The sequence below is a fragment of the Petromyzon marinus genome, chromosome 67, assembly GCF_048934315.1.
Source record: "Petromyzon marinus isolate PM22_M1 ecotype Great Lakes invasive population chromosome 67, UKy_Petmar_22M1.pri1.0, whole genome shotgun sequence".
NCBI lineage: Eukaryota > Metazoa > Chordata > Hyperoartia > Petromyzontiformes > Petromyzontidae > Petromyzon > Petromyzon marinus.
This window is the reverse complement of record NC_133733.1, coordinates 678,817-739,764: the sequence shown is the minus strand read 5'-3', so window position 1 is coordinate 739,764 and position 60,948 is coordinate 678,817. Positions and strand designations below refer to the sequence as shown.

General features: G+C 52.3%; 1 protein-coding gene across 1 annotated transcript; it reads right to left on the bottom strand.

Annotated features, from left to right (window-relative positions):
* Positions 1-533: 533 nt before the first annotated feature.
* LOC116956768 (alkaline ceramidase 3-like) lies at positions 534-50,173 on the bottom strand. The gene is made up of 11 exons (XM_032978555.2): positions 49,946-50,173; positions 27,489-27,599; positions 27,271-27,323; positions 25,391-25,443; positions 23,163-23,244; positions 17,709-17,744; positions 14,701-14,759; positions 8,333-8,434; positions 6,273-6,380; positions 3,024-3,069; positions 534-2,187 (listed from the first exon to the last, which is right to left on the bottom strand). Exons 1-11 carry the CDS (start codon positions 50,034-50,036, stop codon positions 2,134-2,136), a joined length of 795 nt encoding a protein of 264 aa, XP_032834446.1. The 5' UTR covers positions 50,037-50,173; the 3' UTR covers positions 534-2,133.
* Positions 50,174-60,948: the final 10,775 nt, after the last annotated feature.

Genomic DNA, 60,948 nt, shown 5'->3' with positions numbered 1-60,948 from the left:
CGACTGCAACACAAGCAGTCGTCATCACGTGTTTTCACACCTGATGATGACTGCTTGTGTTGCAGTCGAAACGTCGTGAGAATTTTATCGTGTTTTATATGTTTTCTCATTTTATTGTTTCCCTTCTACGTGGCGACTTTACCGAAAGAACCAAGAATATGAATCACTGCAGTCACAAAAGCTTTAAATCAAAATTCGGCTATCGTTTGTGAATGGCCCAGGGTCGCTTCTGACAAAGAGCTACAAAAGCAGCTCAGTCTGGGTTCTTACCTGGTCAAATAAAACGCAGCAGTTACATTTTAGTTGAGTATGTAGCTATCTATGCGTCTGTGTCTACGCGCTCAGAGTATTTGACTGCTGCTATCAATTTCCCACGTGGTGATGATTCACTTCCTTGGGCTATCGTGTTTGGCCCAGGTGTCGCTTCTGACAGAGAGCAACGTGGTGCCGCCTTAGCTGGTAAACTAAGACTGGTTGAGAGCTTTAGCAGCGGTCGTGTTAATCGCGTGAATCACGAAGCAGCAGCGGCGCGATTCGGGGAGTCCGTTTATTGTGGCGTTGGTCAGCAACAGCGATGCACGGCCGGGGCCGCCTCCACGTTAACAACAAGTGCCTGGGTCAAGGCTGAGTTGACCTACGGGAGGCCCAGGACCGAATTAGTGTGCCAGGCACAGGAGGTTCATAATGGCCCTGTCAGCCAGGGCCAGTGGGCGAGGAATCACACCCAGCACACCGAACCCAGTACACCACACCCAGTGTGCCACTTTACTATCCAGCACACCACACCCACCATGCCACTCCACTACCCAGCACACCACACCCAGCGTGCCACTTTACTACCCAGCACACCGCACCCAGCACACCACACCCACCATGCCACTCCACTACCCAGCACACCACACCCAGCGTGCCACTTTACTACCCAGCACACCACACCCAGCGTGTCACTTTACTACCCAGCACACCGCACCCACCATGCCACTTTACTACCCAGCACACCACACCCACCATGCCACTCCACTACCCACCAGCACACCGCACCCAGCGTGACACTTTACTACCCAGCACACCACACCCAGCGTGCCACTCCACTACCCAGCACACCACACCCACCATGCCACTTTACTACCCAGCACACCGCACCCACCATGCCACTTTACGAACCCAGCACACCACACCCACCGTGACACTTTACTACCCAGCACACCACACCCACCATGCCACTCCACTACCCAGCACACCACACCCACCATGCCACTCCACTACCCAGCACACCACACCCAGCGTGTCACTTTACTACCCAGCACACCACACCCACCATGCCCCTCCACTACCCAGCACACCACACCCAGCGTGTCACTTTACTACCCAGCACACCACACCCACCATGCCACTCCACTACCCAGCACACCACACCCAGCGTGTCACTCCACTACCCAGCACACCCACCATGTCACTCCACTACCCAGCACACCACACCCACCGTGACACTCCACTACCCAGCACACCACACCCAGCGTGCCACTCCACTACCCAGCACACCACACCCAGCGTGCCACTTTACTACCCAGCACACCACACCCAGTGTGACACTTCGTATGGTGAGAGGGGAAAACCCTCCGTGGCCAGACACGGCCACGAGGTGGGCCTCATTCAGCAGTGGATTGAGCATGGCCTCCAATTGAATAATTTGCAAATCCCACGCATTCACGGTGGCGATGAGATGTTATCTCCCTCGCATGGCATGCAGGAGGTCGTGGATTCGACCCTGACGCCTGATGTCTATTTTTGGAGTCTGCGTCTCTCTCCGAGGTCGCGATATTTTTCTCCAGGTCCTCCGGCTTTTCCTTCCACATTTAGAATCAAGGTCACGCGTTTCGAGTGTTCGGCTGCTGATATACATTTCCACGCGATGGGCCATTTCATTGAGCTATCGTTTGTGATAGCCAGGTCACTTCTGACAAAGATGCCACATATCTCAGTGGGCTTTACCTAGAAAATAAAATAGTGTCGTTTTATTCCCACTGCTGCCGCCCCCCCCACCCCCCCAGGCGCCGAGTTGGTTTCTCCCACGCAAAGTCTTGTCCCAGGCACGTGGATCGCTCCATTCCACGGGTTGGGGGGGGGGGGAGTTCAGGCATCGATCTTCCCATCCACGCACAGCACCGGCCAGAACCCCAGCAGCCACTGCAGAGAGACATTCGCGTTAGAGCAGCCTTAGCCTGGCTCCGCGAGCCTCTGTGAGTCTCAGATTAACACTGAACCCCACGCTAGCCTGAGACTCGGTGAGTCTCAGGTTAACACTGAACCCCACGCTAGCCTGAGACTCGGTGAGCCTCAGATTAACACTGAACCCCATGCTAGCCTCAGACTCGGTGAGCCTCTTGATTAACACCGGACCCTACATGAGCCACATGAGCCTTCGCCTCGCTCGGTGAGCCTCGGTGATTAACACTAAATTTAACACGTAGGCTTTGGAGACCAATATTCATAATGAAGGTTTTTGGGTTAGATTGTGTAAGCATAAATACGTCGTTAACCCACCACCACGCGATCAGTAAGGTTTGTCACTTAAACAGAACATGTCAATTCGTTGCTACTTCAGCACACCGGTGTTGGAGAGTAAACCCACTACAACATTTACAATTTGAGTACTGTGATGTTTCGCCGGTGATTGAAAGCAGCAGCTTCAGGCGATTTGCCAGAATTGTGAAGTCTTCCTGCTTCCGGTTTTAAATCATCGAGCAATGGTGTGATGTCATCACCGTGAGCCTATCAGGTACAATGGCCAGAGGGGGGTTTTTTGTTATAGAAATGACAATGGATTATAGGAATCTGAAAATATTACGTACATATTTCCAGACGGGCGAACCACAGTTAATCAACATATGATGCCTTGAATTGGCACCCACCCATCCACTAACCCATCCACGCATCCACTCACCCACCCACTTATCCACCCACCCACCCACCGTCCCCTCGTCCTACACGGGGGCATGGAGCCACTGAGTGAGCACCCTCACCGTGACTCGGGGTCGTTTCTTCAGATACAAGAGACGTGCGCTGAGGCTGCAAACACAACGGAGGGGGGAGAGACAAGAAGACGCGTCTGAGACCTCTTGGCTGGCGATGGTATTGATGCCGGTGAAGGGGACGATGTTGGTGACATTTGGCAGTAAAATGGGTGTGCGAGGGGCTGGTAACCCCCTGCACCTGGCAATTCTACTAAGCATCAAGATGGAAACACTGCAATAAGCTCGTGCTGGAGGCCCCATGGGGACAGGCCTTCATGATGCCTTCTGGCCAAACTCCATCTGGCAGAGCCAGACTGAACCCCACCACCACCTCGGGGTTCCTCCAGGAACAGGAGAACACTGCGATTGGCGACGTGGAATGTTCGGACTCCCGTTTTGAAGGCGAGACTGCCACTCCTCTGTCGGGAGATGGACCGGTACCGCCTGGACCTCTGGAACACAGGAGGTCCGGTGGACCAGTTCTGGATGCAGTCTTCATGAGCGGTGAACAGTTCTCCACTCGGTGAAGGAAACTACCAAACAACATGGTGTGGCTCTTGTTTTGAACAAAATAATGAAGGGCGTGTGTGAGCATGGCGGTGAGGTCCCAGGTTGCTGTGAGCCTCAACAAGGTGAGGAATGGTGGTGGTAGTTGCTTACGCCCCCACCTAAGATAACCATCATTGAAGGGATGCAGGCAAGGCCGATGAGTCAGATGCCTTCTTTAACCTCCTGTCCCAAGTGCTAGCTAAATTGGCCCCTTGGGAAAGAGTCATCCTGTTGGGTGACTTTAATGCCTAAGTCGGTCATGACGCAGACACCTGGATCGGAGTGATTGGAAGGCATGCCCCAGATGAGATTAATAACGGTAGAAGGCTGCTCAACTTCTGTGCAGCCCATGGCCTTGTCATTATCAACACGATGTTTGGGCATCGGCGCATCCACAAAACATCATGGATGCACGCGGGGTCCAAGCAAGAACATCTGCTGGACTATATAATGATGGCCCAGTGGGTGCCGGCCCATGTCCTTGACACCAGGACTAACCAAGGAGCTGAAATCTGCCCACTGACTATCAGCTTGTCATCTTTAAGATGCGCCTGACATTCTTCCACTCCGGTGGTGGGTGTCCATCTAGGGCTCCATTAGAACTCACAGGAGTCTGGTCTCAGCGAGCCGAGGATAATTTCAAGCAGGAATTTCAACAAAGCTTTCAGCTGGGGTTGGTATCGTTCCTCCTGATGCCGAGGGGGGAATGGGCAAGGTTCAGGTCTGTGGCTCATGCAGCTGCAATGGTTGCATTGGGAATGCAGCCCAGACCTCTCCAGATGCCCTGGCTGAAGGAGGTGCTCTGGCTGGTTGAGAAAAAACGATAGGCCCACACGTCCACCGTCCACAGCATCCCACGTCGAAGAATGAGGAGGCTTACCACACAGCCTTCGCTCGGAGGTTCGGAGAGCCGTGCAGCGCTACAAGGATGGGTGGGGGTTCGCGGACTTCTGAGGAGATGGAGTCTGCCTCGGGAGCCCGCGAACACACATCAATCTTTAAATCCATCCAAAAAGTTACTGGCAGTTACCTCACCTATCACCGTCCTTAATGGAAAGAACGATAATCGGATCTCTGACCCCCGGGAACTAAATGCAGGTTTGCAGAGTATTTCTATCAGGTCTTGGTCGAGGAAAATTCCCTCAGTAAAGGCAATAAAATGGGGCAAGGTGGGGACGAGCCTTCTGGGGCTGCTGTGCCTCATATATTGGCAGAAGCCACCCCCCTTCTGAGTGTTTGAGGTGCCATCTGCCGAGGAAGTACAGAAGGCAATCCAGAGTTTTAGGCCAGGAAAAGCGCCGGGCAGAGAGGATCTCCCAAGCGAAATGCTGAGGGAAGGTGGCATTTGCGTGCACAACTGTGTAGACCATAGGATGGGTTCCACAGAATTGGAAGGGTGCCCTTTGATTGTAACAACTACGAGAGCATCTCTCTCCTCAGTGTGTGGGCAAAGGTTCTGGGCAAGGATTATTCAAAATCGCCTTGCCAGGCACGCTGAGGAGAGGCTTGCTGATGATATGTTGAATGCTGCTCCCTAAGAGGAGGAGTTGGAGGTGCTGCTGAGACTGGAGCGTGCCACGAAGAGGGGAGGTCTTACCATCAGCGCCACCAAAACTAAGCACCTGCCTGGGTATTTTGTGCCATCAAACACTCCATCCCCTCAACTCGCCATTGGTGATGGAGCAGGATTGGATAGAGTGGAGCGTTTTACATACCTAGACAGTGTGCTTATGACCAGCTCCAGTTTCACAGCAGAGGTCTCACTCCGAATCAGTCAGGTGGCATTGTCTTTTCCTCGGCTGCATAAAGCTGTTGTGGAAGTTACCTGGTCTGTCACTCCACACGAAGCTTCGGGTCTTTTCAGCCACAGTAATACCCTCTCTTCTCTATGCTTGTGAAACGTGGACCCCTTTAATGGAACATCGGCGCTGGTTAGAAGCATTCAGGCTGACCTACCTACAATCCACCCTGGGTTTAACCAGTCTAAATTGTGCGAGGAGCTCACAAATTCTTGAAAGATTTGGACACAGTCCCATCAGTGAGCTCCTTCAGCAGGCAAGACTGAGTTGAGTGGGTCATGTCGCCCGCATGTCCAGCCACCGCATGCCCAAGTGGATTCTTTTTGGCCGGATAGAGGGGGCTAAATGGGCACGACACGGGCTAGAGAAGAGACGGAGTGATGCGGTACAGAAGGATGTCAGCTTGAGTGGACTTGCCGATGACTGGTACCAGCGATGTCAACATCGGCCTCTGTGGAGGAGGCTCGTGAAAGACGCCGCTACTGGGCAGTTGGAGGCAGTCGCCCTCCAACAACAACAGAGGGCGGAGGAGCGACGCTCACAATGAGGTGAGCACCAGGCGGCTAAATTTCAGGAAGTTGGCACAGTAGGGGGCACAGATCTCGGTCAGTCAACCCATGGCACTTGCTGGGTCTGTCCCATGACCTCCTGTCAGCGAGTCTTCGACACTCAACGTGGCCTCAAAGTGCACCTGGCGTGGTACAGGCACCGTGGTGATGTCACTGACACTTAAGTGTCGAATCGTGGCTGTTGTTGATGATGTTGATAATGTTGGGGATATTGATGATGATGATGAGGATGTTAGTGATGATGTTTTTGGTGATTTTGATTATGTCGGTGATTATAATGTTGGTGACGGTAATGTTGGTGATGTTGGCGACGGTGATGCTGGTGATGTTGGCGACGCCACCTGAACAGGATGTGCAGGTACGAGCCGAGGCCCGACAGGAGGTGCCACCATGCGTGGAGCTGCGACACGGCGCCCAGAGACGTGGGCAGCATGGAGACCCTCACCCTCCTGCACACCTCGTCACACCCGCCTCGTCACACTCGCCTCGTCACACCCGCCTCGTCACACTCGCCTCGTCACACCCGCCTCGTCACACTCGCCTCGTCGCGCACACAACAACAGCCATTCGCCACTAGGTGGCGGTGATTTCACAATGGCGCTCGTGCCAGGCTAAGTGCACTTTACGGCCACATGAAGCATCAAATGCCCGCTGGCGGGAGGTCACCGGACAGACCCTGCAGGTCTGCACGGGTCGACTGACTGAGATGAGTGGCAGATGCACCACCACCTGTGCCCCCTACTGTGCCAACCTGCTGTGTTTTAGCCACAAAGCGCTCTGCTCGTTGTGAGTATCGCTCCTCTACCCCCCGTTGCTGGAGGGCGACTGCCTCCAACTGCCCAGTAGCGTCCTTCTCGACCCTCCTTCACAGAGGCCGATCTTGACACCGCTGGTACCGGTCATCGGCAAGTCCACTCAGCTCCACGTCCTCCTGTACCGCATCACTCCATCTCTTCTCTAGCCCGTGCCGCGCCCGTTCAGCCCCCTCTATCCGGCCAAATAAAAGCTAAAACTATACTCCTTGGTTCTTTCGGTAAAGTCACGTAGGTATAAAATAAAGTAAATCACGACGCTTCAAACTTTGATTCAAAGCTTTCGTGACTGCAGGAATTACTCTTCGGTTCTTTTGGAAAAGTCACATAGAAGGAAAATAAATTTAATAATAACAGAATACGATGTTTCGATTGCAACACAAGCAACCATCATCAGGTAAGAATGAATGAGAAAACAAACCTAGCAAAGTTAGAAACAATGCAATACAACACAGAGAGTCGGCTAACACAACAGTCAACACCCTACCTGGTTGATTACGCTCTTACAAAGGTCGCTAAATTTGAGAGACAAAACACAGACACGGAGACACAGACAGACACAAGCAGAGAGAGACACACAAACAAACAGAAAGACAACGCCTCTGTGTCGAGGCCTTAAATAGAGAGGGGGAGGGGGTGGGGCAGAGAGAGAGGGGGGGGGGGGGGTAGAGAAATGAGAGAGTTGTGTGGAATTCCTGCCCATAGCGGCTGGAGGAGAGACAATGGACTTATAAACAAACACGCATAGAACAATGAGAGAGTTGTGTGGAATTCCTGCCCATAGCGGCTGGAGGAGCGACAATGGACTTATAAACAAACAAGCACAGCAACATGTAGAGAGAGAAATAGGAAGTTTGAGAAAACAAATTTAGTAATTAGGAAGTGTAATGCAATGCAACACAGAGAGTCGGTTAACACACAGCGCATAGCCTAGTTGATTACGTTCTTCCAAAGATCATGACATCAACAATCAACACCACCATCACCTGTATCCTCTCGCCCACATCATCAACATCATCTTCAATATTCCCCATGTCAGTCTGACCTCTGTGCTGACCCTGTGAGCTGCAACTCGATGTTTTTATTTTACCGCGCAAGGCCCCACTGAGTTACGTAGGTCTCAGAATGTAAATGCTTACACCCCGAGCTCTCAATACTCTGATGGTGCGTAGTCTTGGAGTTGTGCGCCTTTTGGCGTCATCTGGTCCAACACCAACGTGAGACTAGGCTCGAAGAAAAGCTGTCTCGGGTGTGGCCCAATCCATTTCAAGGACATTGCATCAATTGTCAGTTGTCTTTTTGTTTGCACTTTGACCGCAAGTGTTGCGGTCACTTTTGTTGCCCCGGGAAAGAACCTGTTACGACGACTATGCTCTTGTTCAGAAGCGGCCTGGCTATCAGAAATGATCGCTCGATCAAGTGGCTCATCGCGTGGACATTTACAGCAGCAGCCAAACACGCGACTACGGGGAGAGAGAGAGAGAAATACAAACTCCTGATATGCAGGCGTCAGAGGGTCGGGATCGAACCCACAACCTTCTGCATGCCAGGCGAGGCAGTTAACATCTCGTGACCCGGTGACCCCTGACCTCCACGTGGGGCAGAAGTTGTTGTCGAGGTTCCAGAGGATGAAGCCGAGGAGGAAGGAGGCGAGCGAGGAGAACATGAGGGGCTGCAGGCACGGGAGGACCCTGCACCGCCATCACCATAGCAACCACAACCATAGCAACCACCACAACAACCACAACAACCACAACATGAGGGTTCGCAGGCACGGGAGACCCTGCACCGCCATCACCATTCGCAACCACAACCATAGCAACCATCACAACCACAACAACCACAACATGAGGGTTTGCAGGCACGGGAGGACCCTGCACCGCCATCACCATAGCAACCACAACCATAGCAACCACCACAACAACCACAAGATGAGGGTTCGCTGGCACGGGAGCACACTGCACCACCATCACCATAGCAACCACAACCATAGCAACAACCACAACATGAGGGTTCGCAGGCACGGGAGGACATTGGACCACGCACAAAGACAAAGATCCCCCGCATAGCCTTAACAGACTGTTGGGGCAAGTGCTACTAGGGAGTAGCAGCGCCTATGAAGGCCGGCACGGCACACGAGGGGGTGGGTGACCAACACCACGCCCGGCCGCCTTTGTCTCCCCAGTGGCGATGTTTACACACCGCACCAGGTACTCGTCAACTTAGGGGAGGCCCAGGACCGGTCCAGATAATCGTCGCTGATGTTGGCCATGAGCGGGAATCGAAATCGGGTTCACGGGTTCAAAGTTCAGCGTGCCAAGCACTATACTATCTCTCCCCACCATCACCATAGCAACCACTACCATAGCAACCACCATAGCAACCACTACCATAACAACCACCACAACTACTACAATCACCACTATCACTACAGTCACCCCCACAACTACTACCACCACCACAGACACTACAGCAACCACCACCGCTACAACCACAGCAACCACAACCATCACACCTACAGTCACAACAACAACCACCACGACTACAACAACCACAGCAGCCACTACCACCACAATTACTCCTACCACCACAGCAGCAACAACCACAACTACTACAACCACAGCAACCACCACAACTACCACAACCATCGCTGATCCACTCAGTGTCAGTCACGCTGCTCCAGCCTGGTCTCTCGTAGCTGGGGCTGCTGTCACCATCCTAGGATCTCACCCAGATCTGGAAGAACTCTGGCGAACAGAGTAGAATAACACAAACGTCCAAAATAAACACCTCATTCCGGACCGAAACATCGCCGCAACCTCCTGGCTTTGACATTCCTCATCCACGAAGACATGCCACTCACTCACCAACCCACCCACTCACTCAATCACCCACCCACTCACTCACCCACTCACTCACCCACCTACTCACTCACCCACTCACTCACCCACTCACTCACCCACTAACTCACCCACTAACCCACCTATTCAACAACAACAACCGTCATTCGCCACTAAGTGACGTCACCACGACGCTTGTGCCAGGCCATGTGCAACTTGAGGCCACGTGAAGTGTCGAACGCCCGCTGGCAGGAGGTCATGGGGCAGACCCAGATGCCACGGGTCGACTGACTAAGACGACTGAGATGACTGGCTGATGCACCACCTGAGCCCCCTACTGTGCCAACTTGCTGTGCTTTAGCCACCCGGCGCTCCGCTCGTTGTTGTGAGCGTCGCTCCTCCGCCCTCTGTTGTTGTTGGAGGGCGACTGCCTCCAACTGCCCAGTAGCGTCCTTCACGAGCCTCCTCCACAGAGGCCGATCTTGACACCGCTGGTACCAGTCATCGGCAAGTCCACTCAGCTCCACGTCCTCCTGTACCACATCACTCCATCTCTTCTCTAGCCCGTGCCGCGCCCGTTTAGGCCCCTCGATCCGGCCGAACAAAAGCTGTTTAGGCATGCCGTGGCTGGGCATGCGGGCTACATGACCCAGGCAACGCAGCCTTGCCTGCCGGAGGAGCTCACCGATGGGACTTTGCCCAGATCGTTCAAGGATTTGTGAGCTCCTCACAGGATGGATCGTAGGCAGGCCAGCCTAAATGTTTCTAACCGGCAAAGATGTTCCATTAGGGGGTGACCATCAACCACATCAGAGCAGCACCAGGCGGATGCACAGACCTCCTTCATGAATGGAAAATTAAAGACAACAACAGTCGTGCAACGGTGGGCAAGCAAACAAAACGATTAGACGAGGCAGTACAATCAGACAGTTCCATAGAGACTCACGGAGACACAGAGACTCACGGAGACACAGAGACACATGGAGACAGAGACAGACAGTTCCATAGAGACTCACGGAGACAGAGACTCAGACAGTTCCATAGAGACTCACGGAGAACACAGAGACTCAGACAGTTCCATAGAGACTCATGGAGACACAGAGACTCAGACAGTTCCATAGAGACTCATAGCGACTCACGGAGACACATAGAGACACATGGAGACACAGAGACTCAGACAGTTTAATAGAGACACATGGAGACACAGAGAATCAGACAGTTCCATAGAGACTCATGGAGACACAGAGACTCAGAGAGATCCATAGAGACACATGGAGACACAGATACTCAGACAGTTCCATAGAGACTCATGGAGACACAGAGACTCAGACAGTTCCATTGAGACACATAGAGACACAGACTCATGGAGACAGAGACTCAGAGAGTTCCATAGAGACTCATGGAGACTCAGAGACTCAGACAGTTCCATAGAGACACATGGAGACACAGAGACTCAGTTCCATAGAGACTCATGGAGACTCATGGAGACTCATGGAGACACAGAGACACAGACAGTTCCATAGAGACTCATGGAGACACAAAGACTCAGATAGTTCCATAGAGACTCATGGAGACACAGAGACACAGACAGTTCCATAGAGACACATGGAGACACAGAGACTCAGACAGTTCCATAGAGACTCATGGAGACACAGAGACTCAGATAGTTCCATAGAGACTCGTGGAGACACAGAGACACAGACAGTTCCATAGAGACTCATGGAGACACAGACTCAGACAGTTCCATAGAGACTCATGGAGACACAGAGACTCATGGAGACATAGAGACTCAGAGAGATCCATAGAGACTCATGGAGACAGAGACACAGACAGTTCCATAGAGACTCATGGAGACAGAGACACAGACAGTTCCATAGACACCCAGAGAGACACAGAGACTCAGAGAGACGCATAGAGACTCACGGAGACATAGAAACACATGGAGACTCATAGAGACTCATGGAGACTCAGAGACTTAGACAGTTCCATAGAGACTCATGGAGACACAGAGACTCACGGAGACACAGAGACTCAGAGAGATCCATAGAGACTCATGGAGACACAGAGACACACGGAGACACATGGAGACAGAGACTCATGGAGATTCATGGAGGAGGAACGGCAAAACTCCACCAACTGTCTCTGATGAAGCCCTCTGGTCGTGGCAGCAGCAACATCAGCAACAACAGTAGCAGTAGCAGCAACAGCAGCAACAATAGCAACAACAGTAGCAGTAGCAGCAACAACAGCAACAACAAACAGTAGCAGTAGCAGCAACAGCAGCAACAATAGCAACAGCAGCAACAATAGCAACAGCAGCAGCAACAATAGCAACAACAGTAGCAGCAGCAACAGCAGCAACAATAGCAAGAACAGCAGCAGCAACATCAGCAACAACAGTAGCAGTAGCAACATCAGCAACAGCAACAATAGCAACAACAGTAGCAGCAGCAACAACAGCAGCAACAACAGCAACAACAGCAGCAGAAACAGCAGCAACTGTTGCTGTTGCTGCTGCAGGACCTCCACATTGAGCATCGAGCTCCTGAACCACATCGCCATCAAAGCAACAATAAAACCACCACAGACACCACCTCAACACCACTCCAACCACAAACATCCAAGACCAATATAACCACAACCACTCTAAACACCACTCCCATCACAACTACTCTCAACACCACTCCCATCACAACTACTCTCAACACCACTCCTACCACAACCACTCTCAACACCACTACCATCACAACCACTCTCAACACCACTCCCATCACAACCATCCAAGACCAATCTAACCACAACCACTCAACACCACTCCCATCACAACCACTCTCAACACCACTCCCATCACAACCACTCTCAACACCACTCCCATCACAATCACTCTCAACACCACTCCAATCACAATCACTCTCAACACCACTCCCATCACAACCACTCTCAACACCACTCCCATCACAACCACTCTCAACACCACTCCCATCACAACCACTCTCAACACCACTCCCATCACAACCACTCTCAACATCACTCCTACCACAACCACTCTCAACACCACTCCCATCACAACCACTCTCAACATCACTCCCATCACAACCACTCTCAACACCACTCCTACCACAATCACTCTCAACACCACTCCCATCACAACCACTCTCAACATCACTCCCATCACAACCACTCAACACCACTCCCATCACAACCACTCTCAACACCACTCCTACCACAACCACTCTCAACACCACTCCCATCACAACCACTCTCAACATCACTCCCATCACAACCACTCTCAACACCACTCCTACCACAATCACTCTCAACATCACTCCCATCACAACCACTGTCAACACCACTCCCATCACAACCACTCTCAACACCATTCCAACCACAACTACTCAACACCACTCCCATCACAACCACTCTCAACACCACTCCCATCACAACCACTCTCAACACCACTCCCATCACAATCACTCTCAACATCACTCCAACCACAACCACTCTCAACACCACTCCCATCGCAATCACTCTCAACATCACTACTACCACAACCACTCTCAACACCACTCCTACCACAATCACTCTCAACGCCACTCCCATCACAACCACTGTCAACACCACTCCCATCACAACCACTCTCAACACCACTCCAACCACAACTACTCAACACCACTCCCATCACAACCACTCTCAACACCACTCCCATCACAATCACACTCAACACCACTCCCATCACAACCACTCTCAACACCACTCCCATCACAATCACACTCAACACCACTCCTACCACAACCACTCTCAACACCACTCCCATCACAATCACACTCAACACCACTCCCATCACAATCACTCTCAACACCACTCCCATCACAACCACTCTCAACACCACTCCCATCACAATCACTTTCAACACCACTCCCATCACAACCACTCTCAGCACCACTCCTACCACAACCACTCTCAACACCACTCCCACCACAACCACTCTCAACACCACTCCCATCACAACCACTCTCAACACCACTCCTACCATAACCACTCAACACCACTCCTACCACAACCACTCTCAACATCACTCCCATCACAATCACTCTCAACACCACTCCTACCATAACCACACTCAACACCACTCCCATCACAATCACTCTCAACACCACTCCCATCACAACCACACTCAACACCAATCCCATCACAATCTCTCTCAACACCACTCCCATCACAACCACACTCAACACCACTCCCATCACAATCACTCTCAACACCACTCCCATCACAACCACTCTCAACACCACTCCCATCACAACCACTCTCAACACCACTCCCATCACAATCACTCTCAACATCACTACTACCACAACCACTCTCAACACCACTCCCATCACAATCACTCTCAACACCACTCCCATCACAAACACTCTCAACATCACTCCCATCACAACCACTCTCAACACCACTCCCATCACAAACACTCTCAACATCACTCCCATCACAACCACTCTCAACACCACTCCCATCACAACCACCAGCATCAACACCAACATCGCCACCATCAATGTCATCATCGCAATCACCTTCACCACCATCACCTACGGCAACGTCATCACAGACAAAAGAGTTCACTACTTTAGCCCACCGGTGTATTGAAGAGTGAATCCACGACATTTACAATTTGAGTCGTACAACATTTCGCTGGCAATCACATCCAACATCTTCGGGCGATTTGCCAGAATCGTGAAGCCATCCACCGGCTTCCGGTCTTAAATAGTGCAAATCGCCCGAAGATGGTGGATGTAATTTCCAGCGAAACGTCGGACTCAAATTGTAAATGTCGTGTATTCACTCTCAACACACCGGTGGGCTAAAGTAGCCAACTATTTTGTCTTTTGCCAATGTGACACTTTTTTTTACTGATTACTGATTGGCCGTGTCGGGTGATGGCGGGTTGCGATACAAAATCGAATCCAAAAACCTTTATTATGAATAATACTGGCCGTGAAAGCCGATGTGTTAAACCGACTCTCCATACCACCCCCACCACAACCACCACGCCCACCACGACCACCACCACAACAACCACAACAACCACCACAACAACCGGCATCACGAGAACTCGGTACCAGAACGCGATGTAGACTCCACGGACGACGAGGAAGCAGACGAGCATCCCGTACATCACCTGCAGCAGCAGCAACATCAACATCACCAACATCATCACCACCATCACCATTTACCAAAATCACCATCACCACCATCAACATGACCACCATCACCACCATCAACTTTACCACGATAATGTACAGCAACATTACCGCCATCACAATCAACATAACCCCCATCACCTACAGCATCGCCACCACCATCAACATCACCAAGTGCAACGTCACCTACAGCAACTTCATCACCACCCCCAGCAACATCAAACAAAAACCACCACCGTTGGCCACTAAATAGCGGTGAAGTCACCACGGCGCTTGTGCCAGGCCAGGTGCACTTTGCGGCCACGTGAAGCTTCGAAGGCTCGCTGACAGAAGGTCACGGGACAGACCCAGGTGTCATGGGTTGACTGGCTGAGACGACTGGCAGATGAACCACCACCTGTGCCCCCTACTGTGCCAACCTGCTGTGTTTTAGCTTGCCCGGCGCTCCACTCGTTGTTGTGAGCATCGCTCCTCCGCCCTCCGTTGTTGTTGGATGGCGACTGCCTCCAACTGCCCAGAAGCAGCGTCCTTCACGAGCCTCCTCCACAGAGGCCGATCTTGACACTGCTGGTACCAGTCATCGGCAAGTCCACTCAGCTCCACGTCCTTCTATACCGCATCACTCCATCTCTTCTCTAGCCCGTGCCGCGCCCGTTTAGCCCCCTCGATCCGGACGAACAAAAGCTGTTTCGGCATGCGGTGGCTGGGCATGCGGGCTACATGACCCAGCCAGCGCAGCCTTGCCTGCCGGAGGAGCTCACTGATGAGACTGTGTCCAGATCTTTCAAGGATTTTTAAGTTCCTCACACAATCCAGCCTGCTGGTTAAACCCAGGATGGATCGTAGGCAGACCAGCTGAAATGTTTCAAATTGGCGCAAATGTTCAATAAGAGAGATCCACGTTTCACAAGCATATAGAAGGGAGGGCATGACTGTGGTCGAGATGACCTGAAGCTTCGTGCAAAGCGACAGACCAGGTAGCTTCCACACAGCGTTATGCAGCTGATGAAAAGGATAATGCCGCTCGGCTGATTCAGTGAGACCTCTTGCTGCCAAACCGGAGCTGGTCATAAGCATACTGCCTCTCCACTCTCTCTACAACTGCTCCATCACTCATGAGGAGTGGAGGGGGTGGAGCATTTGGTAACATCAAATACTCAAGCAGGTGCTTCGTTTTAGTGGTGCTGGTGGTAAGACCCTACCTCTGAGTGCCAAGCTCCAGCTTCAGAGCCTCCAACTCCTCTTCTGAGTGAGCAGCAATCACCAGATCATTAGCATACATAACGTGGTTGACCAATTGGGAGCCATCCCTCGACCGCACCTGGGCATCAATCCGTCTCCCATAGTATCTGTACCAGATGGAAATCCTACTCGTACAGCCATTAAAAGCTTCTCGAACTACCTGGCCGAAAATATATAAAAGAGTGTAGTGGCCAGAGGACATCCCAAGGTGAACAGGGAATGGCTCTGACTCCCGGCCACGTAGCTTTAGCCAGGGCTGCTCACCATCATGAAGGTCCTTAATGATCATGAGCAAAGAGTCAGGGACTCTGAAAGCACGAAGACCAACCCAGATCCCTGGCCTGTTGATGGTATCATAGGCCTTGACCAGGTCAATAAAGCAGAGATGTAGGTCTTGTTGGAATTCCCTATGCCTCTGCTGTAGCAGACGAACAGAGAATATGGCATCTGTGCAGGACCGCCCTTTCCTGAAACCGCATTGGGGCTCCGCAAGCCTCTCCTCAGCATGCCTGGCAAGGCGATGTTGAATAATCCTTGCCAGGACCTTTCCCGGCACACTGAGGAGTGAGATGCCCCTGCAGTTGTTACAGTCTGTGCGGTCCCCCTTCTTAAAGAGGGGGGCATCCCATCTCAGGAGATGGGATACCAACCAGCCACTCATTGTGGGGGGTTACTTCCTCCAATATTTGAGGCACAGCAGCTCCGGCAGGATCATCCACACCCTGTCCCGTGATGTTTTTTGAACCCGAGGGATTTCCCCTCGGGGGTCGGAGATCGGATCACCGTTCTTTCCCTTAAGCATGTTGATCGGTGTGGTTGCTGCAAGTTACGTTTGTGATGCAATGAAAGTGTGATTTGTGATCGTGGGCTAACGAGGCATTCTCCATCTCCTCAGCGACCCGCGACCACCACCCATCCGTGCAGCGCCGCACGGCTCTCCGAAGCTCCGAGCGAAGGCTTGCGGTAAAGCCTCCTCATTCTCCGACGTGGGATGCTGTGCAGACGGTGGGCGTGAGCCTGTCGCTCTTTCTCATCCAGCCGGAACAGCTCCTCCATCAGCCAGGGTCTCGGGAGGTGGGGGAGGAAGGTCTGGACCATGGACCCAATTCAGAGAACGGCACGGCTCTCCGAACCTCCAAGAGAAGACGACACTAAACCTGCTTACGCGTGGACGTTGCGTGTTGTGGACGCTGGAAGTGGGCCGCCCGTTTATCGCAGCCGGCCCGAAAACATTCACATCAGCAGCATCATGATCATCATCACCAGCATTAACACCACCACCTACACACCATCATCATCATCAATATCGCCAATTTCAACAACATCATCATCACCAGGATCACGATCACCAACATCACCACTCATCAACAAAAACATCAACATCACCAGAATTAACAACACCACCATCAATATCGGCATCATCATCACCACCATTACCAACATCACAAATATCACCAACATCACCACCACCACCATCAACATTACCATCTACGGTAATATCATCAACATCATTACCACCAACATCACCACCACCATCAACATCACCTACAGCAACATCACCACAATCATTAACATCACCAACACTCGCACCATAAACATCGCCCTTGAAGACATCAAGATCAATAAAATCAGTGTTATCCCCAGTGCCAGGCTAGGTGCACCACCAGCCGTGTGAAGGTCCTCACCTGATGGAACACTGGATCCTTCAACAGGAGGTAAATCTGCAGGGACACAGACAGCTGCGTGAGTGGTGAGTGTGGTGAGTGTGGTGAGTGGTGAGTGTGGTGAGTGTGGTGAATGTGGTGAGTGATGAGTGTGGTGAGTGGTGAGTGATGAGTGTGGTGAGTGATGAGTGTGGTGAGTGATGAGAGTGGTGAGTGATGAGTGTGGTGAGTGGTGAGTGTGGTGAGTGATGAGTGGTGAGTGTGGTGAGTGGTGAGTGTGGTGAGTGGTGAGTGTGGTGAGTGGTGAGTGATGAGCGTGGTGAGTGGTGAGTGTGATGAGTGTGGTGAGTGGTTAATGTGGTGAGTGACGAGTGTGGTGAGTGATGAGTGATGAGTGTGGTGAGTGATGAGTGTGGTGAGTGTGATGAGTGGTGAGTGGTGCGAGTGTCTGTGGTGATGTAGGGCACCGGGTTGGTGCCGCACTCCACCACAAACCCGGCCACCTGAGTTCGATTCCCGCTCAAGGCCACCAACACCAGTGGCGAATTCTGGGCCTCCCCTAGGTCGATTAGGCCCCAAATCAGTCTGTGGTGCAGTGGGCAAGCATCGCTACTGCTGTGGTCCTGGCCGCCCACCCCCTCGTGTGCCGTGCCGGCCTCCAGTGGTGCTACTCGCTCAAAGTTACGGCTATCGGGGATACTTACCAAGTCGGCTTTCGCGACCAATATCATCCACAATGCAGGTCTATTGGATTCGACCGCTGAAGAAGAGGGAGCTGCTGGTAGGAACGTTGGGTTGCTGGTCGGTCAATGGACAGGGTCAACGGCGGCACCACGTGGTGGTGCGTTCCGCACAATATGCCCCACTGTGAGGGCGGGCACAAGCCGGCGTGAGTTGGTGAAACGTTGAGTTTTATAAGGGGGGCACCACGGGGTGACCAGCCCCTCCCCACCCAGCCCCACCCCTCACCCAGCCCTTCCCCACCCTCCCCACCCAGACCCACCCCTCCCCACCTTCCCCACCCAGCCCCTCCCATTTGTGGATGCACGACGGACGGACGGCCACAATAATCCCCTGCGGGCTGCTGCTGCTGGTGTAGTGACCCAGGAGGTTCCTACACAGTATCAATGCGTCGTTAAACCCTCCACCACCCGACACAGCCAAATTGTAAGCTTTGTCACGTAAACGAAACGTGCCGATTCGTCACTGGTACAGCACTAACCGGTTGTGTGTTGGAGAACCAAGCCACAAACATCTACCGTCTGAGTAGGATGCTTTGCCAGCAATTACAACCAGCTTCATCAGGCGACAGCCAGATTGGTGGAGAAGTCCACCTGTTTCGTTCCTTAAATAGAGGCGCAGGTGTGGTGACGTCACTCGCCCTCTCGTCTTTGCCTTGTGGTTATATTTAAGCGGCCGAGGGCGGTGGTGGGCTAAGTGTTAATTTAAGTCAGTTCGGGCGAGGCGTGTAATGCATACGTCTGTAGAAGTATGTGCGGTGTTTCAATTGCTGTTAAGTGTTTCAAAGAGATTGCCTGTGTATCTCTGCGTGTGGCTATGTGTCGCTGTGTTAATTTGTGTGTATGCGTGTGTGTGTGTGCTCCATTACAGTATGCAAGGGGCTGGTAACCCCGCCATTTTTGAATCACTTTACCGATTAATCGTGGTGGTGAACACCAAAATAAGCTTGTCCCGGATTCCCTGGGTGGACGTACGTATGTACGTATATACGTAAATATGTTTGGGACAGGCATCTATGACATCTTCTGGACAAACCACATTTGGTGGAGCCAGACAATACCCCTCCCAAACTTGATTTGAAGCTTTCGTGACTGCAGGAATGACTCTCTGGTTCTTTCGGTAAAGTCACGTAGAAAGAAAGAAAGAAAGACGAAATAAAGAGCGACGTTTCGATTGCAACACAAGCAACCATCATCAGGTAGAACTAAATTTGATAGAGAGACAAAACAAAGACACGGAGACACACAGACAGACACACAAGCAGAGAGAGACAACACAGAGACACACAGAGAGAGACAAAACAGGGACACACAGAGAGAGACACACAACACAGAGACACACAGTGAGAGACAACACAGAGACACACAGAGACCCAATGCCTCTCTGTCGAGGTCTATACCTCTCCCCTCGCGATTCTTTCAGAGACAGCAGGAAACTACGGTGGGTGGTCACGTGGAATGTCCAAACGCTCACTGTGGAGTAGAGGCTGCCACTCCTCTTCAGGAGCTGGACCGGTACCGCCTGGATCTGTGTGTAGAATACAGAGGGGTCCAGTGGACCGGTTCTGGCTCCAGTCAGATGAAGGGGTGGACAGTCCTCTACTTGGGGCAGGAGACTGCCAAACAACAGGGAGTGGCTCTTCTTCTGAACAAAATAATGAAGGGGTGTGGGAGCGTGGCGGTGATTTGTGGGAAGCTAAGCCCCAGGCAACTGTGGGCTCACCTTCCCATCAACCAGAGGCGAGGAGTGGTGGTGGTTACTTACACCCCTCAGGATAGGGTCATCCTGTTGGGTGACTTTAATGTCCGAGCAGGTTCTGATGCTGGCACCTGGTCTGGAGTGATTGGAGGGCATGGGCCAGATCAGCTCAAACACAACGCTACGAGGCAACTAAACTTCTGTGCAGCCCATGGGCTTGTAATTACCAACACGCTGTTCTGGCATCGGCGCATCCACACAACATCATGGATGCATGCCGGGTCCAAGCAAGAACATCTGCTGGACTACATAGTGACGGACCAGCGGATGCGAGCCCACCAGGACCTACCGTGGAGCTGATCTGCCCACTGACCATTGGCTTGTCACCTTAAGATGCGCCTGCAATACTTAATGTGGGGGTGGGTGTACACCCAGGACTCCATTCAAATCCGCATTGGCCTGCTCTCGGCTCAATTATGGTTTCAAGCAAAAATGTCATCATTACTTGTGCAGGGATATCGATGGGCTGTGTATACTTACCTGCAGGGGCAGTCAGGGTCCAGCAGGGGCAGTCGTTATATCCCTGGCCCAAGGGCAGGTGGGGGGCTGCGGGGTGTCCTGGGATCCCTCAGAGCCCCCTTTGGAACTCTCTAGAAGGTAGGCGGAGCCAGGGCTGACGTACGGGTGCTGGGTATAAAAGCCGGACCCCGGGAAGGGTCCGGGGCCAGTCCAAGACAGAAGCAAGAAGACCAGCTAGATAGGACCCTGGGACCCCTAGCCCCGCTGCCCTTGTAAGGGCCGGGACTCTGTGTGGCTCAGTGGTGAGACCCTGGCAACCCCCGGGCCCGACGTCCTTGTGAGGGCCGGGTCCGAGCGGGCCAGTAGTCGGAAACCCGCACCCTGGCTAGGGTGCGGGTTAGCGTAGCCTCCCCTAGGCGCCCGTAGCCGGAGGACCCAGAGTCGTGGTCCCATGTTAGGGCTCTTCAGCCCGGAGGCAGAACCTCACCCCGGCAGTGGCGATATAAGGGCCGTTGCCCTGAGTGAGTCGGGGGCTGTACCGCCGAGTGTTGCACCAATAAAAGTGTCGCCTCCGAGATCCGTCTCCGATGTCTCTCCCGTGAAAATGGATACGCGCCTGAAGACACGTACCCCGCCGTGGCGGGTGGCGGCCGCCGGGGGCCACATCGCTCCCGGGGCCGACGGCGTCCAACCGGCTGGTGCCGGCGGCATCGCCGCTGTGAACGCTTCCGGCGGGCGACGTCTTGGTGGGCGCGGAGGATCCCGGTACCCACGGCGGCCGCCAGCGTCCAGCAACGCCTGCCGCCGGCGCTGAAGGCGTTTTCCACGGCGGGAGGAAATTGGGGGTGGGCTTCCAGCGCCGGTTCGTCAGCTGGGGGTTGGCATCTTCGCCTCCTGATGCCGAGAAGAAATGGGCGAGGTTTAGGACTGTGGCTCACGCAGCTGCATTGGCTGTGTTGGGCACGCAGTCCAAACCTCTCCAGAGACCCACGGCTGATAGAGGAGGTGTTCTGGTTGGCTGAGAGGAAGCGACAGGCCCACTCCCACCATCTACAGCACCGAACATCGAAATGAGGAGGCTTACCGCAGCCTTCACTCGGAGGTTCGTAGAGCCATGAGGCGCTATAGGATGAGTGGTGGTGGTGGCTGGCTGAGGATATGGAATCTGCATCCGTAGCTGGCGATCACAAATCACTCATTAACTACATCAAAATAGTAACTTTTGGCAACACACCATCATTCAGGGAAAGAACTTTGATCCGATCTCCAACCCCCAGGAAAAAGTCTGCAGGTTTGCTGACCATTTCTGTGAGGTCTTGGGGGAGGGGAATTCCCTCAGCCCAGACAACATCACGGGGCACGGTGGGGATGTGACCCTGCTGAGGCTGCCGTGCCTCAAATATTGGAGGAAGTAGCCACCCTTCTGAGTGGTTGGCTGAGGTGTCATCTGTTGAGAAAGTATGAGGGGCGATCCAGAGTTTGAGAGCATGGAAAAGTGCTGGGCAGAGACTCCCAAGCAAAATGCTGAGGGAGGGTGGCATCTGTGTGCAGACTGCCCTATGTGAGATTAATACAAATGTGTGGACCACAGGATTGGTTTTTCAGGATTGGAAGGATGACCTGGTCGTCTCCCTCTTTAAGAAGGGGGGCAGCTCTGATTTTAACAGCTACCGGTGCATCTCCCTCCTCAGTGTTCCGGGAAAGGTCCTGGCAGGGATTATTCAAAAGCTCCTTGCCAGGCACACTGAGGAGAGGCTTTCGGGGCCCCAATGTGGTTTTAGGCTGGGGTGGTCCTACACAGACACAATATTCTCTCTCCATCTGCTGCTGGAGAGGGATCGACATCTCTGCTTTATTGGCCTGGTCAAGGCCTATGATACCATCAATAGGCCAGCTCTCTGGCTTATTAATTCTTCCAGGGTTCCGGACTCTCTGCTCACAATCATTAAGGGCCTTCATGATGATGGGCAGGTCCTGGTAAAGCTACGTGGCCGTGAGTCGGAGCCATTCCCTGTTCACCTTGCGTTTGCGACAGGGATGCCATCTTGGCCCCTGCACTAATCAACATCTCTCTGACTGCGTAGTTTGAGAATCTTTCCGTGGCTGCACTGGAGGAATGTCCATCTAGCGCGGATACAATTGGAAGCTGATCGATGCCTGGGTGCGATAAAGGGATGCCTCCCTATTGGTCAACCCATGCTATGTATGCTGATGATCTCATGAATGCTGCTCAGTCTGAGGAGGAGTTGGAGACTCTGCTGTTGAAGCTGGAACATGACGGTGATGTTGATGGTGATGGCGATGTTGAGGGCGATATTGATGGTAATTTTTTGATGGTGATGCCGATGGCGATATTGATGGTAAAATTGATGGCGATGTTGCTGGCGATGTTGATGGCGATGTCAATGGTGATGTTGTTGATGGTGATGGCGATGTCGATGCCATTATTGATGGCGATGTTCGTGACGTGGATGGCGGTGTTGATGGTGCTGATATTGATGTTAGTGATGTCCTCACCCCTGTGACGAGGCAGCTGAATGCCACCAGAGTGAGGATGAATGGAACATTCATGAAGTTTGGCTTCTCAAAGCTGAGAAACCTGCAACATCATCACCGTCATAATCATCAACATCACCATAAACCATCATAAACATCATCATCATCAACATCATTAACATCATCATCATCAACATCATTAACATCATCATCATCAACATCATTAACATCATCATCACCATCATCATCAACAAGCACTCACAGGCAGTGTACACAGTACACCAGTCATTCGTAATGCTTTAGAGGTCATCCGTGATGTTGTAGAGGTCATCAGTGATGTTGTAGAGGTCATCCGTGATGTTGTAGAGGTGAGTGGTGATCTTGTGGAAGTCATCGGTGATCTTGTAGAGGTCATCAATGATCTTCTAGAGGTCATCGGTGATTTTGCAGAAGTAATCCGTGATCTTCAGTAGAGGTCATCCGTGATCTTGTAGAGGTCATCAATGATCTTCTAGAGGTCATCGGTGATTTTGCAGAAGTAATCCGTAATCTTCAGTAGAGGTCACCGGTGATCTTGTAGAGGTCACCGGTGATCTTGTGGAGGTCACCGGTGATCTTGTGGAGGTCACCGGTGATCTTCAGTAGAGGTCACCGGTGACCTTGTAGAGGTCACCGGTCTCTGGAGAGGTTATCGGCGCTGTGGCACCTCCGGTACGCTGACTGCAACGGGGTTGAATCTTCCCGTGGCAGCGACGTGGCGACATCGCGACCGCTCCAGACGCAGGCGCTCCGTGACCTCTGATGTGGTACTCACGTTTGAGATTGGGCACGATGTTCGGCGGGTTCTCGCTCCATGCATATTCACGTTGACTCAGGGCAACTTTTTTGTCGTGAGCGGCGTTAGACCGCTCCTTTTTGACGCCGGCCTGGGGGCAGCAGACCCCTCGCTCAACGAGAGATTTTGCCGCGTGGACAATCGGCGGAGCACGATAACAGAATGGACAATTAGCGAAGAACGTCGCGAGAGGCGTGCACAGACCCCCGGGTCGACCGGTTCATGGGGCGGTCGCAGTGCAGCGGAACCCTTCGCGACGCGCCACGGAGGCACGGGGGTGGGGGGGTGGAGGGGAGGGTCACTGCGTTGTGGCAATGACGTCGTGGTGTGAGGCCGCTGCTCCTTGGGCATCGCTTTCGAAAAACGTGGCTGCCGATGTCATTCCGTGACAACTTAGAGCCGTGCATTGGGCGCTCCCCGGCCAGACGGCTCGACAACGTGGTCAGTTGGCAGGCCTGCAGCGGTGGCTCTGCAGGCGAGGAGTCTCGACCCTCCCCACAACCTCCCCCCACAACCTCCCTCCTCCCACAACCTCCCTCCCCCCACAACCTCCCCCCACAACCTCCCTCCTCCCACAACCTCCCTCCCCCCACAACCTCCCCCCACAACCTCCCCCCACAACCACCTCCCACAACCTCCCCCCACAACCTCCCCCCACAATCTCCCCCCACAATCTCCCCCCACAATCTCCCCCCACAATCTCCCCCCACAATCTCCCCCCACAATCTCCCCCCACAATCTCCCCCCACAATCTCCCCCCACAACCTCCCCCCTCCCCCCTCCCTCCTCCTCCCTCCCCCCTCCTCCTCCCTCGTGTGTCTGCTAAGCAGCGATTGCCTCTTCGGTGACAGCCGCTGCCACTGCGCCGCTTTCTCCATCCTCTTTGTGCTCGTTGCTCGGATTGGGCGCCAGTCCGTGGAGAAGAGAAGCAGCAGCGATGCCATTTTCCCCCCCAACCGAGCTGCAGAATGAATGGATTGTCGCCGCGGGTTTCAGACACGCCGATGCCGATGGCCGCCGATGGCCGCCGATGACGAAGACGGTGGTGGTGGCGGTGGCGGTGACGACCACCGGATCCTCCCGACGGAACGTGTCGCGATGTCCGGTCGCTTGCGGCCCCTCCGCGCGGTGTCGTTGCGACGGCGTGGGCGGACGATCAACAGTAACCATCGTCGCCGTTAGCGCCATTCCGCGCGGCACGAGACTGGGATTTGAAATGACCGTCGCCCCCCACCACGTCCTTCGAGAGCAATGTTGGTACAGTTCTCGCATACGGTGTTGTACAGTACGTACGATGCTCGCGGGTAGTGCGCAGTACCCAGAGGCGGTTTGTACAGTGTGTACAGTTCCCCGTGTGCGGGTTGTACAGTATGTGCAGTGCTCGCAGGCTGTTCACAGTGTATACAGTACTCACAGGCAGTACACGAAGACGCAGCACGTGTAGATCATGGGTAGCTCATCCAGCAGCTAGGAGAACATGACCGACATCAACATCATCACCATAAACATCATCACCATACACATCAACATTCACGTCGTCATCACCATGAACTTCACCCCCTTCGTATTTGTGGATCAGGTGTTGCGTAATTGCGTGACGTACGGCAATAGAGGCGTTTGGGTTACATCGCCCAAATATAAATGTTTTATGACGCTATCCACATATACAAGCACAGAGACAAATTCAACCGAGAAGATGGATTCTGGCTTAGCAATCATTGGAAGGATTTGATAAACCATTTCAGGTCTTAATTGATTGTTCACGCTTACGGTGGCTTTCAGACAGCATACATTAATTTTTCGTCTCCCCCCCTCCTCTTTTCAGAACATAGATGGACTCGTCCTTCTAAATAAACTGTCAAATCGCTGCCTGTGGCGCTAACGTTTTAAAATAAATAAATAAATACACCGTTTTAAAAATAAATACAAACACCGTTTATAAATAAATAAATTAATGCTAACCGCCGCTTCTTTCAAATGTTTCTTGCCGTTGGTTTTCACACCTGATGATGACCGTTTGTGTTATGGTCGAAACGTCGTGAGAATTTTTATTGTTTTTTATATATTTTATTATTTTATTGTTTCCCTTCAACGTGACTTTACCGAAAGAGCTAAGAATATAAATGTGTCGTTGAAGCTGCCACCACCCGACCACAGCCAATTCTTTGTGAGGTTTGTCGCGTGAACAAAACGTGCCAATTCGTTAATAACTCAGCACTAACCCGTGTGTTGGAGAGTGACAGCCTCATCTGGCTATCGCCTGATGAGGCTGGTTGTCGTAATCACCGGCGAAACGTCACAGTACTCGAATTGCAAACGCTGTCGTGGTTTTACTCTCCAACGCACCTGTTAGTGCTGTACTAGCAACTAATTTGCGCGTTTTTGTTCACGTGACACACCTTACCCGTTGGCTGTGTCGGGTGGTGGAGGGTTTTGACAACGCACGTTTATATTAAACACGGTCTAACCCAAAAAAAACACCTCCTCTGTTGAGGACAAGATTGGGGTCACGAAAGCCTCCGACTCGGCGTTCAGCTGTGCTGTGCATTCTCTTTTCTGGATGGCCGCAGTCACCGCCACTCCTGGAGCGTTTTTTTTATTTCCCATTTGTGCATCCGCTTGAGAGTATTTGGCTACTCCTAGAAATGTCCACGGGATGACGACGATGATGATGATGAGTGACTTGGTCGAGCTGCTATCGTTTGTGATGGCCAGGTAGCTTCTGACAAAGAGCGACACAGCACCTCAGTGGGGCCTTCTTAGCTGCGTCAAATACAAAATAGCGAATCAAGTATCCGCTGCTGCTGCTGCCATGGTTTGTGCAGTGGATGATGCGGGTTAGGGTGGACCACGAGCAGCCTCATTGAAGATCAAACCCCAGACATCTTTCTGCCGTTGTGTCTTTCACACAAAGGCAGTGCCTCTACACGGGCAATGATGGTGATGATGATGCTGCTATGTGCACAACTAACAGATTCAATGAATGATACAAAAACAACATGGCTTCACCCGTTCCGGCATACACAGAAGAGGCGTTAAGATGGTCAGACACCAAACAGACACCGATAGTATATTGCCTCGTTATTCACGAACCGGCCATCCGCGATTTTGGCTATCCGCGCGTCGGATCTGGAACTCTGAGCGAGTGAATGGGTAGGTAAATGAATAAGTGAGTGAATAGGTGAGAGTGCGTGTGAGCAAGTGGATGGGTGGGTAAATTAATAGTTGAGTGACTAGGTGAACGAGTGAATCTGCGCGAGTGAATGGGTGAGTGTATCGGTGAGCGAGTCTCACCTGCATCTCGTACAGAAGGGTCATGTGGAAAAACCACGAGCCGATCCCGACCACTACAGCAACAGAACATCATCACCATCATCACCGTCATCACAACATCATCACTATCATCGCCATTACATCATCACCATCGTCACCAACGTCGTGCCTGTGTCTGTCACCTTCCCCCCCCCCCCCCCATGTCTCTCTCTGTGTCCTTCCCGTGTGTCCGTGGGTACCTGAGATCCCAACGTGCGCCACCAGGTACCTCCACTCCATGTGGGCTCGAGCGCAGAATGGCGCGGAGAGAAGAGGGGCAGCCACCATGGGCAGGTTACTCAGCGTGTTCCCTACACACAGAGAGACACAGGGGCAGCCGCCATGGGCAGGTTACTAACTCAGCTTGTTCCTTACACACAGAGACAGGGGCAGCCACTATGGGCAGGTTACTCACTCAGCTTGTTCCCTACACACAGAGACAGGGGCAGCCGCCATGGGCAGGTTACTCACTCAGCTTGTTCCTTACACACACAGAGACAGGGGCAGCCACCATGGGCAGGTTACTCACTCAGCGTGTTCCCTACACACAGAGACACACAGGGGCAGCCACCATGGGCAGGTTACTCACTCAGCGTGTTCCTTACACACACAGAGACAGGGGCAGCCGCCATGGGCAGTTTACTCACTCAGCTTGTTCCCTACACACAGAGAGACAGGGGCAGCCGCCATGGGCAGGTTACTCACTCAGCTTGTTCCCTACACACAGAGACAGGGGCAGCCACCATGGGCAGGTTACTCACTCAGCGTGTTCCTTACACACAGAGACAGGGGCAGCCGCTATGGGCAGGTGACTCACTCAGCTTGTTCGCTACACACAGAGAGACACAGGGGCAGCCACCATGGGCAGGTTACTCACTCAGCGTGTTCCTTACACACAGAGACAGGGGCAGCTACTATGGGAAGGTTTCTCCCTCAGCTTGTTCCCTACACACAGAGAGAGACAGGGGCAGCCGCTATGGGCAGGTTACTCACTCAGCGTGTTCCTTACACACAGAGAGACACAGGGGCAGCAACCATGGGCAGGTTACTCACTCAGCTTGTTCCTTACACACAGAGACAGGGGCAGCCGCTATGGGCAGTTTACTCACTCAGCGTGTTCCCTACACACAGAGAGAGACAGGGGCAGCCACCATGGGCAGGTTACTCACTCAGCGTGTTCCTTACACACACAGAGACAGGGGCAGCCGCTATGGGCAGGTTACTCACTCAGCGTGTTCACTACACACAAAGAGACACAGGGGCAGCCACCATGGGCAGGTTACTCACTCAGCGTGTTCCTTACACACAGAGACAGGGGCAGCCGCCATGGGCAGGTTACTCACTCAGCTTGTTCCCTACACACACACAGAGACAGGGGCAGCCGCTATGGGCAGGTTACTCACTCAGCTTGTTCCCTACACACAGAGAGACACAGGGCAGCCAGTATGGGCAGGTTACTCACTCAGCGTGTTCCCTACACACAGACAGAGACACAGGGGCAGCCACCATGGGCAGGTTACTCACTCAGCGTGTTCCCTACACACAGAGACACACAGGGGCAGCCACCATGGGCAGGTTACTCACTCAGCGTGTTCCCTACACACAGAGACACACAGGGGCAGCCACTATGGGCAGGTGACTACTCAGCAGCGCTGCACTGCTGCCCAGCGTGTCCGCAGGTAGCGGGATAGTGGACCGACCTTCCGTGAAGGATAGCTGCTAAATAAGCAGGGGCAACCCTGATGAATGCGCAGTCGTGGACCAAACAGCGATAGCACCACCACGGTGTGGTTAGGACCTCAGAGTGCAATGGTTTTTCCTCTTGAAAAGCCATGTACCCTTTGATGGTGCTGTGACACGGCAAGCATAGGCCTCCATTATAATAAGCCCCCAGCCATGGGTTAACAAGTCCTCAACGGCAGAGCGGGCGGAAGAAGACGTGAACATCTGGACGGCTGTGAAGGCGGGGCGAAGGCTGCAGCAGAACGATACGTCCAATCGTCCTTGGTTTCCTTGCTATCGGATTCATGGTCCCGTGCTGTCAAGCATTGCGTAGAGGCTGCTCAGAAACGGCTTCTCCACAATAAAAGAAATCGCCTGCAGGCGTCTTGCATGAAAGGAACAACATCTCCCGGCACGTTCAATTCAAGTCCTTGGGCGACCGGCTAGCGACGACGGGGAGCAGGACTGTCAGGTCTCGAAGCTTCTAGCTACAATTCGACATTTGAAGCTTTCGTGACTGCAAGGATTCATGCTCTTTGTTTTTTTTCGCTAAAGTCACGTAGGTAAAAAAACTAAATAAATGAACACTAAATTAAATCACAACGTTTCGGGCGCAACACAAGCGTCCTTATTTCTTGGTTCTTTCGGTAAAGTCACGTTGGAGGGAAGCAATAAAATATATATATAAAACAATCAAATTATCACGACGTTTCGACTGTTTGTGTTACAGTCGAAACGTCGTGAGAATTTTATTGTTTTATATATATTTTATTATTTCCCTTCTACGTGGTGACTTTACCGAAAGAACCAAGAATATGAATCACTGCAGTCACGAAAGCTTTAAATCAAAAAATTAACAAGCGTCCTTTCTTCAGGTGGGCACAACGCAGCGAAAGCACAAACGCTCAAGCACGCCAGCGGCAGCTACAAGACGGCCGTCCAGCACTCGCCGGAGAGACAGCAGCGCGTTTGGACAGCTGCAATTGCGACCGAGCAGTCAATTGGAGGGTCCACTCTGCTCACCGCACGGTGGGGAAGGCCGCGAGAAAACGTCACCCTAAACCAAGTCCGCCTGGGGTGCTTCCCGGCTGGATGCCCGCGTCCGGAGGGACCGCCGCCGCTGCCCGCCATTGCTGCGGCGGCGGGCGGCGGAGACAAAGATAAAAAGTCAAGACGGTCAAATTTGGGACGTGGAATGTCTGGAGCCTCGTGGACAACCCTCAAAGTGAATGCCCAGAAACGGCACACCGCAATCGTGGCCCGGGAACTCCTCAAGGCAACGCGACACTGACGACGTGGGGCAACTCAAGGCAACACGACACTGACGTGGAGCAACTCAAGGCAACACGACACTGACGTGGAGCAACTCAAGGCAACACGACACTGACGTGGAGCAACTCAAGGCAACACGACACTGACGTGGGGCAACTCAGGGCAACACGACACTGACGTGGAGCTGCCGGGAACTCCTCAAGGCAACACGACACTGACGTGGGGCAATTCACGGCAACACGACACTGACGACGTGGAGCAACTCACGGCAACACGACATTGACGACGTGGGGCACTCAAGGCAACGCGACACTGACGACGTGGGGCAACTCAAGGCAACACGACACTGACGACGTGGGGCTGCCCTCGGCGAGACTCGGCGAGCAGGGGAAGAGCTCAAGGAAGCAGAGTTGGTTTCGCCATCGAGGACGAACTCATCAGCCGGCTTGACGAGTCACCCATCGGAATCAGCGACTATGCCTCAAGCCGGTGGGAAGCCAATAACGGCACTGCCATCAGCGCAAAAGGGCCCCGACTATCGACCCCGATGACGAAACAAAGGAAGAATTTGACGCCGACCTTGCGCGGGTCGTTACGATCGTTCCGGTGAGAGGCAAACGTGTTCTTCTCGGTGAAGTTTCATGCCAGAGTTGGAAGGGACTTAGGCCTCTGGAATTGAACCATCGGCAAGGGAGGAGTGGGACAAGTCAATTCCAACGGCATCCTCCTCTTGACTGAATGCGCGGGACGTCGGATTCATCGTCGCCAACACCGTGTTCCGCTCGAACAGAAAATACAGAACATCATGGCAACATCCACCATCCAAGCACTGGCACTTGACCGATTGTGCCATTGTCCATGCCCGAATTCGGCAAGATATCTGCATCACTCAGGCTGTGCGAGCAGCTGATGATTGCTGGACTGATCACCGACTCATCTGTTCAATTATGCCCAGAAAACTCGCCCCCCCAAGCGATGGCAGCAGCGGAGGAGATGCCGACGGAAGATCAACGTGGAAGGTCTGAAGGACTCGATTAGGCGAGGCCACTTCCGGCAATGCCTCAATGAAAAACTGTCAAACTTGAATCGCCAACGGTAGGAGTATGTGGGGGCAGAGTTTAGGAGTATGTGGGGCAGAGTTTAGGAGTATGTGGGACAGAGTGTAGGAGTATGTGGGACAGAGTTTAGGAGTATGTGGGGGCAGAGTTTAGGAGTATGTGGGACAGAGTTTAGGAGTATGTGGGACAGAGTGTAGGAGTATGTGGGGCAGAGTTTAGGAGTATGTGGGGCAGAGTTTAGGAGTATGTGGGACAGAGTGTAGGAGTATGTGGGACAGAGTTTAGGAGTATGTGGGGGCAGAGTTTAGGAGTATGTGGGGCAGAGTTTAGGAGTATGTGGGGCAGAGTTTAGGAGTATGTGGGGCAGAGTTTAGGAGTATGTGGGGACAGTGTAGGAGTATGTGGGGCAGCGTTTAGGAGTATGTGGGACAGAGTTTAGGAGTATGTGGGGCAGCGTTTAGGAGTATGTGGGACAGAGTTTAGGAGTATGTGGGAGCAGAGTTTAGGAGTATGTGGGGCAGAGTTTAGGAGTATGTGGGGGCAGAGTTTAGGAGTATGTGGGGGCAGAGTTTAGGAGTATGTGGGGCAGAGTTTAGGAGTATGTGGGGCAGAGTTTAGGAGTATGTGGGGCAGAGTTTAGGAGTATGTGGGGACAGAGTGTAGGAGTATGTGGGGCAGAGTTTAGGAGTATGTGGGGGCAGAGTTTCGGAGTATGTGGGGCAGAGTTTAGGAGTATGTGGGGCAGAGTTTAGGAGTATGTGAGGCAGAGTTTAGGAGTATGTGGGGGCAGAGTTTAGGAGTATGTGGGGCAGAGTTTAGGAGTATGTGGGGCAGAGTTTAGGAGTATGTGAGGCAGAGTTTAGGAGTTTGTGGGGGCAGAGTTTAGGAGTATGTGGGGCAGAGTTTAGGAGTATATGGGGACAGTGTAGGAGTATGTGGGGACAGAGTTTAGGAGTATGTGGGGACAGTGTAGGAGTATGTGGGGACAGAGTTTAGGAGTATGTGGGGGCAGAGTTTAGGAGTATGTGGGAGCAGAGTTTAGGAGTATGTGGGGCAGAGTTTAGGAGTATGTGGGGACAGAGTTTAGGAGTTTGTGGAGGCAGAGTTTAGGAGTATGTGGGGGCAGAGTTTAGGAGTATGTGGGGCAGAGTTTAGGAGTATGTGGGGCAGAGTTTAGGAGTATGTGGGGCAGAGTTTAGGAGTATGTGGGGACAGAGTGTAGGAGTTTGTGGGGCAGAGTTTAGGAGTCTCCTACAAGAGACATGAGATCCAAGAGATGACAGCGAGACAAACACATGAAGAACGCTGCCGTCTCTGGTGTAGGAATAATCAGCTTGAAAGCCAATGCGTAATAATATTATAATCAGAGCATGTCTGTCGGCGTGTTCAAAGTACCGTGTGCAGTTTATGCAGTAACTTCATTCCTTGAATTTTTTAATAAAATCTATTTGGTGTTTGAACATCTTAACACCCGATTTAAAGCTTTCGTGACTGCAAGGATTCATCTTCTTTGGTTCTTTCGGTAAAGGCACGTAGCTCTGTCGTCCCGACAGGTTTGTTCCTTTCACCTGAAGAAGGCCACTTGTGTTGTGGCCGAAACGTCGTGAGAATTGTATTGTTTTATTTTATTATTTTATTCTCATTCTACGTGACTTTACCGAAAGAACCAAAGGAGATCTTAACACCCGTTTCATTTCCAGAAAGGGCACAAAACCTATTACTTGTTTTTCATACTCTGATATTGATAGCGGCAACAACAACAAAAATGTCCCATGCTACATCCCCCGTGATGTAGCGTACTGCGACACAAGCCAGCGAAGCACAGAAGTCCCTGCACCGTGCTGTGGGCTGAACGAAAACTCCTCGTCCATGGGAAGTCCGCTGCTGCTGCTGCCGCCTGCACTTTGCCTGCCATGTGTCCCCGGGCAATCGCTCTTCGCTGGTGGTGTTTCAGTGTCTCCCGCTGACGCTTTGCGTGCGTGCAGCGGATAAATGTCAGTGGCTGCTGCTGCTGCTGGCCATGACAGATAGAGGGCTTCAGCAGAGAGACCGCGCACGTCATGTGGCTGTTGCTCCTCCTCTGTTCTAGATTTAAAGCTTTCGTGACTGCAAGGATCCATACTCTTTGGTTCTATTCGGTAAAGTCACCACGTAGGTAAAAAATAAAACAAAAATCACGACGTTTCGGCCACAACACAAGCGGCCTTCATCAGGTGAAGGGACCAGACTATCTCGAGGACAGCGCTGGAGTGCGAGACAGTCTGGTCCCTTCACCTGATGAAGGCCGCTTGTGTTGTGGCCGAAACGTCGTGATTTTTGTTGTTTTATTTTTTTACCTACGTAACTTTACCGAATAGAACCAAAGAGTATCCTCCTCTGTTGAAGGTGCAGCAGGGCCGCAAACACAGTGGGTTAGCTGCGCTAATGATAGCGGCTAAACGAAGTGGCTTATCATCAACATCATCATCATCACCATGTGGATTTTTTTTTAATATATAGATAGCAGAAGCCAAATAATCTGAACGCGCGGCGACGTTCATTCGAAATGTCGAGGGGGAAAAAACTGGAAAACTCGGAGGGAAATCCACGCAGAGACCGCCAAGGGGTGAGAGAGACGCAGACTCCAAATAGACAGCAGCAGGCTTTGTCTGGGGTCAGGATCGAACCCACGACCTCCTGCGTACCAGGCGAGGGAGAAAACATCTCACCATGGCGAGAGAAAGAGAGAGACGCAGATGCCAAATCTAGAGCAGCAGCAGCAGCAGCAGGCATCGTCTGGGCCGGGATTGAACCCACGACTTCCTGCAGCACACCAGGCGAGGTAGTTAACATCTCCTAGCCACTGTGATGATGAGAGAGTGAGATAGAGACTCCAAATATACAGCAGCAGGCATCGTCAGGGGCAGGGTCGAACCCACGCCCTCCTGTAGACCAGGCGAGGTAGTCAACATCTCCTAGCCACTGTGATGATGAGAGACACAGACCTCCTGTAGGCCAGGCGAAGTAGTTAACATCTCCTAGCCACCGTGATGATGATGAGAGACACAGACCTCCTGTAGACCAGGCGAGGTAGGTAACATCTCCTAGCCACTGTGATGATGATGAGAGACATAGACCTCCTGTAAACCAGGCGAGGTAGTTAACATCTCATAGCCACCGTGATGATAATGAGAGACACAGACCTCCTGTGTACCAGGCGAGGTAGTTAACATCTCCTAGCCACTGTGATGATGATGAGAGACACAGACCTCCTGTAGACCAGGCGAGGTAGTTAACATCTCATAGCCACTGTGATGATGAGAGACACAGACCTCCTGTAGCCAGGCAAGGTAGTTAACATCTCCTAGCCACTGTGATGATGAGAGACACAGACCTCCTGTAGACCAGGCGAGGCAGTTAACATCTCCTAGTCACCGTGATGATGATGAGAGACACAGACCTCCTGTATACCAGGCGAGGTAGTTAACATCTCCTAGCCACCGTGATGATGATGAGAGACACAGACCTCCTGTAGACCAAGCGAGGTAGTTAACATCTCCAAGCCACTGTGATGATGATGATGAGAGACACAGACCTCCTGTAGACCAGGCGAGTTAGTTAACATCTCCTAGCCACCGTGATGATGATGAGAGACACAGACCTCCTGTAGATCAGGCGAGGTAGTTAACATCTCCTTGCCACCGTGATGATGATGAGAGACACAGACCTCCTGTAGACCAAGCGAGGTAGTTAACATCTCCAAGCCACTGTGATGATGATGATGAGAGACACAGACCTCCTGTAGACCAGGCGAGTTAGTTAACATCTCCTAGCCACCGTGATGATGATGAGAGACACAGACCTCCTGTAGACCAGGCGAGGTAGTTAACATCTCCTTGCCACCGTGATGATGATGAGAGACACAGACCTCCTGTAGATCAGGCGAGGTAGTGAACATCTCCTAGCCACCGTGGTGATGATGAGAGAAACAGACCTCCTGTAGACCAGGCGAGGTAGTTAACATCTCCTAGCCACCGTGATGATGATGAGAGACACAGACCTCCTGTAGACCAGGCGAGGAAGTTAACATCTCCTAGCCACTGTGATGATGATGAGAGACACAGACCTCCTGTAGACCAGGCGAGGGAGTTAACATCTCATAGCCACCGTGATAATGATGAGAGACACAGACCTCCTGTGTACCTGGCGAGGTAGTCAACATCTCCTAGCCACCGTGGTGATCATGAGAGACACAGACCTCCTGTAGACCAGGCGAGGTAGTTAACATCTCCTAGCCACCGTGATGATGAGATACACAGACCTCCTGTATACCAGGCGAGGTAGTTAACATCTCCCAGCCACTGTGATGATGATGAGAGACACAGACCTCCTGTAGACCAGGCCAGGTAGTTAACATCTCCTAGCCACCGTGATGATGATGAGAGACACAGACCTCCTGTATACCAGGCGAGTTAGTTAACATCTCCTAGCCACCGTGATGATGATGAGAGACAGACCTCCTGTAGACCAGGCCAGGTAGTTAACATCTCCTAGCCACCGTGATGATGATGAGAGACACAGACCTCCTGTATACCAGGCGAGTTAGTTAACATCTCCTAGCCACCGTGATGACGATGAGAGACACAGACCTCCTGTATACCAGGCGAGGTAGTTAACATTTCCTAGCCACCGTGATGATGATGAGACACAGACCTCCTGCATACCAGGCGAGGTAGTCAACATCTCATAGCCACCGTGATGATGATGAGAGACACAGACCTCCTGTATACCAGGCGAGGTAGTTAACATCTCCTAGCCACCGTGATGATGATGAGACACAGACCTTCTGCATACCAGGCGAGGTAGTTAACATCTCATAGCCACCGTGATGATGATGATGAGAGACACAGACCTCCTGTACACCAGGCGAGGTAGTTAACATCTCCTAGCCACCGTGATGATGATGAAGATGAGAGACACAGATCTCCTGTAGACCAGGCGAGGTAGTCAACATCTCATAGCTACCGTGATGATGATGAGAGACACAGACCTCCTGCATACCAGGCGAGGTAGTTAACATCTCCTAGCCACTGTGATGATGAGAGACACAGACCTCCTGCGTACCAGGCGAGGTAGTTAACATCTCATAGCCACCGTGATGATGATGAGAGACACAGACCTCCTGTGTACCAGGCGAGGTAGTTAACATCTCATAGTCACTGTCACGTGTAAATCGCTCCACCCGGCTTCAACAGCATCCAGCATCGTCACGGCTCAGCAATGACGATAACAGCCGCCGGCATTCGGTGACGTCACTACGTCGCTTGGTGCCAGGCTGGGTGCACCTGGAGGCCGCCACGTGAAGCGTAGAAGGCTCTCGCTGCGGCCACGGGTTGACTGCTGTGCCAGGCTAGGTGCACGAGGAGGTCACGGGACAGACCCGGGTGCCACGGGTTGACTGCTGTGCCAGGCTAGGTGCACGAGGAGGAGGAGGTCACGGGACAGACCCAGGTGCCACGGGTTGACTGCTGTGCCAGGCTAGGTGCACGAGGAGGAGGAGGTCACGGGACAGACCCGGGTGCCACGGGTTGACTGCTGTGCCAGGCTAGGTGCACGAGGAGGAGGAGGTCACGGGACAGACCCAGGTGCCACGGGTTGACTGCTGTGCCAGGCTAGGTGCACGAGGAGGTGGTCACCGGACAGACCCAGGTGCCACGGGTTGACTGCTGTGCCAGGCTAGGTGCACGAGGAGGAGGTCACGGGGAGGCCCACAGCAGAATCGTCTCGAGTCGTCACCCATTGCTGTGGCCGGGGGAGGGGTCTCAGGTGAGCGGTCCTCTCCCCACCACTCCCCCCACTCCCCACCACTCCCCCCACCACTCCCCACCACTCCCCACCACCCCCCACCACTCCCCACCCCCCACCACTCCCCACCTATCTTCACCACTCCCTACCCCCCACCACCCCCCACCACTCCCCAGCTATCTTCACCACTCCCTACCCCCCACCACCCCCCACCCCCCACCCCCACCCCCCACCACCCCCCACCACTCCCCAGCTATCTTCACCACGTGCTGCGTGCGTGCAGGAATGTGACGAGCGGTGGCGGAGCGGTTAGCGCCCTGCACAACAAACCCGGGGCCTGTGTCGGAGTTCCATTCCGGCTCACGGCCATCTCTGAACCGGTTCTGGGCCTCCCCTAAGCCGACTCGGCCTCAAATGAGTATCCCACAGTCGCCGCGGTGGCTAGGAGATGTTAACTACCTCGCCTGGTCTACAGGAGGTCTATGTGGAGTCTGTGTCTCTCTCATCATCATCATCATCACGGTGGCTAGGAGATGTTAACTACCTCGCCTGGTCTACAGGAGGTCTATGTGGAGTCTGTGTCTCTCTCATCATCATCATCACGGTGGCTAGATGTAAACTACCTCGCCTGGTCTACAGGAGGTCTCTGTGGAGTCTGTCTCTCTCATCATCACGGTGGCTAGATGTTAACTACCTCCCCTGGTCTACAGGAGGTCTATGTGGAGTCTGTGTCTCTCTCATCATCATCATCATCACGGTGGCTATGAGATGTTAACTACCTCGCCTGGTCTACAGGAGGTCTATGTGGAGTCTGTGTCTCTCTCATCATCATCATCATCACGGTGGCTAGGAGATGTTAACTACCTCGCCCGGTATACAGGAGGTCTATGTGGAGTCTGTGTCTCTCTCATCATCATCATCACGGTGGCTAGATGTTAACTACCTCGCCTGGTCTACAGGAGGTCTCTGTGGAGTCTGTGACTCTCTCATCATCATCACGGTGGCTAAGAGATGTTAACTACCTCGCCTGGTATACAGGAGGTCTCTGTGGAGTCTGTGACTCTCTCATCATCATCATCACGGTGGCTAGATGTTAACTACCTCGCCTGGTCTACAGGAGGTCTCTGTGGAGTCTGTGACTCTCTCATCATCATCACGGTGGCTATGAGATGTTAACTACCTCGCCTGGTCTACAGGAGGTCTATGTGGAGTCTGTGTCTCTCCCATCATTATCATCATCACGGTGGCTATGAGATGTTAACTTCCTCGCCTGGTCTACAGGAGGTCTATGTGGAGTCTGTGACTCTCTCATCATCATCACGGTGGCTAGGAGATGTTAACTTCCTCGCCTGGTATACAGGAGGTCTCTGTGGAGTCTGTGACTCTCTCATCATCATCACGGTGGCTAAGAGATGTTAACTACCTCGCCTGGTCTACAGGAGGTCTCTGTGGAGTCTGTGACTCTCTCATCATCATCACGGTGGCTAAGAGATGTTAACTACCTCGCCTGGTATACAGGAGGTCTCTGTGGAGTCTGTGACTCTCTCATCATCATCATCACGGTGGCTAGATGTTAACTACCTCGCCTGGTCTACAGGAGGTCTCTGTGGAGTCTGTGACTCTCTCATCATCATCACGGTGGCTATGAGATGTTAACTACCTCGCCTGGTCTACAGGAGGTCTATGTGGAGTCTGTGTCTCTCCCATCATTATCATCATCACGGTGGCTATGAGATGTTAACTTCCTCGCCTGGTCTACAGGAGGTCTATGTGGAGTCTGTGACTCTCTCATCATCATCACGGTGGCTAGGAGATCTTAACTTCCTTGCCTGGTATACAGGAGGTCTCTGTGGAGTCTGTGACTCTCTCATCATCATCACGGTGGCTAAGAGATGTTAACTACCTCGCCTGGTCTACAGGAGGTCTCTGTGGAGTCTGTGACTCTCTCATCATCATCACGGTGGCTAAGAGATGTTAACTACCTCGCCTGGTCTACAGGAGGTCTCTGTGGAGTCTGTGACTCTCTCATCATCATCACGGTGGCTAAGAGATGTTAACTTCCTCGCCTGGTCTACAGGAGGTCTATGTGGAGTCTGTGTCTCTCTCATCATCATCATCATCATCACAGTTGCTAGGATATGTTAACTACCTCGCCTGGTCTACAGGAGGTCTATGTGGAGTCTGTGTCTCTCCCATCATTATCATCACGGTGGCTATGAGATGTTAACTTCCTCGCCTGGTCTACAGGAGGTCTATGTGGAGTCTGTGACTCTCTCATCATCATCACGGTGGCTAGGAGATGTTAACTTCCTCGCCTGGTATACAGGAGGTCTCTGTGGAGTCTGTGACTCTCTCATCATCATCACGGTGGCTAAGAGATGTTAACTACCTCGCCTGGTCTACAGGAGGTCTATGTGGAGTCTGCGTCTCTCTCATCATCATCATCATCACGGTGGCTAGGAGATGTTAACTACCTCGCCTGGTATACAGGAGGTCTATGTGGAGTCTGTGACTCTCATCATCATCATCACGGTGGCTAGGAGATGTTAACTTCCTCGCCTGGTCTACAGGAGGTCTATGTGGAGTCTGTGTCTCTCTCATCATCATCACCACGGTGGCTAGGAGATGTTAACTACCTCGCCTGGTATACAGGAGGTCTGTGTCTCTCATCATCATTATCACGGTGGCTAGGGGATGTTGACTACCTCGCCTGGTATACAGGAGGTCTATGTGGAGTCTGTGACTCTCTCATCATTATCACGGTGGCTATGAGATGTTAACTACCTCGCCTGGTATACAGGAGGTCTGTGTCTCTCATCATCATCATCCATCACAGTGACTATGAGATGTTAACTACCTCGCCAGGTATACAGGAGGTCGTGGGTTCGATCCAAGACCCTAACGCTGCCAGTGCTCGCGTGGATTTTTTTCTCCGGCTCCTCCGGTTTTCCCCTCCCCACATTGAGACTCAACATCACCACGCCTTTCGAATATTTGTCTTCTGCTAGAATTGTCCACGTGATGATGATGATATCAGCCACTCGCTTCAGCCAGCATCTGTGATAGGCAGGGCGCGTTGGGAAAAAAAAGACATCGCTCTACATAATAGCTTCAGTGGAACGTTGCTGGCAACATTTTTTTAAAAAAGTTTAGTTTTAGCTTAGTGTAGTAACCGTCAGCACTCGGGAGACAAAGGCGGCAGGGCCTGCTGTTGGCAACTCAACCCATCGTGTGTCACAGTGCCGGTAGCCTTCACAGGTGCTGCTGCTACTCGCTACTCACAGCACTTGCCCCTACAGTCTGTTAGAGACTACACGGGGGACCTTTGTCTGTGTCTACCTTCACAGGTGCTGCTGCTACTGGCTACTCACAGCACTTGCCCCTGCAGTCATTGACCTTCATCAGTGATTAATGTAGCACGGCTGGTTAGGTACGGTGCGAAAGAAGTTCAGGTCGCTTCTGAAAGAGCGTTACACGGCTCAGTAGGGGCCTTACCTCGTTAGATGGGAAAAACAAAGTTAAGCCGTCATCTCCACATGTAAAAGGAAAAGTTGTGACTGTGTCTGTTCAAAATGTTTAGCGTACTTCCCGACATGCAACAAACTTGAAATTTGTCGTGTGGGTACTTTCCAGACTGTACACCATGCAAAAATTATAAAAATCCACTTTTGTTTTTGGGGGGGGGGGGGGGGGAGCTCAATAATGAATTTATTTTTTGCACGCCAAGTGAGCTGTGACGTCAAATATGTCACGTGACCCTCGCATGTGGAAGCGTAACGCATTGTAGTGTAGTGGTTAGCGCGCTGTGTGTGTCTGTGTGTGTGTACCTCTGTGTGTGTGTATCTGTGTGTGTGTATATCTCTGTGTGTGAATCTGTGTGTGTGTGTATCTCTGTGTGTGTGTACCTCTGTGTGTGTGTGTATCTGTGTGTGTGTGTATTTGTATGTGTGTGTATCTGTGTGTGTGTATCTGTGTGTGTGTGGGGAGCGGTAGTGTAGCGGTTAGCGCTACGCTGCGCTATGAACCTGGCGACCCGAGTTCGATTCCCGCTCACGGCCACCACCGGTGACGATTATCTGAACCGGTCCCGGGCCTCCCCTAGGTCGACTCAGCCTCAAATGAGTACCTGGTGCGGTGTGTAAACATTGCCACTAGGGAGACAAAGGCGGTCGGGCGTGGTGCTGGCCATCCACCCCCTCGTGTACCGTTCCGGCTTTCATAGGTGCTCGCTAACAGCACTTGCCCCTACAGTCTGTTAAGGCTATACGGGGGATCTTTGTCTTTGTATGTGTGTGTGTGTGCGTGTATCTGTGTGTATCTCTGTGTGTGTGTGTATCTGTGTGTGTATCTGTGTGTGTATCTGTGTGTGTATCTGTGTGTGTATCTGTGTGTGTGTATCTGTGTGTGTGTATCTGTATGTGTATTTGTGTGTGTGTAACTCCATCAAAAAAATAGCCACACCTATTACGATCATTAGAGGAAAAAACGGTGATCCAATCTCCGACCCCCAGGAACAGGTTTGCAGATTTGCTGAGCATTTCTGTGAGGTCGTGGCACAAAGTGGGGATGACCCTGCTGAGGCTGCGGTGCCTCAAATATTGGAAGTCACCCCCTGTGAGTGGCTGGCTGAGGTGCCATCTGTTGAGGAAGTACTGAGGGCGATCCGGAGTCTGAGACCAGGAAAGGCAGCGGGCAGAGATGATCTCCCAAGCGAAATGCTGAGGGAGGGTGGCGTTTGTGCACAGACTGCCCTATATGACATCATAACAACAGTCTGAACCACTGGACGGGTTCCGCAGGATTGGAAGGATGCCTTGGTGGTCCCCCTCTTTAAGAAGGGGGACAGCACAGACTGTAACAACTACAGGGGCATCTCACTCCTCAGTGTGCCGGGAAAGGTCCTGGCAAGGATTATTCAACATCGCCTTGCCAGGCACGCTGAGGAGAGGCTTGTGGAGCCCCAATGCAGTTTCAGGAAAGGGCGGTCCTGCACAGATGCCATATTTTCTGTCCGTCTGCTACAGCAGAGGTGTAGGGAATTCCAGCAAAACCTACATCTCTGCTTTATTGACCTGGTCAAGGCCTATGATACCATCAATAGGCCTGGGCTCTGGGTTGTTCTTTGTGCTTTTGGAGTCCCTGACCCTCTGCTCACGATCATTAAGGACCTTCATGATGGTGAGCGGGCCCGGGTAAAACTACGTGGCCGGGAGTCCGAGCCTTTCCCTGTACACCTTGGGGTGCGACAGGGATGTGCTCTGGCTCCCACATTATTTAAAATCTATTTCGACCACGTAGTTCGTGAAGCCTTCAATAGCTGTACCGGGGGAATCTCCATATGGTACAGATATAATGGGAGGCTGATCGATGCCCGGGTGCGGTCAAGGGATGGCTCCCTATTGCTCAACCACGTTATGTATGCCGATGATTTGGTAATAGCTGCTCATTCAGAGGAGGAGTTGCTGCTGCTGAGACTGGAGAGTGCCACTAAGAGATGGGGCCTTACCATCAGCCGCACCAAAACTAAGCACCTGCCTGGGTATTTTGTACCATCGGACACTCCACCCCCACAACTCCCAATCGGTGATGGGGCAGTTGTGGAGAAAGTGGAGAGTTTCCCATACCTGGGAAGTGTGCTTATGACCGGCACCAGTTTAACAGCAGAGGTCTCACTCCGAATCAGTCGAGCGGCAATATATTTTCATCGGTTGCATAACGCTGTGTGGAAGCTACCTGGTCTGTCGCTCCACACTAAGCTTCAGGTCTTCTCGGCCACGGTCATTCCCTCCCTTCTCTACGCTTGCGAAACGTGGACCCCCCTAATGAACATCTTCGCCGGTTAGAAACATTTAGGCTGGCCTGCCTACGATCCATCCTGGCTTTTACCAGACTGGATTGTGTGAGGAGCTCACAAATCCTTGAAAGATCTGGGCAAGGTCCCATTGGTGAGCTCCTCCAGCGGGCAAGGCTGCGATGGCTGGGTCATGTAGCCCGCATGCCCAGCCACCGCATGCCGAAACAGCTTTTGTTCGGCCGGATTGAGGGGGCTAAGCGGGCGCGGCACGGGCTAGAGAAGAGATGGAGTGATGTGGTACAGGAGGACGTGGAGCTGAGTGGACTTGCCGATTACTGGTACCAGCGGTGTCAAGATCGGCCTCTGTGGAGGAGGCTCGTGAAGGACGCTACTGGGCAGTTGGAGGTAGTCGCCCTCCAACAACAACGGAGGGTGGAGGAGCGACGCTCGGAACAACGAGCGGAGCGCTGGGTGGCTAAAGCACAGCAGGTTGGCACAGTAGGGGGCACCGGTGGTGCATCAGCCAGTCATCTCAGTCAGTCGACCCGTGGCACCTGGGTCTGCCCCGTGACCTCCTGCCAGCGGGCGTTCGACACTCCACGTGGCCTCAAGGTGCACATGTCCTGGCACAAGCGTCGTGGTGACGTCACCGCCACTTAGTGGCGAATGGCGGTTGTTGTTGTTATGTGTGTGTGTATGTATCTGTATATGTCTGTGTGTGTGTATGTATCTGTATGTGTGTGTGTGTATCTGTGTGTGTGTGTATCTGTGTGTGTGTATCTGTGTGTGTATGTATCTGTATGTGTGTGTGTATCTGTGTGTGTGTATCTGTGTGTGTGGGGAGTGGTAGTGTAGTGGTTAGCGCTACGAACCCGGCGACCCGAGTTCGATTCCCGCTCACGGCCACCACCGGTGACGATTATTTTCACCGGTCCTGGGCCTCCCCTAGGTCGACTCCGCCTCAAACGAGTAACTGGTCTGCTGTGTGAACATCGCCACTGGGGAGACAAAGGCGGCCGGGCGTGGTGAATCCAAGTCCCAGGTAGTCAAGCTAGTTTTGTATACATGTTGTATATTTGTATTTAAAGTGATTGGTTTACCTTGCCTATACTTTGCAACGCCTATCGTGTCTGTTGTAACGTTCTGAGCCCATGCCCCTACTGGGACATCCGTGACACAAAAAAAAGAGCTTCATAGCCCATCGGATTTCCCCTGCGGCCTATAAATACAGATCCTGAAGTTCACGACGTGATAGCCGTGGGTGCAGGCGCAGCCCTGCAAGTGCCCGCTCGCTCGACTGGAGCCGAGAGAAGCCCCCCCCCCACCCCCACAGGGTGGGAACTTTGGTCTACTCTTCTACGCCGGGCTGCACTAAAAACGAAACAATTTTTTTTATTATTAACACGCTTTTCATGAACTCACTCTGTCTGTTGTATTTTCAAATACGCGTGGCCTTGATTCTAAATGTGTAGGGGAAGAGCCGGAGGAAAAAATCCACGCGACCACGGGGAGAGGGAGAGACACGAATTCGATTTTGAAGAGATTTTTGGGTTAGATCGCGTAAAAATATAAATGCGTTGTCACGTAAACAAAACGTGCCAATTTGTGTGTTGTGGAGAGTAAACCCGCGACCTCCTGCATACCAGGCGAGGTAGTTAACATCTCCTAGCCACCGTGATGATGATGATGACGAGAGAGACGCAGAATCCCAGCATACAGCAGCAGGCATCGTCAGGATCAGAGATCGAACCCACGACCTCCTGCATACCAGGCGAGGTAGTTAACATCTCCTAGCCACCGTGATGATGATGATGAGAGACACAGACCTCCTGTAGATCAGGCGAGGTAGTTAACATCTCATAGCCACCGTGATGATGATGATGACAGACACAGACCTCCTGCATACCAGGCGAGGTAGTTAACATCTCCTAGCCACCGTGATGATGATGATAAGAGACACAGACCTCCTGTAGACCAGGCGAGGTAGTTAAAATCTCCTAGCCACTATGATGATGATGATGATGAGAGACACAGACCTCCTGTAGACCACGCGAGGTAGTCAACATCACATAGACCACCGTGATGATGATGAGAGATGCAGACTCCAATTAAAACAGCAGCAGGCATCCTCAGGGTCTGGGATCGAACCCACGACCTCCTGCAGACCAGGCGAGGTAGTTAACATCTCATAGACCACCCTTGGGAACCCAGACTCCTCCACCCCCACGCTCCACCCCCCACGCTCCACCCCCCACGCTCCACCCCCACGCTCCACCCCCACGCTCCACCACCCCCACGCTGCACCCCCACGCTCCACCCCCACGCTCCACCCCCCACGCTCCACCCCCACGCTCCACCCCCCACGCTCCACCCCCCACGCTCCACCCCCCACGGCGCGCTCTCAGCCACGAGTCGCAGAGAGTGGAGTCCAAACCGGTTTCTGGATCCGGAGAAACCGGTTCGACTCGCCGAGGCTGCCTGCGCATTGGGGACCGAATCAGGCAGAACCGCACACAGACAAAGGTGCCCCGTGTAGCCTTGCGCAGGCTGCCGGGGCAAGTGCTGCGGGTGAGGAGTGGCAGTGTCTCCCTTCGCGCCGACGTGTACGACCGCACCGGACCTGATTTGGGGCCGAGCCGACCCAAGGGAGGGCCGGTTTTACCGGTTCAGACATTCGCCTTCACCGCTGGTCGTGGTCGCGAGCGGGAATCGAACCCGGGCCTTCTCTCTGCTCTCGGTGCGCCGTTTCCACGCAGTGCGCTAACCGCTCCCCCACCGCTCCCCCACCGCCCCCCGCGCGCGCCAGGCGCAACTCTACTCGGGATGAATCCGGCGAAGTCACGTGGGTGTAAACTAAATGAAGTCACGTGGGTGTAAACTAAATGAAGTCACGACGTTTCGGGCGCGTAACACGAGCGATCGTCATCATCGGGTGGGAAAACCACAGCAAGAAAATGGTTTTTCCCAAGTGTGTGAGAGAGAGAGAGGTGATCGAGGTGTAAGGGTGAGTGTCAATGCGATCGGTATGACCTTGTTAACGTGGCATCTCTTAAACTTCACATCTACATCGGAATAAATCTCTCACGCTCAGAGCCTCCATTCGACAACGCGGCAAAGGAACTCACCCCTCCGTGTAGCCTCGACAAAGTATTGGGGCAAGTGCTGCTAGCCAGTAGCGGCAGGGTGCACCGCCTTTGCCTTCCCGGCGGCGATGCCGACTGCTCACCGCACCGGGTAGCTCGTTTGAGGCCGAGTCGACCTAGGGGAGGCCCAGCACCGGTTCAGAGAATCGTCACCGCTGGTCGAACTCGGGTAGCCGGGTTCGTAGCGCGGTGCTAACCACTGCGCCACCGCTCCCCACCTCCATCTCTCACAGCCTGATAGTCACCCCTAGCAGTCAACCCCCCCACGTGTGACTACTCAGTCAGTCACCCCACGTGTGAGTGACTCAGGGACAGTCACCCCACGTGTGAGTGACTCACAGAGACAGTCACCCCACGTGTGAGTGACTCACAGAGCCAGTCACCCCACGTGTGAGTGACTCACAGGTACAGTCACCCCACGTGTGAGGAGTGACTCACAGAGACAGTCACCCCACGTGTGAGGAGTGACTCAGAGACAGTCACCCCACGTGTGAGTGACTCACAGAGCCAGTCACCCCACGTGTGAGTGACTCACAGAGACAGTCACCCCACGTGTGAGGAGTGACTCACAGAGACAGTCACCCCACGTGTGAGGAGTGACTCACAGGGACAGTCACCCCACGTGTGAGGAGTGACTCACAGGGACAGTCACCCCATGTGTGAGGAGTGACTCACAGGGACAGTCACCCCACGTGTGAGGAGTGACTCACAGAGCCAGTCACCCCACGTGTGAGGAGTGACTCACAGAGACAGTCACCGCCCGTGTGAGTGACTCACAAGGACAGTCACCCCACGTGTGAGGACTGACTCACAGAGACAGTCACCCCACGTGTGAGGAGTGACTCACAGGGACAGTCACCCCACGTGGAGTGACTCACAGAGCCAGTCACTCCACGTGTGAGGAGTGACTCAGAGACAGTCACCCCACGTGTGAGTGACTCACAGAGACAGTCACCCCATGTGTGAGGAGTGACTCACAGGGACAGTCACCCCCGTGTGAGTAACTCACAGAGACAGTCACCCCACGTGTGAGGAGTGACTCACAGAGACAGTCACCCCCGTGTGAGTGACTCACAGAGAAAGTCACCCCACGTGTGAGGAGTGACTCACAGGGACAGTCACCCCACGTGTGAGGAGTGACTCACAGAGACAGTCACCGCCCGTGTGAGTGACTCACAAGGACAGTCACCCCACGTGTGAGGAGTGACTCACAGAGACAGTCACCCCACGTGTGAGGAGTGACTCACAGAGACAGTCACCCCACGTGTGAGGAGTGGCTCACAGGGACAGTCACCCCACGTGTGAGGAGTGACTCACAGGCACAGTCACCCCACGTGTGAGGAGTGACTCACAGGCACAGTCACCCCACGTGTGAGGAGTGACTCACAGAGACAGTCACCGCCCGTGTGAGTGACTCACAAGGACAGTCACCCCACGTGTGAGGAGTGACTCACAGAGACAGTCACCCCACGTGTGAGGAGTGACTCACAGAGACAGTCACCCCACGTGTGAGGAGTGGCTCACAGGGACAGTCACCCCACGTGTGAGGAGTGACTCACAGGCACAGTCACCCCACGTGTGAGGAGTGACTCACAGGCACAGTCACCCCACGTGTGAGGAGTGACTCACAGGCACAGTCACCCCACGTGTGAGGAGTGACTCACAGGGACAGTCACCCCACGTGTGAGGAGTGACTCACAGGGACAGTCACCCCACGTGTGAGTGACTCACAGGGACAGTCACCCCACGTGTGAGGAGTGACTCACAGACAGTCACCCCACGTGTGAGGAGTGACTCACAGAGACAGTCACCCCACGTGTGAGGAGTGACTCACAGAGACAGTCACCCCACGTGTGAGGAGTGACTCACAGAGACAGTCACCCCACGTGTGAGGAGTGACTCACAGAGACAGTCACCCCACGTGTGAGGAGTGACTCACAGGGACAGTCACCCCACGTGTGAGTGACTCACAGGAACAGTCACCCCACGTGTGAGGAGTGACTCACAGGCACAGGGACAGTCACCCCACGTGTGAGTGACTCACAGAGACAGTCACCCCACGTGTGAGTGACTCACAGAGCCAGTCACCCCACGTGTGAGGAGTGACTCACAGGGACAGTCACCCCACGTGTGAGGAGTGACTCACAGAGACAGTCACCCCACGTGTGAGGAGTGACTCACAGAGACAGTCACCCCACGTGTGAGGAGTGACTCACAGGGACAGTCACCCCACGTGTGAGGAGTGACTCACAGAGACAGTCACCCCACGTGTGAGGAGTGACTCACAGAGACAGTCACCCCACGTGTGAGGAGTGGCTCACAGGGACAGTCACCCCACGTGTGAGGAGTGACTCACAGGCACAGTCACCCCACGTGTGAGGAGTGACTCACAGGCACAGTCACCCCACGTGTGAGGAGTGACTCACAGGGACAGTCACCCCACGTGTGAGGAGTGACTCACAGGGACAGTCACCCCACGTGTGAGTGACTCACAGGGACAGTCACCCCACGTGTGAGGAGTGACTCACAGACAGTCACCCCACGTGTGAGGAGTGACTCACAGAGACAGTCACCCCACGTGTGAGGAGTGACTCACAGAGACAGTCACCCCACGTGTGAGGAGTGACTCACAGAGACAGTCACCCCACGTGTGAGGAGTGACTCACAGAGACAGTCACCCCACGTGTGAGGAGTGACTCACAGGGACAGTCACCCCACGTGTGAGTGACTCACAGGAACAGTCACCCCACGTGTGAGGAGTGACTCACAGGCACAGGGACAGTCACCCCACGTGTGAGTGACTCACAGAGACAGTCACCCCACGTGTGAGTGACTCACAGAGCCAGTCACCCCACGTGTGAGGAGTGACTCACAGGGACAGTCACCCCACGTGTGAGGAGTGACTCACAGAGACAGTCACCCCACGTGTGAGGAGTGACTCACAGAGACAGTCACCCCACGTGTGAGGAGTGACTCACAGGGACAGTCACCCCACGTGTGAGGAGTGACTCACAGAGACAGTCACCCCACGTGTGAGGAGTGACTCACAGAGACAGTCACCCCACGTGTGAGGAGTGACTCACAGGGACAGTCACCCCACGTGTGAGGAGTGACTCACAGAGACAGTCACCCCACGTGTGAGGAGTGACTCACAGAGACAGTCACCCCACGTGTGAGGAGTGACTCACAGGGACAGTCACCCCACGTGTGAGGAGTGACTCACAGAGACAGTCACCCCACGTGTGAGGAGTGACTCACAGGGACAGTCACCCCACGTGTGAGGAGTGACTCACCGGGACAGTCACCCCACGTGTGAGGAGTGACTCAGAGCCAGTCACCCCACGTGTGAGGAGTGACTCACAGGGACAGTCACCCCACGTGTGAGGAGTGACTCACAGGCACAGTCACCCCACGTGTGAGGAGTGACTCACAGAGACAGTCACCCCACGTGTGAGGAGTGACTCACAGGGACAGTCACCCCACGTGTGAGGAGTGACTCACAGAGACAGTCACCCCACGTGTGAGGAGTGACTCACAGAGACAGTCACCCCACGTGTGAGGAGTGTCTCACAGAGACAGTCACCCCACGTGTGAGGAGTGACTCACAGAGACAGTCACCCCACGTGTGAGGAGTGACTCACAGAGACAGTCACCCCACGTGTGAGGAGTGACTCAGAGCCAGTCACCCCACGTGTGAGGAGTGACTCACAGGGACAGTCACCCCACGTGTGAGGAGTGACTCACAGGCACAGTCACCCCACGTGCGAGGAGTGACTCACAGAGACAGTCACCCCACGTGTGAGGAGTGACTCACAGGGACAGTCACCCCACGTGTGAGGAGTGACTCACAGAGACAGTCACCCCACGTGTGAGGAGTGACTCACAGAACTCGGCCACGAAGGGCGAGTAGTCGTAGTTGTCCTCGCACCAGTCCAGCGTGGCTGTGGGGGGCCCCCAGTAGCCGAGAGGCGCCATGGCGAGCCGGGCTGAAGCAGCAGCAGCAGCAGGAGTCGAACCCAGGTGCCGGGTGGGCAGCGACTTCCCCACGCCCACTATAGATGTAACCACGCCCACTAGAGATGTAACCACGCCCACTAATAGATGTAGCCACGCCCATCGTCGAGCTTCCCTCGCCTACCCTCGAGATACCCACGCCCACTAACCAGGTGCCCACGGCCACTATAGCTGTAGCCACGCCCATCAGCGAGGTTCCCACGCCTACCCTCGATGTAGCCACGCCCACTATAGCTGTAGCCACGCCCATCTGCGGGGTTCTCACGCCTACCCTCGATGTAGCCACGCCCACTAGCCAGGCACCCACGCACACTGCATCGCAATGAGACAAAGATGCCCCCGGTGTCGCCTGCGTAGACGTTTCGGGGCAAGTCCTGCTAGTAAGGCCGGCACTGTGGCACACGAGGAGGTCGGGTGGCCAGCACCACGCCCGGCCGCCTTTGGGACTCATTTGCGGCCGAGTCGATCTCGGGGAAGGCCCGTAACTGTTTGTTCAGGTTATCACCACCGGTGTTGGGTCGGTGTCCGTGGCCCTGATTCGAACTCGAGGTCTCTGCAGTGCCGGATGAAGCTAGTTCGGGGCCTGTAGTATATGTTATGAAGGGGCCCTGAATAAAAAAATAAAACACGGAAATATTTAAAAAAAACTTGTTTTTTTTTTAAACTTGCATAGTAAAGTTGTTGTATTATTGCATTTGCTATACAGCCGGCTGATACGACAAATCGCTAAACTTAAACACCCAGTCGTTCATAAAGGATGAAGGCAGTATAGTACTATAGTAATAGAGCAAGTGCAGAATCACTGAGCCGGAATTGATAGCTTAAGAACATTTAGCATGGGGCCCTTGAAAGTGCGGGGCCAGTAGCTACTAATACATATGTAGTAGTAGCTGCTACTACATATGTAGTAGCTACACATGTAGTAGCTACTACATATGTAGTAGCTGCTACATATGTAGTAGCTACTACATATGTACTACACATGTAGCTACTACACATGTAGCTACTTTTGATATGAGGATCATCCGGCACTGGCCAGAAGGCCTCGATTGTTGTGGGCGAGATGTTAACTCGCTCGCCTGGTATACAAGAGGTCCAGGGATCGATCAACGACCCTGACGATGCCTGCTGCTGCTGCTGTATATTTGGAGTCTGCGTCTCCCTCTCTCTATCATCATCACGGTGGCTAGGAGATGTTGACTACCTCGCCTGGTCTAAAGGAGGTCGTGGGTTCGTTCCCCGGTCCTGACGATGCCTGCTGCTGTATATTTGGAGTCTGTGTCTCTCTCTCTCATCATCATCACGGTGGCTATGAGATGTTGACTACCTCGCCTGGTATACAGGAGGTCTCTCTCTCTCATCATCATCACGGTGGCTAGGGGATGTTAACTACCTCGCCTGGTCTACAGGAGGTCTGTGTCTCTCATCATCATCACGGTGGCTAGGAGATTTTGACTACCTCGCCTGGTCTACAGGAAGTCTGTGTCTCTCATCATCATCACGGTGGCTAGGAGATGTTGACTACCTCGCCTGGTCTACAGGAGGTTGTGGGTTCAATCCCGTCCCTGACGATGCCTGCTGCTGTATATTTGGAGTCTGTGTCTCTCTCTCTATCATCATCACGGTGGCTATGAGATGTTGACTACCTCGCCTGGTCTACAGGAGGTTGTGGGTTCGTTCCCCGGTCCTGACGAAGCCTGATGATGTATACTTGGAGTCTGTGTCTCTCTCTCTCATCATCATCACGGTGGCTAGGAGATGTTGACTACCTCGCCTGGTATACAGGAGGTCGTGGGTTCGTTCCCCGGTCCTGACGAAGCCTGATGATGTATACTTGGAGTCTGCATGCCCCACTCTCTCCCCGTGATCACGTGGATTTTTCTCCGGGTCCTCCGGGGTTTCCCCTCCACATTTAGAATCAACGTCACGAGGCTTTCAAGAGCATTTAGCTGCTGCTATGCATTTCCCACGTGATGATGATGATCATGATAAACCACTTGGTTGAACTTTCATGTGTAGCAGCCAGATCGCTTGTGAACAAGAGCGACGTAGCTGGGTAGTGGGCCCTACCTGCTACAATAAAATAGTTTAGTTTATGGGTCATTATGTGTCTCTGTGGGTCTCTGTTGGTCAATGCATGTCTATGGGTCATTATGTGTCTCTGTAGGTCTCTGTTGGTCTATGCATGTCTATGGGTCACTATGTGTCTCTATGGGTCACTGTGTGTCTCTATGGGTCTCTGTTGGTCTATGCATGTCTATGGGTCACTATGTGTCTCTATGGGTCACTCTTAGTCTATGCATGTCTATGGTCACTATGTGTCTCTGTGGGTCTCTGTTGGTCAATGCATGTCTATGGGTCACTATGTGTCTCTATGGGTCACTGTGTGTCTCTATGGGTCTCTGTTGGTCTATGCATGTCTATGGGTCAGTGTGTGTCTCTATGGGTCTCTATTGGTCTATGCATGTCTATGGGTCACTATGTGTCTCTATGGGTCACTGTGTGTCTCTATGGGTCTCTGTTGGTCTATGCATGTCTATGGGTCACTGTGTGTCTCTATGGGTCTCTGTTGGTCTATGCATGTCTATGGGTCACTATGTGTCTCTATGGGTCACTGTGTGTCTCTGTGGGTCTCTGTTGGTCAATGCATGTCTATGGGTCACTATGTGTCTCTATGGGTCACTCTTAGTCTATGCATGTCTATGGTCACTATGTGTCTCTGTGGGTCTCTGTTGGTCAATGCATGTCTATGGGTCACTATGTGTCTCTATGGGTCACTGTGTGTCTCTATGGGTCTCAGTTGGTCTATGCATGTCTATGGGTCAGTGTGTGTCTCTATGGGTCTCTGTTGGTCTATGCATGTCTATGGGTCACTATGTGTCTCTATGGGTCACTGTGTGTCTCTATGGGTCTCTGTTGGTCTATGCATGTCTATGGGTCACTGTGTGTCTCTATGGGTCTCTGTTGGTCTATGCATGTCTATGGGTCACTATGTGTCTCTATGGGTCACTGTGTGTCTCTATGGGTCTCTGTTGGTCTATGCATGTCTATGGGTCACTGTGTGTCTCTATGTATCTCTGTTGGTCTATGCATGTCTATGGGTCACTGTGTGTCTCTATGGGTCTCTGTTGGTCTATGCATGTCTATGGGTCACTATGTGTCTCTATGGGTCACCGTGTGTCTCTATGGGTCTCTGTTGGTTTATGCATGTCTATGGGTCACTGTGTGTCTCTATGGGTCTCTGTTGGTCTATGCATGTCTATGGGTCACTGTGTGTCTCTATGGGTCTCTGTTGGTCTATGCATGTCTATGGGTCACTATGTGTCTCTATGGGTCTCTGTTGGTCTATGCATGTCTATGGGTCACTGTGTGTCTCTATGGGTCTCTGTTGATCTATGTATGTCTATGGGTCACTATGTGTCTCTATGGGTCACTGTGTGTCTCTATGGGTCTCTCTTGGCCTATGCATGTCTATGGGTCACTGTGTGTCTCTATGTATCTCTGTTGGTCTATGCATGTCTATGGGTCACTGTGTGTCTCTATGGGTCTCTGTTGGTCTATGCATGTCTATGGGTCACTATTTGTCTCTATGGGTCACTGTGTGTCTCTATGGGTCTCTCTTGGTCTATGCATGTCTATTGGTCACTGTGTGTCTCTATGTGTCTCTGTTGGTCTATGCATGTCTATGGGTCACTGTGTGTCTCTATGGGTCTCTGTTGGTCTATGCATGTCTATGGGTCACTATGTGTCTCTATGGGTCACTGTGTGTCTCTATGGGTCTCTGTTGGTCTATGCATGTCTATGGGTCACTGTGTGTCTCTGTGGGTCTCTGTTGGTCAATGCATGTCTATGGGTCACTATGTGTCTCTATGGGTCACTCTTAGTCTATGCATGTCTATGGTCACTATGTGTCTCTGTGGGTCTCTGTTGGTCAATGCATGTCTATGGGTCACTATGTGTCTCTATGGGTCACTGTGTGTCTCTATGGGTCTCTGTTGGTCTATGCATGTCTATGGGTCAGTGTGTGTCTCTATGGGTCTCTGTTGGTCTATGCATGTCTATGGGTCACTATGTGTCTCTATGGGTCACTGTGTGTCTCTATGGGTCTCTGTTGGTCTATGCATGTCTATGGGTCACTGTGTGTCTCTATGGGTCTCTGTTGGTCTATGCATGTCTATGGGTCACTATGTGTCTCTATGGGTCACTGTGTGTCTCTGTGGGTCTCTGTTGGTCTATGCATGTCTATGGGTCACTGTGTGTCTCTATGTATCTCTGTTGGTCTATGCATGTCTATGGGTCACTGTGTGTCTCTATGGGTCTCTGTTGGTCTATGCATGTCTATGGGTCACTATGTGTCTCTATGGGTCACCGTGTGTCTCTATGGGTCTCTGTTGGTTTATGCATGTCTATGGGTCACTGTGTGTCTCTATGGGTCTCTGTTGGTCTATGCATGTCTATGGGTCACTGTGTGTCTCTATGGGTCTCTGTTGGTCTATGCATGTCTATGGGTCACTATGTGTCTCTATGGGTCTCTGTTGGTCTATGCATGTCTATGGGTCACTGTGTGTCTCTATGGGTCTCTGTTGATCTATGTATGTCTATGGGTCACTATGTGTCTCTATGGGTCACTGTGTGTCTCTATGGGTCTCTCTTGGCCTATGCATGTCTATGGGTCACTGTGTGTCTCTATGTATCTCTGTTGGTCTATGCATGTCTATGGGTCACTGTGTGTCTCTATGGGTCTCTGTTGGTCTATGCATGTCTATGGGTCACTATTTGTCTCTATGGGTCACTGTGTGTCTCTATGGGTCTCTCTTGGTCTATGCATGTCTATGGGTCACTGTGTGTCTCTATGGGTCTCTGTTGGTCTATGCATGTCTATGAGTCACTGTGTCTCTATGGGTCTCTGTTGGTCTATGCATGTCTATGGGTCACTGTGTGTCTCTATGGGTCGCTGTTGGTCTATGCATGTCTATGTGTCACTGTGTGTCTCTATGGGTCTCTGTTGGTCTATGCATGTCTATGGGTCACTGTGTGTCTCTGTGGGTCTCTGTGTGTCTCTATGGGTCTCTGTTGGTCTATGCATGTCTATGGGTCACTTTGTGTCTCTATGGGTCACTGTGTGTCTCTATGGGTCTCTGTTGGTCTATGCATGTCTATGGGTCACTGTGTGTCTCTATGGGTCTCTGTTGGTCTATGCATGTCTATGGGTCACTATGTGTCTCTATGGGTCACTGTGTGTCTCTATGGGTCTCTCTTGGTCTATGCATGTCTATGGGTCACTATGTGTCTCTATGGGTCACTGTGTGTCTCTATGGGTCTCTGTTGGTCTATGCATGTCTATGGGTCACTGTGTGTCTCTATGGGTCTCTGTTGGTCTATGCATGTCTATGGGTGTCTCTATGGGTCACCGTGTGTCGCTATGGGTCTCTGTTGGTCTATGCATGTCTATGGGTCACTGTGTGTCTCTATGGGTCTCTGTTGGTCTATGCATGTCTATGGGTCACTGTGTGTCTCTATGGGTCTCTGTTGGTCTATGCATGTCTATGGGTCACTGTGTGTCTCTATGGGTCACTGTGTGTCTCTATGGGTCTCTGTTGGTCTATGCATGTCTATGAGTCACTGTGTGTCTCTATGGGTCTCTGTTGGTCTATGCATGTCTATGGGTCACTGTGTGTCTCTATGGGTCTCTGTTGGTCTATGCATGTCTATGGGTCACTGTGTGTCTCTATGGGTCTCTGTTGGTCTATGCATGTCTATGGGTCACTGTGTGTCTCTATGGGTCTCTGTTGGTCTATGCATGTCTATGGTCACTGTGTGTCTCTATGGGTCTCTGTTGGTCTATGCATGTCTATGGTCACTGTGTGTCTCTATGGGTCTCTCTTGGTCTATGCATGTCTATGGGTCACTATGGGTCTCTATGGGTCTCTCTTGGTCTATGCATGTCTATGGTCACTGTGTGTCTCTATGGGTCTCTCTTGGTCTATGCATGTCTATGGGTCACTGTGTGTCTCTATGGGTCTCTGTTGGTCTATGCATGTCTATGGGTCATTGTGTGTCTCTATGGGTCTCTCTTGTTCTATGCATGTCTATGGGTCACTGTGTCTCTATGGGTGACTGTGTGTCTCTATGGGTTTCTGTTGGTCTATGCATGTCTATGGGTCACTGTGTGTCTCTATGGGTCTCTGTTGGTCTATGCATGTCTATGGGTCACTGTGTGTCTCTATGGGTCTCTGTTGGTCTATGCATGTCTATGGGTCACTATGTGTCTCTATGGGTCACTGTGTGTCTCTATGGGTCTCTCTTGGTCTATGCATGTCTATGGGTCACTATGTGTCTCTATGGGTCACTGTGTGTCTCTATGGGTCTCTGTTGGTCTATGCATGTCTATGGGTCACTGTGTGTCTCTATGGGTCTCTGTTGGTCTATGCATGTCTATGGGTCACTGTGTGTCTCTATGGGTCTCTGTTGGTCTATGCATGTCTATGGGTGTCTCTATGGGTCACCGTGTGTCGCTATGGGTCTCTGTTGGTCTATGCATGTCTATGGGTCACTGTGTGTCTCTATGGGTCTCTTTTGGTCTATGCATGTCTATGGGTCACTGTGTGTCTCTATGGGTCTCTGTTGGTCTATGCATGTCTATGGGTCACTGTGTGTCTCTATGGGTCTCTGTTGGTCTATGCATGTCTATGGGTCACTATGTGTCTCTATGGGTCACTGTTGGTCTATGCATGTATATGGGTCACTGTGTGTCTCTATGGGTCTCTGTTGGTCTATGCATGTCTATGGGTCACTGTGTGTCTCTATGGGTCACTGTGTGTCTCTATGGGTCTCTGTTGGTCTATGCATGTCTATGGGTCACTGTGTGTCTCTATGGGTCTCTGTTGGTCTATGCATGTCTATGTGTCACTGTGTGTCTCTATGGGTCTCTGTTGGTCTATGCATGTCTATGGGTCACTGTGTGTCTCTGTGGGTCTCTGTGTGTCTCTATGGGTCTCTGTTGGTCTATGCATGTCTATGGGTCACTGTGTGTCTCTATGGGTCACTGTTGGTCTATGCATGTATATGGGTCACTGTGTGTCTCTATGGGTCTCTGTTGGTCTATGCATGTCTATGGGTCACTGTGTGTCTCTATGGGTCACTGTGTGTCTCTATGGGTCTCTGTTGGTCTATGCATGTCTATGGGTCACTGTGTGTCTCTATGGGTCTCTGTTGGTCTATGCATGCCTATGGGTCACTGTGTGTCTCTATGGGTCACTGTGTGTCTCTATGGGTCACTGTTGGTCTATGCATGTCTATGGGTCACTGTGTGTCTCTATGGGTCTCTGTTGGTCTATGCATGTCTATGGTCACTGTGTGTCTCTATGGGTCTCTGTTGGTCTATGCATGTCTATGGGTCACTATGTGTCTCTATGGGTCTCTCTTGGTCTATGCATGTCTATGGTCACTGTGTGTCTCTATGGGTCTCTCTTGGTCTATGCATGTCTATGGGTCACTGTGTGTCTCTATGGGTCTCTGTTGGTCTATGCATGTCTATGGGTCACTGTGTGTCTCTATGGGTCACTGTTGGTCTATGCATGTCTATGGGTCACTGTGTGTCTCTATGGGTCTCTGTTAGTCTATGCATGTCTATGGGTCACTGTGTGTCTCTATGGGTCACTGTGTGTCTCTATGGGTCTCTGTTGGTCTATGCATGTCTATGAGTCACTGTGTGTCTCTATGGGTCTCTGTTGGTCTATGCATGTCTATGGGTCACTGTGTGTCTCTATGGGTCTCTGTTGGTCTATGCATGTCTATGGGTCACTGTGTGTCTCTATGGGTCTCTGTTGGTCTATGCATGTCTATGGGTCACTGTGTGTCTCTATGGGTCTCTGTTGGTCTATGCATGTCTATGGTCACTGTGTGTCTCTATGGGTCTCTCTTGGTCTATGCATGTCTATGGGTCACTATGGGTCTCTATGGGTCTCTCTTGGTCTATGCATTTCTATGGTCACTGTGTGTCTCTATGGGTCTCTCTTGGTCTATGCATGTCTATGGGTCACTGTGTGTCTCTATGGGTCTCTGTTGGTCTATGCATGTCTATGGGTAATTGTGTGTCTCTATGGGTCTCTCTTGTTCTACGCATGTCTATGGGTCACTGTGTCTCTATGGGTGACTGTGTGTCTCTATGGGTTTCTGTTGGTCTATGCATGTCTATGGGTCACTGTGTGTCTCTATGGGTCTCTGTTGGTCTATGCATGTCTATGGGTCACTGTGTGTCTCTATGGGTCTCTGTTGGTCTATGCATGTCTATGGGTCACTGTGTGTCTCTATGGGTCTCTGTTGGTCTATGCATGTCTATGGGTCACTGTGTGTCTCTATGGGTCTCTGTTGGTCTATGCATGTCTATGGGTCACTGTGTGTCTCTATGGGTCACTGTGTGTCTCTATGGGTCTCTGTTGGTCTATGCATGTCTATGAGTCACTGTGTGTCTCTATGGGTCTCTGTTGGTCTAGGCATGTCTATGGGTCACTGTGTGTCTCTATGGGTCTCTGTTGGTCTATGCATGTCTATGGGTCACTGTGTGTCTCTATGGGTCTCTGTTGGTCTATGCATGTCTATGGGTCACTGTGTGTCTCTATGGGTCTCTGTTGGTCTATGCATGTCTATGGGTCACTATGTGTCTCTATGGGTCACTGTTGGTCTATGCATGTATATGGGTCACTGTGTGTCTCTATGGGTCTCTGTTGGTCTATGCATGTCTATGGGTCACTGTGTGTCTCTATGGGTCACTGTGTGTCTCTATGGGTCTCTGTTGGTCTATGCATGTCTATGGGTCACTGTGTGTCTCTATGGGTCTCTGTTGGTCTATGCATGTCTATGTGTCACTGTGTGTCTCTATGGGTCTCTGTTGGTCTATGCATGTCTATGGGTCACTGTGTGTCTCTGTGGGTCTCTGTGTGTCTCTATGGGTCTCTGTTGGTCTATGCATGTCTATGGGTCACTGTGTGTCTCTATGGGTCACTGTTGGTCTATGCATGTATATGGGTCACTGTGTGTCTCTATGGGTCTCTGTTGGTCTATGCATGTCTATGGGTCACTATGTGTCTCTATGGGTCACTGTGTGTCTCTATGGATCTCTGTTGGTCTATGCATGTCTATGGGTCACTGTGTGTCTCTATGGGTCTCTGTTGGTCTATGCATGCCTATGGGTCACTGTGTGTCTCTATGGGTCACTGTGTGTCTCTATGAGTCACTGTTGGTCTATGCATGTCTATGGGTCACTGTGTGTCTCTATGGGTCTCTGTTGGTCTATGCATGTCTATGGTCACTGTGTGTCTCTATGGGTCTCTGTTGGTCTATGCATGTCTATGGGTCACTATGTGTCTCTATGGGTCTCTCTTGGTCTATGCATGTCTATGGTCACTGTGTGTCTCTATGGGTCTCTCTTGGTCTATGCATGTCTATGGGTCACTGTGTGTCTCTATGGGTCTCTGTTGGTCTATGCATGTCTATGGGTCACTGTGTGTCTCTATGGGTCACTGTTGGTCTATGCATGTCTATGGGTCACTGTGTGTCTCTATGGGTCTCTGTTGGTCTATGCATGTCTATGGGTCACTGTGTGTCTCTATGGGTCACTGTGTGTCTCTATGGGTCTCTGTTGGTCTATGCATGTCTATGAGTCACTGTGTGTCTCTATGCGTCTCTGTTGGTCTATGCATGTCTATGGGTCACTGTGTGTCTCTATGGGTCTCTGTTGGTCTATGCATGGCTATGGGTCACTGTGTGTCTCTATGGGTCTCTCTTGGTATATGCATGTCTATGGTCACTGTGTGTCTCTATGGGTCTCTCTTGGTCTATGCATGTCTATGGGTCACTGTGTGTCTATATGGGTCTCTGTTGGTCTATGCATGTCTATGGGTCACTGTGTGTCTCTATGGGTCACTGTTGGTCTATGCATGTCTATGGGTCACTGTGTGTCTCTATGGGTCTCTGTTGGTCTATGCATGTCTATGGGTCACTGTGTGTCTCTATGGGTCACTGTGTGTCTCTATGGGTCACTGTTGGTCTATGCATGTCTATGGGTCACTGTGTGTCTCTATGGGTCTCTGTTGGTCTATGCATGTCTATGGTCACTGTGTGTCTCTATGGGTCTCTCTTGGTCTATGCATGTCTATGGGTCACTATGGGTCTCTATGGGTCTCTCTTGGTCTATGCATGTCTATGGTCACTGTGTGTCTCTATGGGTCTCTCTTGGTCTATGCATGTCTATGGGTCTCTGTTGGTCTATGCATGTCTATGGGTCATTGTGTGTCTCTATGGGTCTCTCTTGTTCTATGCATGTCTATGGGTCACTGTGTCTCTATGGGTGACTGTGTGTCTCTATGGGTTTCTGTTGGTCTATGCATGTCTATGGGTCAGTGTGTGTCTCTATGGGTCTCTGTTGGTCTATGCATGTCTATGGGTCACTGTGTGTCTCTATGGGTCTCTGTTGGTCTATGCATGTCTATGGGTCACTGTGTGTCTCTATGGGTCTCTGTTGGTCTATGCATGTCTATGGGTCACTGTGTGTCTCTATGGGTCTCTGTTGGTCTATGCATGTCTATGGGTCACTGTGTGTCTCTATGGGTCACTGTGTGTCTCTATGGGTCTCTGTTGGTCTATGCATGTCTATGAGTCACTGTGTGTCTCTATGGGTCTCTGTTGGTCTATGCATGTCTATGGGTCACTGTGTGTCTCTATGGGTCTCTGTTGGTCTATGCATGTCTATGGGTCACTGTGTGTCTCTATGGGTCTCTCTTGGTCTATGCATGTCTATGGGTCACTGTGTGTCTCTATGGGTCTCTGTTGGTCTATGCATGTCTATGGGTCACTATGTGTCTCTATGGGTCTC

Coding starts and splice junctions, on each gene's coding strand:
- LOC116956768 (XM_032978555.2), bottom strand. CDS start 50,036: ATGGCGCCTCTCGGCTACTGGGGGCCCCCCACAGCCACGCTGGACTGG. Junction 27,600..49,945: donor GCCCTTCGTGGCCGAGTTCT/GTGAGTCACTCC, acceptor CTCTGTGTGTAG/GGAACACGCTGAGTAACCTG. Junction 2,188..3,023: donor AGAAACGACCCCGAGTCACG/GTGAGGGTGCTC, acceptor GTCTCTCTGCAG/TGGCTGCTGGGGTTCTGGCC.